The sequence below is a fragment of the Coffea eugenioides genome, chromosome 2, assembly GCF_003713205.1.
Source record: "Coffea eugenioides isolate CCC68of chromosome 2, Ceug_1.0, whole genome shotgun sequence".
NCBI classification, from domain to species: Eukaryota; Viridiplantae; Streptophyta; class Magnoliopsida; order Gentianales; family Rubiaceae; genus Coffea; species Coffea eugenioides.
This window is the reverse complement of record NC_040036.1, coordinates 57,453,447-57,514,917: the sequence shown is the minus strand read 5'-3', so window position 1 is coordinate 57,514,917 and position 61,471 is coordinate 57,453,447. Positions and strand designations below refer to the sequence as shown.

General features: G+C 38.0%; 3 protein-coding genes across 5 annotated transcripts; 2 read left to right on the top strand and 1 right to left on the bottom strand.

Moving 5' to 3' along the window:
* The first annotated feature begins 20,199 nt into the window (after positions 1-20,199).
* LOC113760896 (ras GTPase-activating protein-binding protein 1-like) lies at positions 20,200-29,242 on the top strand. Of its 3 annotated transcripts, none has more exons than XM_027303648.1 (9): positions 20,200-20,329; positions 22,824-23,012; positions 25,097-25,400; positions 25,511-25,740; positions 25,929-26,109; positions 26,269-26,384; positions 26,479-26,538; positions 28,546-28,609; positions 28,709-29,242. In XM_027303648.1, exons 2-9 carry the CDS (start codon positions 22,824-22,826, stop codon positions 28,954-28,956), a joined length of 1,392 nt encoding a protein of 463 aa, XP_027159449.1. In that variant the 5' UTR covers positions 20,200-20,329; the 3' UTR covers positions 28,957-29,242. The 3 variants fall into 3 exon arrangements, with proteins under 3 accessions (XP_027159449.1, XP_027159448.1, XP_027159447.1); XM_027303647.1 differs by having other exon boundaries at positions 26,476-26,538; XM_027303646.1 differs by having other exon boundaries at positions 26,473-26,538.
* A 247-nt stretch (positions 29,243-29,489) lies between these two features.
* LOC113760897 lies at positions 29,490-30,667 on the bottom strand. Its single transcript, XM_027303649.1, has 2 exons — positions 30,492-30,667; positions 29,490-29,961 (listed from the first exon to the last, which is right to left on the bottom strand). The coding sequence occupies exons 1-2, from the start codon at positions 30,594-30,596 to the stop codon at positions 29,536-29,538; spliced, it is 531 nt and encodes a 176-aa protein (XP_027159450.1). The 5' UTR covers positions 30,597-30,667; the 3' UTR covers positions 29,490-29,535.
* Positions 30,668-32,354: 1,687 nt separating this feature from the next.
* On the top strand, positions 32,355-34,498 carry LOC113761576 (mitochondrial import receptor subunit TOM5 homolog). The gene is made up of 2 exons (XM_027304636.1): positions 32,355-32,650; positions 34,256-34,498. The coding sequence occupies exons 1-2, from the start codon at positions 32,564-32,566 to the stop codon at positions 34,334-34,336; spliced, it is 168 nt and encodes a 55-aa protein (XP_027160437.1). The 5' UTR covers positions 32,355-32,563; the 3' UTR covers positions 34,337-34,498.
* Positions 34,499-61,471: the final 26,973 nt, after the last annotated feature.

The window sequence follows — 61,471 nt, the reverse complement described above, 5'->3', positions numbered from 1 at the left end:
TTGACCACGAGCACTACCTAATTCCAGCAGGACCCAGAGCAAGCATGAAAGATATAGATGCTCGAATGAGCCAAATGGCAACTACCATCAAGCGCTTGGAGTCCCACGTTTATGGAAAATTACCATCGCAACCTGAGGCAAATTTCAGAAATGTGAGTGCCATGATACTGAGGAGTGACAAGGAAGTGGAGGGACCTAAAGTGGAAAATACGAAGAGCAAAAGTGAGGAGGAGATAGAAAAGGAGATTGAAGAGGGATGATGCATTCGCGAAGACCCTAAGGTGACATTCACTCCTTCCCCCCTATTAAATCTAACTTACCTCCTTTTCCTTGCAGGTTGGAAAAGACAAAGAAGGTAGAGAAGGAAAAAGAGTTTTTGGATGTGTTCCGAAATGTGGAGATCAACATTCCCTTGTTGGATGCAATCAAGCAGATAGCGAAGTACGCCAAAGATTTGAAAGATCTGTGCACCCACAAAAGTAAGCTAAGGGGTGACGAACGAGTTGCGGTTGGAGAAAATGTGTCGGCAATACTCCAAAGAAAACTCCCTCCCAAGTGTGGGAACCCAGGTATGTTCACAATTCCATGTAAAATAAGAGGTACCCCAATTAGGATAGCGATGTTGGATTTGGGGGCGTCGATTAATGTAATGCCTAAAACTATTTATGCGTCTCTTAATCTTGACCCATTAAAAGGCACAGGCATTATAATCTAAATTGCAGACCGCACCAATACTTATCCAGAAGGGTTAGTTGAAAATGTCTTGGTACAGGTCAATGAATTAGTCTTCCCAGCAGATTTTTATGTCCTAAATATGGGGGATGAAAGGTCATTAAATCCGTCACCTATTCTGTTAGGTAGACCATTTTTAAGCACTGTTAGGACAAAAATAGATGTAAATGAGGGTACTTTGTCAATGGAGTTTGATGGAGAAATTGTAAATTTCAATATTTTTGATGCGATGAAATACCCAGAAGAATCTAATTCTGTTTTTGTTTTGAGTGTTATTGAGCCCCTTGTACAGAAAACATTTGAACTGGATGGGGAGGACGCACGGAAGTGGCTTTGGTGAAGCACCTTGAGTTGGGAGCAATTCTCAGTGTTGAAATAAGTGATGAGTTGCATCGTGCTGTTGAAGCATTACACTCACTTCCACCAATTTCCTCAAGGTATGAGATCCCTTCTGTATTTGTACCTGAAACTCAAACGAAATTATTGCCTTCTGTTATGCAGGCACTCGAGCTGGAGTTTAAGCCTGTGATGGCCCCACCTCCCCCTAGGGCGTACCCCAGGGTTCGGCGGGTCGCCTGCCCAGCTCTCGCCGGGACTCAGTCGTTCACTACAGTTCTCAATTAAAATCGGAATAAATCACAAGAATAAATAGGGCAACGATCCAAAACTTAAAGCGGAACTTATATACATTGTCATCTCCAAAAGGAAGTATAAAGATCGAATATACAAAGGTTCTCCATCCTTCATACGTCCAGCCCGTGCCAAGCACTAGGCGAGAACCACTACAAAAGAAACAAAAGAACTAGACTGGCTAGTCTATGCTCTCATCCTGCTCGCCGTCCCCTGTTAAGGAAAATAAAACTAAAGGGGTGAGCTAAAAACTCAGTGAGGTTCCGAACACATAGTCAGATAGTCAATTCAATACGTTAAACATGGAGTATCAATAATTCAAGAAATTTTTACAATGGAAAGCGATAGTAACATATTCATTAAAAGGATACGGGCTCACATGGAGCTATTTGTTCGTTCGTTCGTTCCCCTGATATTTTCCCTTATTCCTCCAATTATTTGAAAATTTCCTTTTTGAGAAGTAAAACCCTCGTGCCTTCGTTCGTTCATTCATCCCCTTCCGGACGTTGATCGGACTCCACCCATCCGGACGTTGGCCGGACTCCACCCATCCGGACATGGCCGGACTACAAGGTAATACTCGAGTATACCAAATTCACCCAGGGTCACCATATCGCCCGACCGAGTCCGCTTCTGGCTCGAGTCGATCGGTAACGAAGGGCAGGGCCCAATTCAGCCAAACGGCTTACATTCATGCGCAACTAGCATTTAATCATTTAATCATTGAAAATTTCACATTTCATTTAGGTCGAGTGCGATAAAGTACACATTCGCCTAGAAAACTCGTTTTAACAATCATTGAAAGCACTTAACACATTATCAATCAATAATAACAAGCCAATAAGTCAAGGAAATATAACAAACAAGGAACACTCACCTATGTACACAAAACAACGGGTAAAATATCCTTCCGAATATTATCCTCAGTCACCGAGAAAACCTAAATTAAACGAGAAAGAATATTACAGCTCATCTAGCACAACAATTAGGTGCAATCAAAGAAACGCGACAATTATACTAGTATTTGGTCAAAATACCCAAGCAAACCCTAAACCACTTTTCTTTATTTGATAAGAGTAAGTAAATATTTGGAGTTTCCAAGTGAAGAAGGACCATGTTTTAAAATGGAAAAACGGTCATAGTATTTGCCAAACGAAAAGATACTAGTTCAAATAGAAACTTAGTCCTTGAGCGAAAATTTGGGCAGCACGCCCTTTGTGTTTACCTAATTTTCCAGCCATTTATGGCTTCATTATTTCCTCAATCAAACCCAAAGTTATCCATAACACAATTTCAGTTCAATAGCCATTCCATAGGCTCAAACAATACAAGAACAAAATTAAGCTAATATCAAGTGCGGAAATGAAGTTTACAAAAGACAGTTTTGACATCATTTTACGGTTTTGGCACCATTGGCACTACGATTATTGGATGGAGGTGTAATACACACCGTTTCGAAGATAACAGATAGAGCTACAATGTTGAAGAAGGCTACTCAGTCCATTTTCTAGTGCAACTAGGTCAAAAATGCAATATACCACACCAGAACCGCAAAAATAGATTCACAAACCATTGGCACTACGATTATTGGATGGAGGTGTAATACACACCGTTTCGAAGATAACAGATAGAGCTACAATGTTGAAGAAGGCTACTCAGTCCATTTTCTAGTGCAACTAGGTCAAAAATGCAATATACCACACCAGAACCGCAAAAATAGATTCACAAATCGCATTCTGGTGCAAACATCATAAATCAGGCTACCTAAGTCCAAATCCAGTAATTCCAAAGCCATCCGAAAGCTAAGAAACAGGGCTACAATTCATCAAAAGGCCTCAACAACTAATTCTGAAGCATTCCCAACCAAAATAACCCAGTACAGAAGCAATTCTCAAATTCGGGTAGAAACAGGGTAGCAAGGGTAATTCCATCTTTTTATAAGCTACGTTGCTCCAATTGACCTGAAAGTTTGCAGGAATCTCTAAAATATCATTCCCTACAACTTTCATGTTTTATGCCAAGCCTAATTCGGCCTCTAACATGGTGCAATAAAACTGGACAGAATAGAGCTGAAATTTTCCAGAAATCTGAAATTTTGGGATTCAATGCAACCTTTCTTGATTTCTTACAATCTTGGATACAACATATATTAATCATACATCAAGTTTGGCAGCAATTCATCAAACCCTAATTCATGTATCCACAAAGAAAACAACACCCAAGACATGATCACAACCATTATTCACCACAAATTTGAGATGCTAAGCTAATTTAAACAAGATTAAGAGTAAGAAATGGGGAAATCATCATCCTTACCTTGCTTAGTGTCTACCAAGAGCAACTCTTGCTTTCCCCTTCAAAATTTCACCAACACCTCACCAGATAAACACTCAAGGATGACTTTAATCGGTTTAGTTTTCTTTCTTCCTCACTTGGTGACCAAGAAGAAATGGTGAACTCTCTCTTGGGGTTTTTCTCTCTCTCTCTCTCTCAGCCAAGACCAGAAAAAATGAAGAAGAAAGATGGCTGAAATGAAGGACAAAAAGGCAAGAAAAAAATTAATCAAGGAGCCATGAGGTGGTGACACTTGGCACCACCAAAGCCATGCAAATTTTTCTCTCTCTCCCTTGCATTTTTGGCCACAAATTTCGGTCAAAGGCAGCTGGAAATGAGGGGATATTTTTCTCAAATATCAATGAGCTCATGTGGTAATGTGACGACCCCACTTCTCCCAAGGGCGAACCCAAGGGTATCGGCGGGCCGCCTGCCTAGCTCGCGCCAGGACTCAAACCTTAAAGCGATAAAACCAGAAAATCCAAAAGAGTACCTTACATACTATATACAAATCCCAAAAAGGTTATAATTACATTCTCCAAAAGTACCTACTCAAACTATTACACCCTTATAATTACAACCAAAACTAAAAGGTAGACCCTAAGGAGGGTCCTTATACAAACCACCACAATAAAAACAAACATCCTAATTGTCCAACTATGACAAACCAATACTAGTGTAAGTGCCCATAAGTCCCCGCGTCGGCCCCTGCTAAGGAAAACAAAAGGAACGGGGTAAGCTATATGCTTAGTAAGTAAACAGGGGCAAAAGCGTAAATGTCACGTAACCACAGTTACTCAATAAGAGTAAAGCAAAAGCAGAAAAGTAACATCACATAATAAGGATACAGGTGGCTCCAAAGCCAAGTCGTTGCCATGCGTGACCTCCTGTCGACACTCCGTCGACCATACATAAGGTCCGTAGAACTCCACTTGTACACCCACCGAACACCTTATCACCCTCACTGGCCAGTCACCTCACAAACTTGCCCAGGCGAACGAAATCACAAACTTGAGCTTGAGTCACAAGCTCGGGTCACAAAATTGGTTCACATACTCAGCGAACCGGGTTCACAAACTTGGTGACCTCAAACCAAGTTGGACTGACTTCGACCAAGCCCTAACCGGCTCGAATAGTCCATCTAGGTATTGAGTTCAACCTCAAACTCACAAAATTCAAAAAATTATTCAAAAGTCACCCTGAGCCACCAGCTCAAGGGTTTTAGTTCCAAAATTGCTTATATACATAAGCCATGTACAAATATGTGTGCAAATTAGGGTTTAGAGCGAGTGCGATAAAGTACACCCTCGTCTAAGTACCCTCTTCATACATATCGAAACACATAAGCAACTAACATACAAAAGCGGCCTGAATACTTACTCCAAATACAAAAGTAGTACAAAAGCGGAAATCACTTCGTTGGTTGGCTAGTAGTGGGCCCCACCGGCTCCGCCTAGTTCACCACCGTCTGAAATCGAAGATTGTGTCACAATATATCACAAACAGCTACTCACACACGTAAAACAAGCAAAACGGCAAAATTGGCACGCGCAAGTGCGAAAACGGCAAAAAGGGGCACACGCGCACGCGCGGAACGGCAAACGGGACGGCCAGATCGGCCATCTTAAACCGTTTTGGTCGAAAGTTAGGCTAGGAGTGTCGGATCAAGGTGAGCGAGATACCGTTTCGAAGCTAAGAGGAAGGCCTACAATTCTCATGAAGACATCTCAACCCAGATCTCAATAGGTATAGGTCAAAAAGGCACGAAATAGTGCCAGCTGTTTCATGGCAAGTTACCAAACATGCCCTGTTTGCAAGGCCGTAACTCACGGCTCAGAAATCGAAATCAAGAAATTCCAAAGGCGTTAGAAAGATGAGACATAAGGCTAAAACTTTGATGTTTTGGCCAAGACCTGAATCCACTCAGAACAGAACGAAAATCGAGTGTCAACGTACCCGTCAGAACTGTCCAAATACAAGGCAGTTCTGACGAGCGTTATTGTTTTGATCATAACAGGAGCTACGGAACTCGGTTTTCGACGTATTTTATACCGTTTCGAAGCTGAGACCAAGATATAAATTTCTTATGAAAGAGTCGACACCCAGATCGTATGGAATCAGAACGGAAAAATGCACGGCAGAAACTGAAATGCAAAACGTACACAAACGGACGTCTAAAACAGGTCTGAGGGTTTTGTCTATAACTCGGAATACATTAATCCGTTTGACCTGAAATTTTACAGGTAGATTCAGCACTTACAGGTAGAAGAAGGCCAAACCCAAGTTTTTCGAGTGTAACTAGGTCAAAACTGTAAGATACTAAACCAGAATCGTAAAACAGGTGAACAAACCGCAACCTGGTGCAAACAGCATAACTCAGCCTACTTAAGACCAAATTCAGAAATTTCAAAGGCATACGAAAGCTTAGAAACAGGGCTACATTTCATCAGAAGACTAGAACAACCAATTCTGAAGTAATCCTATCCAAAATCACCAATTACAAGTGCAGTTCTTACATTCGGACAAAACCAGAACAGCAAGGGTATTTTCGACTTTTCTCACTCTACGCTACTCCGATTGACCTGAAATTTTACAGGCACCTATAAAATGTCATTTCCTACAACTTTCATGTTTTAAGACAAGGCCAATTCGGCCTCTATCTAGGACCAAAATATTCGGACAGAATGAAGAACCAAGAAACCCCAATTTTCCAGATTTCATTCAAAACAGAAATCACTTGCAATCTTCCACTTTTTCCACCATCTAGCATCATTACATACCATTTCCAACCATCATATATAGCCACACAATCATGCTTATATTAAAACAGGAAAAATCCCAATAAATATAAAACTTCACTAAATCATCCACAAATCAAGATATAAACCATAATTTTTCATCTCTTAACACCACTAAGCATGAATTAAGCTTCATTAGGTGAAGGAGAGAGTTCATTCATTACTCACCTAGTAAAACAAGAGAGAGGGAGTTGCTTGTCACCTTAGCTTCCACAAACACTTCACCAATCAACTTACTAATACCAAATGAAGAGGTTTTATGGAAGGAATTCAAGATTAACCGGTTAGTTTATGAGATTGAGCAAGATTAGGACAAGGAATTGAGAGAGATTTTTCTTTCTTCCTTTGGAGAGAATTTCGGCCAAGAGAGAGAAAAGAATGAGAAAGATTAAGCTTCATTTGTCTTATAAGAAGGTTGGAAAAAATAAGAATTAATTCTAGCCACAAGTTTGGTTAACACTTGGTTGAATCACAACCACACAATTTTCTCTCCCTTGTTGCATTTTGAACCACTAATTTTCGGCCAATAAGAAGCTAAGAGGGGGGAAAATATTTTGCTCTATTAATGGTAAACTTGCATGGCAAGTAAGTGGTGGTCAATTGGTGCGTTCAATCGGTAATGCGCGGGACCCGCCGGTTCGCGCCGTTTTTTCTTAAAACACACGTACTAGGGTTTTTACTTCCTATTCACTAATCTTATCTTATTGCTCCTAATTACATATTATTTCTCACTTAAAAGTCACTTTTAATCACCAAATTTGATCCTTTTTCCGTACCAAAATTTCATCCGGCGAAAATCACAAAAACCCTAATTTTGCTCCAATGCTGAAACCGAAGAGTGAAACCCTACTTTCTAGGCTCACTTGCACTTATTATGGAATAATTGGATAGTAGGGCTTTAAATCTTAATCCCTACATAGGGTTTTCGAAATACTCCTAAAACCAAACGTTACCGCCCAGCTAATGAATATATCAACGTAGAACGGACTGGGGCCTCACAATCTATGAAGAACAGTAACCAGTGGCCTGTACCTTCTTCGTCCTCAGAAGAAACGAGGCTTTTCATTCCAGTCCCTTCTCTATTTGACGGTCCAGGGTCGGTCTGGGTTGGCTGCTGGGTTCCTTTCTTTTCACGCAATAAACTAGGGCAATTAGCAATCCGATGCTCGGTGCTCCCGCAACGCAGACACCTTCCATCCTTTTTCCAGCAATCCACCTCCATATGGTTGGATTTTCTACAGTAGCCACAAAATGAGAGAGCGATTGGGGTCTGATCCTCTTGTGAGACATCATGCAGTGGTCCTTCTCCACTTGGGTTTCCTCCCGGAGTATCCTCCTTAAGTGTCTCCAAAATTTTCACACCCCTTACTCCACGACCCTTCTTAGCGACTGGCCTACCTCGCTTACACTGTTCTGGCCTTTTACCTCTTTTCTTTGCATGGAAGATATTTACTTGTGGCCTTGCAATTCCTGTCCTTTGAGCTTCCTCTGGAAACCCCATAGCAGTAGTGTTTTGTGCCATTGTTAAGGCCTCCTCAGAAATCCCTTCGTATTTCCTTTTTAGCTCCAAGTTCTGGTGCAAGAGCTCAATCTTTTCTGAATACTCGTGCTTCCATCGCCCTTCCCAGTATGCGGCTAGTCTCCTTTGGACCTCTATTTCGTCTCGAAGAACTGCGATTTCCTTATACATCTCGACCCAATGTGCCATCTCACGGAGTTGCTGGACCTTCGATAGTAGCCTGCTGGCCAAAACAATGAGTCATAATAAATTCCTAAATACCAATGACACTCTCGGTCCCTGGTTTTGTTCAGTGGTTGTTTCCCCTTTTTCTTGACTCTTGGCCCCGCTTGGCTCCACGGCCACGACCATGTCCGCGACTACGTCTTCCCTCTATGTTTTTTTTTTCTTCCAAAGGGTACTTTAATAAATGAAATACGCAAATAAACTTATACGCACATAACACGCCATATTAAGGAGACAGATAATCAATTACACAAATACATATCAAATTGGACAGATAACCATGTACACACACACACATACTAACATCATGTAGTAACTATATACGGGCGAGTCAAAAGAAAAGGTGAAATCGTCCCAGTCTCAAATAAATAACCCCGTCCGATCTATCACGTTACTTTCTATCCAAACTAGACGTCCATTGACCTCTTGTGCTCATTCTAGTCAGACAAAGCCTGTTCATGTTTCCAAAATGAAATTTCAAGTACTTAACGCTGCCTCAACTTTAGAGTACTCGGGCACGAGAATCCGAAATAAGATAATTCACATCTTGAGCTGGCCAGTCCCAAGAGTAAACTATCTACAATCGAAATTCCTACCCGACGTACCTATTTATGATCCTCAAATACCACGGAAAAGATTAAAGGCCCATAACATTTGCAATTCACAGCTTATGCTCGAACGAGCACTTAGTCCTTCATATTTATTCACCACTTAGTCCAGGCTCACTCCGCGCAGAGACCACGCGAAGCAGCTATATATTTTATCCCTCAATTACTTAACTTTCATATCAAATCAAATCCCACAGTCCGGCATCCTAAACTTCAAGCCTAGGATACACTACAGAGATCTGAAGCCTAAGCTCTGATACCAACTGTGACGACCCCACTTCTCCCAAGGGCGAACCCAAGGGTATCGGCGGGCCGCCTGCCTAGCTCGCGCCAGGACTCAAACCTTAAAGCGATAAAAACCAGAAAATCCAAAAGAGTACCTTACATACTATATACAAATCCCAAAAAGGTTATAATTACATTCTCCAAAAGTACCTGCTCAAACTATTACACCCTTATAATTACAACCAAAACTAAAAGGTAGACCCTAAGGAGGGTCCTTATACAAACCACCACAATAAAAACAAACATCCTAATTGTCCAACTATGACAAACCAATACTAGTGTAAGTGCCCATAAGTCCCCGCGTCGGCCCCTGCTAAGGAAAACAAAAGGAACGGGGTAAGCTATATGCTTAGTAAGTAAACAGGGGCAAAAGCGTAAATGTCACGTAACCACAGTTACTCAATAAGAGTAAAGCAAAAGCAGAAAAGTAACATCACATAATAAGGATACAGGTGGCTCCAAAGCCAAGTCGTTGCCATGCGTGACCTCCTGTCGACACTCCGTCGACCATACATAAGGTCCGTAGAACTCCACTTGTACACCCACCGAACACCTTATCACCCTCACTGGCCAGTCACCTCACAAACTTGCCCAGGCGAACGAAATCACAAACTTGAGCTTGAGTCACAAGCTCGGGTCACAAAATTGGTTCACATACTCAGCGAACCGGGTTCACAAACTTGGTGACCTCAAACCAAGTTGGACTGACTTCGACCAAGCCCTAACCGGCTCGAATAGTCCATCTAGGTATTGAGTTCAACCTCAAACTCACAAAATTCACAAAATTATTCAAAAGTCACCCTGAGCCACCAGCTCAAGGGTTTTAGTTCCAAAATTGCTTATATACATAAGCCATGTACAAATATGTGTGCAAATTAGGGTTTAGAGCGAGTGCGATAAAGTACACCCTCGTCTAAGTACCCTCTTCATACATATCGAAACACATAAGCAACTAACATACAAAAGCGGCCTGAATACTTACTCCAAATACAAAAGTAGTACAAAAGCGGAAATCACTTCGTTGGTTGGCTAGTAGTGGGCCCCACCGGCTCCGCCTAGTTCACCACCGTCTGAAATCGAAGATTGTGTCACAATATATCACAAACAGCTACTCACACACGTAAAACAAGCAAAACGGCAAAATTGGCACGCGCAAGTGCGAAAACGGCAAAAAGGGGCACACGCGCGCGCGCGGAACGGCAAACGGGACGGCCAAATCGGCCATCTTAAACCGTTTTGGTCGAAAGTTAGGCTAGGAGTGTCGGATCAAGGTGAGCGAGATACCGTTTCGAAGCTAAGAGGAAGGGCTACAATTCTCATGAAGACATCTCAACCCAGATCTCAATAGGTATAGGTCAAAAAGGCACGAAATAGTGCCAGCTGTTTCATGGCAAGTTACCAAACATGCCCTGTTTGCAAGGCCGTAACTCACGGCTCAGAAATCGAAATCAAGAAATTCCAAAGGCGTTAGAAAGCTGAGACATAAGGCTAAAACTTTGATGTTTTGGCCAAGACCTGAATCCACTCAGAACAGAACGAAAATCGAGTGTCAACGTACCCGTCAGAACTGTCCAAATACAAGGCAGTTCTGACGAGCGTTATTGTTTTGATCATAACAGGAGCTACGGAACTCGGTTTTCGACGTATTTATACCGTTTCGAAGCTGAGACCAAGATCTAAATTTCTTATGAAGGAGTCGACACCCAGATCGTATGGAATCAGAACGGAAAAATGCACGGCAGAAACTGAAATGCAAAACGTACACAAACGGACGTCTAAAACAGGTCTGAGGGTTTTGTCTATAACTCGGAATACATTAATCCGTTTGACCTGCAATTTTACAGGTAGATTCAGCACTTAAAAGGCTACAACGTTGAAGAAGGCCACTTAACCCAGTTTCGAGTGTAACTAGGTCAAAACTGTAAGATACTAAACCAGAATCGTAAAACAGGTGAACAAACCGCAACCTGGTGCAAACAGCATAACTCAGCCTACTTAAGTCCAAATTCAGAAATTTCAAAGGCATACGAAAGCTTAGAAACAGGGCTACATTTCATCAGAAGACTAGAACAACCAATTCTGAAGTAATCCTATCCAAAATCACCAATTACAAGTGCAGTTCTTACATTCGGACAAAACCAGAACAGCAAGGGTATTTTCGACTTTTCTCACTCTACGCTACTCCGATTGACCTGAAATTTTACAGGCACCTATAAAATGTCATTTCCTACAACTTTCATGTTTTAAGCCAAGGCCAATTCGGCCTCTATCTAGGACCAAAATATTCGGACAGAATGAAGAACCAAGAAACCCCAATTTTCCAGATTTCATTCAAAACAGAAATCACTTGCAATCTTCCACTTTTTCCACCATCTAGCATCATTACATACCATTTCCAACCATCATATATAGCCACACAATCATGCTTATATTAAAACAGGAAAAATCCCAATAAATATAAAACTTCACTAAATCATCCACAAATCAAGATATAAACCATAATTTTTCATCTCTTAACACCACTAAGCATGAATTAAGCTTCATTAGGTGAAGGAGAGAGTTCATTCATTACTCACCTAGTAAAACAAGAGAGAGGGAGTTGCTTGTCACCTTAGCTTCCACAAACACTTCACCAATCAACTTACTAATACCAAATGAAGAGGTTTTATGGAAGGAATTCAAGATTAACCGGTTAGTTTATGAGATTGAGCAAGATTAGGACAAGGAATTGAGAGAGATTTTTCTTTCTTCCTTTGGAGAGAATTTCGGCCAAGAGAGAGAAAAGAATGAGGAAGATTAAGCTTCATTTGTCTTATAAGAAGGTTGGAAAAAATAAGAATTAATTCTAGCCACAAGTTTGGTTAACACTTGGTTGAATCACAACCACACAATTTTCTCTCTCTTGTTGCATTTTGAACCACTAATTTTCGGCCAATAAGAAGCTAAGAGGGGGGAAGATATTTTGCTCTATTAGTGGTAAACTTGCATGGCAAGTAAGTGGTGGTCAATTGGTGCGTTCAATCGGTAATGCGCGGGACCCGCCGGTTCGCGCCGTTTTTTCTTAAAACACACGTACTAGGGTTTTTACTTCCTATTCACTAATCTTATCTTATTGCTCCTAATTACATATTATTTCTCACTTAAAAGTCACTTTTAATCACCAAATTTGATCCTTTTTCCGTACCAAAATTTCATCCGGCGAAAATCACAAAAACCCTAATTTTGCTCCAATGCTGAAACCGAAGAGTGAAACCCTACTTTCTAGGCTCACTTGCACTTATTATGGAATAATTGGATAGTAGGGCTTTAAATCTTAATCCCTACATAGGGTTTTCGAAATACTCCTAAAACCAAACGTTACCGCCCAGCTAATGAATATATCAACGTAGAACGGACTGGGGCCTCACAATCTCCCCCACTTAGAACAATTTCGTCCTCGAAATTTTTCTATGAACGGAACCTATCGAATCTAAAGTAACCAGTGGCCTGTACCTTCTTCGTCCTCAGAAGAAACGAGGCTTTTCATTCCAGTCCCTTCTCTATTTGACGGTCCAGGGTCGGTCTGGGTTGGCTGCTGGGTTCCTTTCTTTTCACGCAATAAACTAGGGCAATTAGCAATCCGATGCTCGGTGCTCCCGCAACGCAGACACCTTCCATCCTTTTTCCAGCAATCCACCTCCATATGGTTGGATTTTCTACAGTAGCCACAAAATGAGAGAGCGATTGGGGTCTGATCCTCTTGTGAGACATCATGCAGTGGTCCTTCTCCACTTGGGTTTCCTCCCGGAGTATCCTCCTTAAGTGTCTCCAAAATTTTCACACCCCTTACTCCACGACCCTTCTTAGCGACTGGCCTACCTCGCTTACACTGTTCTGGCCTTTTACCTCTTTTCTTTGCATGGAAGATATTTACTTGTGGCCTTGCAATTCCTGTCCTTTGAGCTTCCTCTGGAAACCCCATAGCAGTAGTGTTTTGTGCCATTGTTAAGGCCTCCTCAGAAATCCCTTCGTATTTCCTTTTTAGCTCCAAGTTCTGGTGCAAGAGCTCAATCTTTTCTGAATACTCGTGCTTCCATCGCCCTTCCCAGTATGCGGCTAGTCTCCTTTGGACCTCTATTTCGTCTCGAAGAACTGCGATTTCCTTATACATCTCGACCCAATGTGCCATCTCACGGAGTTGCTGGACCTTCGATAGTAGCCTGCTGGCCAAAACAATGGGTCATAATAAATTCCTAAATACCAATGACACTCTCGGTCCCTGGTTTTGTTCAGTGGTTGTTTCCCCTTTTTCTTGACTCTTGGCCCCGCTTGGCTCCACGGCCACGACCATGTCCGCGACTACGTCTTCCCTCTATGTTTTTTTTTCTTCCAAAGGGTACTTTAATAAATGAAATACGCAAATAAACTTATACGCACATAACACGCCATATTAAGGAGACAGATAATCAATTACACAAATACATATCAAATTGGACAGATAACCATGTACACACACACACATACTAACATCATGTAGTAACTATATACGGGCGAGTCAAAAGAAAAGGTGAAATCGTCCCAGTCTCAAATAAATAACCCCGTCCGATCTATCACGTTACTTTCTATCCAAACTAGACGTCCATTGACCTCTTGTGCTCATTCTAGTCAGACAAAGCCTGTTCATGTTTCCAAAATGAAATTTCAAGTACTTAACGCTGCCTCAACTTTAGAGTACTCGGGCACGAGAATCCGAAATAAGATAATTCACATCTCGAGCTGGCCAGTCCCAAGAGTAAACTATCTACAATCGAAATTCCTACCCGACGTACCTATTTATGATCCTCAAATACCACGGAAAAGATTAAAGGCCCATAACATTTGCAATTCACAGCTTATGCTCGAACGAGCACTTAGTCCTTCATATTTATTCACCACTTAGTCCAGGCTCACTCCGCGCAGAGACCACGCGAAGCAGCTATATATTTTATCCCTCAATTACTTAACTTTCATATCAAATCAAATCCCACAGTCCGGCATCCTAAACTTCAAGCCTAGGATACACTACAGAGATCTGAAGCCTAAGCTCTGATACCAACTGTGACGACCCCACTTCTCCCAAGGGCGAACCCAAGGGTATCGGCGGGCCGCCTGCCTAGCTCGCGCCAGGACTCAAACCTTAAAGCGATAAAAACCAGAAAATCCAAAAGAGTACCTTACATACTATATACAAATCCCAAAAAGGTTATAATTACATTCTCCAAAAGTACCTGCTCAAACTATTACACCCTTATAATTACAACCAAAACTAAAAGGTAGACCCTAAGGAGGGTCCTTATACAAACCACCACAATAAAAACAAACATCCTAATTGTCCAACTATGACAAACCAATACTAGTGTAAGTGCCCATAAGTCCCCGCGTCGGCCCCTGCTAAGGAAAACAAAAGGAACGGGGTAAGCTATATGCTTAGTAAGTAAACAGGGGCAAAAGCGTAAATGTCACGTAACCACAGTTACTCAATAAGAGTAAAGCAAAAGCAGAAAAGTAACATCACATAATAAGGATACAGGTGGCTCCAAAGCCAAGTCGTTGCCATGCGTGACCTCCTGTCGACACTCCGTCGACCATACATAAGGTCCGTAGAACTCCACTTGTACACCCACCGAACACCTTATCACCCTCACTGGCCAGTCACCTCACAAACTTGCCCAGGCGAACGAAATCACAAACTTGAGCTTGAGTCACAAGCTCGGGTCACAAAATTGGTTCACATACGCAGTGAACCGGGTTCACAAACTTGGTGACCTCAAACCAAGTTGGACTGACTTCGACCAAGCCCTAACCGGCTCGAATAGTCCATCTAGGTATTGAGTTCAACCTCAAACTCACAAAATTCACAAAATTATTCAAAAGTCACCCTGAGCCACCAGCTCAAGGGTTTTAGTTCCAAAATTGCTTATATACATAAGCCATGTACAAATATGTGTGCAAATTAGGGTTTAGAGCGAGTGCGATAAAGTACACCCTCGTCTAAGTACCCTCTTCATACATATCGAAACACATAAGCAACTAACATACAAAAGCGGCCTGAATACTTACTCCAAATACAAAAGTAGTGCAAAAGCGGAAATCACTTCGTTGGTTGGCTAGTAGTGGGCCCCACCGGCTCCGCCTAGTTCACCACCGTCTGAAATCGAAGATTGTGTCACAATATATCACAAACAGCTACTCACACACGTAAAACAAGCAAAACGGCAAAATTGGCACGCGCAAGTGCGAAAACGGCAAAAAGGGGCACACGCGCGCGCGCGGAACGGCAAACGGGACGGCCAAATCGGCCATCTTAAACCGTTTTGGTCGAAAGTTAGGCTAGGAGTGTCGGATCAAGGTGAGCGAGATACCGTTTCGAAGCTAAGAGGAAGGGATACAATTCTCATGAAGACATCTCAACCCAGATCTCAATAGGTATAGGTCAAAAAGGCACGAAATAGTGCCAGCTGTTTCATGGCAAGTTACCAAACATGCCCTGTTTGCAAGGCCGTAACTCACGGCTCAGAAATCAAAATCAAGAAATTCCAAAGGCGTTCGAAAGCTGAGACATAAGGCTAAAACTTTGATGTTTTGGCCAAGACCTGAATCCACTCAGAACAGAACGAAAATCGAGTGTCAACGTACCCGTCAGAACTATCCAAATACAAGGCAGTTCTGACGAGCGTTATTGTTTTGATCATAACAGGAGCTATGGAACTCGGTTTTTGACGTACTTTATACCGTTTCGAAGCTGAGACCAAGATCTAAATTTATTATGAAGGAGTCGACACCCAGATCGTATGGAATTAGAACGGAAAAATGCACGGCAGAAACTGAAATGCAAAACGTACACAAACGGACGTCTAAAACAGGTCTGAGGGTTTTGTCTATAACTCGGAATAAATTAATCCGTTTGACCTGCAATTTTACAGGTAGATTCAGCACTTAAAAGGCTACAACGTTGAAGAAGGCCACTTAACCCAGTTTCGAGTGTAACTAGGTCAAAACTGTAAGATACTAAACCAGAATCGTAAAACAGGTGAACAAACCGCAACCTGGTGCAAACAGCATAACTCAGCCTACTTAAGTCCAAATTCAGAAATTTCAAAGGCATACGAAAGCTTAGAAACAGGTCTACATTTCATCAGAAGACTAGAACAACCAATTCTGAAGTAATCCTATCCCAAAATCACCAATTACAAGTGCAGTTCTTACATTCGGACAAAACCAGAACAGCAAGGGTATTTTCGACTTTTCTCACTCTACGCTACTCCGATTGACCTGAAATTTTACAGGCACCTATAAAATGTCATTTCCTACAACTTCCATGTTTTAAGCCAAGGCCAATTCGGCCTCTATCTAGGACCAAAATATTCGGACAGAATGAAGAACCAAGAAACCCCAATTTTCCAGATTTCATTCAAAACAGAAATCACTTGCAATCTTCCACTTTTTCCACCATCTAGCATCATTACATACCATTTCCAACCATCATATATAGCCACACAATCATGCTTATATTAAAACAGGAAAAATCCCAATAAATATAAAACTTCACTAAATCATCCACAAATCAAGATATAAACCATAATTTTTCATCTCTTAACACCACTAAGCATGAATTAAGCTTCATTAGGTGAAGGAGAGAGTTCATTCATTACTCACCTAGTAAAACAAGAGAGAGGGAGTTGCTTGTCACCTTAGCTTCCACAAACACTTCACCAATCAACTTACTAATACCAAATGATGAGGTTTTATGGAAGGAATTCAAGATTAACCGGTTAGTTTATGAGATTGAGCAAGATTAGGACAAGGAATTGAGAGAGATTTTTCTTTCTTCCTTTGGAGAGAATTTCGGCCAAGAGAGAGAAAAGAATGAGGAAGATTAAGCTTCATTTGTCTTATAAGAAGGTTGGAAAAAATAAGAATTAATTCTAGCCACAAGTTTGGTTAACACTTGGTTGAATCACAACCACACAATTTTCTCTCTCTTGTTGCATTTTGAACCACTAATTTTCGGCCAATAAGAAGCTAAGAGGGGGGGAAGATATTTTGCTCTATTAGTGGTAAACTTGCATGGCAAGTAAGTGGTGGTCAATTGGTGCGTTCAATCGGTAATGCGCGGGACCCGCCGGTTCGCGCCGTTTTTTTCTTAAAACACACGTACTAGGGTTTTTACTTCCTATTCACTAATCTTATCTTATTGCTCCTAATTACATATTATTTCTCACTTAAAAGTCACTTTTAATCACCAAATTTGATCCTTTTTCCGTACCAAAATTTCATCCGGCGAAAATCACAAAAACCCTAATTTTGCTCCAATGCTGAAACCGAAGAGTGAAACCCTACTTTCTAGGCTCACTTGCACTTATTATGGAATAATTGGATAGTAGGGCTTTAAATCTTAATCCCTACATAGGGTTTTCGAAATACTCTTAAAACCAAACGTTACCGCCCAGCTAATGAATATATCAACGTAGAACGGACTGGGGCCTCACATTAAGTTTATATTAAACCCTGAAAGTTGATTGACTTTAGGATATATATACACTTGCAATAGTAATGAATTAGACCGAGGTAAATGCAGTGGAAGAAGCATTAGGCACTTTGCATATCAAGTAAAATCAAACATATTTTTATGCGTGTTTGTCATAATTCTTCACCCTTATCTAACAAAAGGAGGCGCAAAGATTCATCTGGTGATCTAAATTGTTTGATGTGCTATGACTCCTCATCGAAACCTTCTTCAATTTCTAGCCATTTGAGTAATAAAATTTATCAATAAGAAAAAACATTGATATTTGCACCCCAAAATACTCATAGATTAGTAACCAAGTCTAGAATTAGTAATCAAAAAGAGGCAAAGAACACTAACTAACCTAGTCCTTTTAATACTTTACCAATAATAAAGACTTTGTAGGATACTCTTTAGAAGATGTCCAATTATTGGTGTGATAATTGTGATTAAAAATTATTGTGTCAAAAATGAATGCTATAATCTCAACTTGCATTTCACTCATTACAGTAATAAAAATTAGCAATTTGTCCCTTTTACATTATGTGAGATTCGTCGACAGTAATAGAATCCACTTTAAAATGTTTTTCTACCCTCTATTTAATGAATGGAAAGATACCCTCATTGGAGGAAAATAAATGTCCTTTACTCATTATGCCACTTTTGGAGTGAAGTGTTCATGTGCCAAGCATGTGATAGGGAAGATAATGGAGAAATAATATGTTAGGGGAAAAAGTCAAAATTTTGGGTGAAAATGCATATATCTTTTTAGTTACGACAAAAAACCTTTTTAAATCTATATTGTATAAGTTCTAGCAAATTAAGAAATGTGAAAGAATTTTTTTGAATTACTTTTGAATTTTCTCTCACAAAATTTTGATCAAAAGTACCTTCACAATATTGAGAAGTTGATTATATGATTTTTCATAAAATTAGTCTATTAAGAAATTTAGAAGAAAAATAGGAAAAGTATAGGGTAAATTATCTTTTAGCCCCTGTGGTTTGGTGCTATACCACATAACCTTCCTATGGTTTAAAAATCTATATATAACACCTTTATAATTTGGATTAAAGTGTCACCGTTAATTTTTCCGCTAAAACTAATAGTTACTAGTAAAAAGTCAAAGTCAAACTAATAAATTGACAAATTTACTCTTTTATTACTTCTTTTTTCCCTTCATACATAAAAAAAGAAGAAATTGAAATAAAAAATAGAAAAAAAAGGACTTGAAAATACCATTAAAGACTTGGTTTAAAAACCTATAGTGATATTTGTAGTCAGAAAAGATTTGATGTCTTTTGTTCCATATTTATTTTATATTTTCCTTCCATGTTTTTTGTTTATTATTTATTTATTATTTATTTCTCTTTCATCCCTTTAGTATTTGGAGAAAATTAAGATTTTGTAGGCCAAAGTATAAGTTTCCAAAATATCTCTTTTCTTCCCCCCAGAAAAGAGAGAGAGAGAGAGAGAGAGAGAGAAAAGTAAAAAAGAAAATCAAGTAATAAAAGGGTGAATTTGTCAATTTATTAGTTTGACTTTGTTTTTTTACTAACTATTGATCGCTAGTTTTAATGGAAAAACTAATGGTGATAATTTAATGCAAACCATGAGGGAGTTAAATATATTGGTTTTTAAATTATAGGATGGTTATGTGGTAAAACACCAAACTATAAAGGGGTAAAAGGTAATTTACCAAAACTATACAAAAATTTACTGATTAATTTAGATAAATTTAGAGAATGAAACTGCTAGTTACATAAAGAAAAAGCAAAAGATGGCACATCTCAGAGTCAAGGAGCAAAATTTAAATTGATTATTATAAATAGACAATTATCCAAGTTAATTTTGGCATAAAAGTCACTAGTGGTACATATGGTAAATTGCCTATTAATCTCACTCGAAGGGGGAAAGGTACAACTCCAATCAAAATTGAAGGAGGTATACTACATTTATATTAGTTAACGCGAGTGTTAAATTTATATGATTAGATTTTCTTTGAAACCAAAACGCAAAATTACATTTTCAAATTTGGGGAAGAGATATTTTTTCATGAATAATTCATTTAAATATATTTACGTAACATTTTAATAACTAGTTGGTCGGTACAGTTGTTAATATTGTATTTTCATATCTCACCCTTGAGCAATTATATTGTCCTACATTTATTGTAAATAGTTTAATGATTATAAAAAATATGAAAATCTCACAAATAAATTATTATTCCCATATTTTTTTCTTTAAATTAGTAAACGTATTCCTACTAAATTATTTCTACATAAAAAAAAAGAAGTCTTTAAACAAATTATGTCAAAAAAATAAATTATTAATAAAAGTTCAAATGTCACTAGAAGTGTCCTTAAAATGATTAGATCCTTTCAAACTTGGGACTTAAGAAAAACAAATAAATTTAATATAATACTTAACTAACAATTAAGAGACCAAAAAGGCAAAAGAGAACATTTACGAAATTGTAGTGAAAGCGTGACATATCTGCCTTTTTTTTTTATTATTAGTACAAATGAATCCTTAAATCTCTGCTCTTTTCGCCTTTTGTTCTGTTCTGTTCTGTTCTATTTGCTGCGTTCACTTTTGTTCTTCCTGTTTTCTTCTTCTTCGTCACTTTCACAGATCTCGCGCCCTCCAATCTCCATTTCAATCAATCATCTACGGGTATCACTCCCTCAATTTCTATTTTAAATTTATGGAATTTACTTTAATCAATAAGATAAAGTTCACTTTTTCTTTTTAGTGCGCCTATGAGTAGCCGAGTAGGATTGATCGCTTTGTCAATTTTCAGCTGATTAATTAATGGCTTTGTTCTTCATTTTGGAATAATTTAGTTCTGGGCTTCTTTTATTGTGTCAGAATTTTTTCTTGGGCGTCATTTGAATGTTGAAATATTGTGGGGGGTTTGGGATCAGAAAGTTGATTGCTTTGATCGGATCAGCAGGTTATTTGATTCTTTTTTTATGTGATTAATTAATGATGAATACTGTTTTAGGATTGTGAAATTATACGCTTTAACTGCTTAATTGACTTGTGGAGTGCACGTGTTTGCTTTATTTCTCCATTGATGACTGGAAATTTTCCTGTTCTGCAATATATGTGAATGGGATTTTATGGGGTTTTCCTTTGATTTTCGATTTTTGGTTGTTTTTTAGAGATTAATTCCCCGGTCATTTCCTGTCCCTTTAGCCCCTTGGTCTAAGTCCAATACTTGTTTAGCTTTCTAATGTTTTCTGGGGCATTTTGGATATTGTGATTTTTATTTAACCAGGATAATTATTGGCAATTTTTTCCCTTTTTTCCCTGATGTTCTTTATATGGAATGGAAAAATTCGGCCGTGGTGAAGTGTCACAAGCAAAAAGGGTACTTTTTGAATTTTGTGGAGCTGGAACTGTTTGTGCTTTTTTTTTTTTTTGCACCTCTTAATCTAGTTTGAACTTGGGTATTAGTTTGAATTCTTAAATTTATCCAATCTTTCGTTTGTTGCATTGTGAATTAGATTCAAAAATTTTTTGTTTTGGTTCCGCATTAGAGCTCAGCTTGCTGTGTTGCAATTGGGGTAAATGGTAGCCTGTTTCTGCATAATTAGAAAGTGTATTTCTATCATCCTTCTCTTTCTTCCTCCTCCTCCTCCTCCTCGTCTTCTTCTTCTTGTTCCTTAATATTATTTCCTGTTCAAACAGTAGAAATGCTCATAGGTGACCTGGAGTGGAGTCTTCTGGTGAGTTTTCTTTGGGGGAATATTTCTTGGGGGGGGGGGGGGGGAGAGGGGGAGGAGGATGATCTGAGATATTTGGATGCTGTTTTGTTGGAACCATGCACTTGACATGTCAAACTTGGATAAGTTACAAAAGTTTTAAAGGAATGTGGAATGAACAAAGTACTAGAATGGGTAAAGATACAGTTTCTAGTATTTGAAAGCCTATAATTTGTTTAACTAAATACATTGAAAATGATGGATTCCTTGTGTGCTGGATGCTATCCTTTTCCAAAATCTTCAATTTCCTTACCATGGTTGTAGCCTCAATGAACTGCTAATTTCGATTGTCAAGGGTTCAGGCAGATGTCAGAAATTGTTAGAACAGCCCATTCTGTTTCACCATAAGATTTTATTCCATACAATGGTCTGGATAGTTTATGCAGAAAGCCATTTTTATTACATTTACTGGCTAGCATATTTTTCGTAAAAGAACTGTTAGCATATGTGCAGTACTGTCATGAAAACCATATTATGTGCTGGTTTCTCACAGTATATACAGTTTAGTGAAATTTGAAAACCAGCCCTAAATTGATCAAATTTACCTGCTACCGGGTTAAAGTAGATTTTATATATATATTTTTTTCTTCTGAAATAAATTCTGATTTTATTGTCTTTTTTCTGTTCTGTAGTTGGTGTCGAAGGTTTGGAACTTGATATTAGGATATCTTCAAATGAATTTTCTTTATACATTTAATATTTTGACCTGAGGTTCCGTTTGATAAAACTGAATCTGAATTCTGAAATTTGAATACTGAAACAATTAATTTGCTGAATTTTAAGTACTGAAAAGAAATATATGAATGTCTGAATTTTAGTGTTAAACTTATTTATACTATTTGATAAATAATTATAACTGAATGCTTAATAAGTTTAATTTGACAATTTTGCCCTTATATCTTTTCATTCAAAAAAGAAATAGAACCTATGATTTAATTAGTTTAAAATTGTTAGGTATGAAAATGATAATATTTATTTTTAAATCAAATTAATATAAAAAATGAAATATATTATATGAGGAGTATGGAAAAGATGTGAAAGTCATTAAAAAGGGATAAAAGAGAAACAGAAAACCGTTATATAGAGAATATCAGATTATTTAATTAGATAAGAATTTTGAACATAATTAACAAACAAGGGTAGATTTGGTAGATAAGATAAGATAGTTGAAGTAATTCTCTTGATTCTTATTAGAATTAAGCATTCAGTTAGGATTCTTGTACTGAAAAAAATACACACAAGTTCAGCACTGCTTAACAAGTTCAGCAGATGGATTTTTATTTATCAAACACTCAAAACATCTGAATGTCTGAAAAGGTTTAGTTTCAACACTTTTTTATGTTATCAAACAAACCCTGAGTCTGAATACTTTTGTTGGACTTTTGTTGATTTGGGGGCAGATGGCAATGCAGTCAGCTAGTGCTGCTGCTCCTCTCCCTACTGCTCAGGTAGTAGGTAATGCTTTTGTGGATCAGTATTACCATATCCTTCACCGATCTCCAGAGCTTGTCTACAAATTCTATCAAGATTCAAGTGTACTGAGTCGCCCAGATTCGAATGGCATGATGACTTCTGTGTCCACCATGCAAGTATGTCTTTCACTTTTTTATTTTCTGTACCTCTTGATTTTCTGTTTGGAAGCTTCCTTTCTGTTGGACATTATATAGGGCATTAGAGATTCTTAAGTGAAAATTTCAGTTCTTGGATTGCGTTAAATTACTATGCCACTGAATTTATGGTGTGCAATTGCCAGGTGCTTGCCTGGTCACTGTTAAATTATTGAACATAGGTATAACATCTAGGCACTGTTAAATGAATTCTGCAGATCTTGGATTATGTGGCATGGAAGTACCCAATTTTCGCTATATACAGTTTGATATTGGTTTCGATTTGCTTGATAGTGGTTTAAGCTTAAAGGAAGCGCCAAATAGCAAGATCCTCTTGCTTACTGATTAAAGTCCTTATCTTCACATGCGCGCGCGCGCACATATTTATATGCATGTATATATATGTATATGTATGTATATGTATGTTTCTATATGTATGTATGTATGCGTATTTTGCTTTTTGGTTTGTTTCCTACATTTGGTGGATACAAAACGGGTTGCTTTTACTCACTGGTCTTTATTACATATTCACGTACCAAAGTTCATGCTGTAATTCTTATGCTTAACTATAAGCCAGCAGTTCTAAGAGATGCATGAAATGATATTCTCAAAGTTGGAAACTAGTCATGACCTGCTTTTCATTCATTTGCACATGTTTCCTACTGGGTAAACTGTCCCTGGACAATGCCCAAGTTATAACAAATTCGAGTACTTTTCTTCTTCGTAATTATTGAAAGTCAAACAAACAAGTTCTCATATTTATATGTTTTGATTTTGCTTCTAGTGCCTTTTATACTTTGGAAAGGAGAATTGGCACTACCTAAATAGATTATTGCAACTTGTATGACTAGTTATGCATAACGATCTAGTATATGAGAATCCAAATTTTAGGATTGCGATTGAAGCACTATACCTTTGAGCCATTTTTGGTCATCTTCTCTTGAAAAGCCTTTGCTCGACAGTGCTTTACTCTGTTGAAGTGCTTTTTATCACTATCAATTTAAGTTCCTTGACATACCTCTTTGAATAGCTTGTTGCATGAATCTGTATTGTCTTAGAGGATATTTTTGTCTGAACCTCTTGCGGATTCATCTGTTCATTTTTATCTCTCTGTCTTTCTCAGCTGATTATACTGCAACTCCTTACTAGCTCTGAGACTAAAATGAGGCAGTTGATTATTTAGAAGTGAAATCTGAATCCAACAATGAGTTTGGGAACAAAAAGGGGGAACCTAGGAACAGAGATATGGTGCACTAAAGCACATGCCTAGTAGCTAAAGAATCACTACTTCGGATGGCTGGTTTGAAATGACATCTGAAAATTGAATCCTATTTTCTTTTGGGCTGTGTGCGTGTCTTCTCTAGGGGAAAATCTGTGGACAAGGAAAAGGGGAGTTGGAAAGGAAAATGTATAGTTTTGGTGATCCCTTTCAACAAATGCAAGGAAGTGTTGCAGCTTTGGACATGCTAATCTTGGTTGATGTCCTTTATTGCCTGCTTCATTATTTACCCTTGCATACAATGACCCGTCTTTTTGGAAGTTAATTGAATTGGCAATTGAACCGATAGCGAGAATTTGGTCTTTATATGTATCAAACATTTAATGAATTTGATGGACTCTAGGAGATTCGACTTGAGAAGACATAAAGCATAGCTTGGGTTATACAATTGGAATTTCATGAATGATTGCATTTTTTGTCAAATGTTTTGGTTGTTGAATCTATGTTTTGAATTGTAAGGGAAAGTTAATTGAAGCATTAGAAGTTCTGTGAGTTGGATCTACTTATTTGGGCTTCTTATACTCTCTAAGGGCATAGTTTTAGTTGTTGTTGAGCACATTTTTAAATGTATTGTTTATTCGACTTTCATAAAACCTCTAAGTCAGTGGTTCATCTTTGTGATGAACAGGCCAATCTTCATTTCAGGAGTGAAATGAAAATATCTAGTTCGATGAGCATTTCTTGCTATATTTTCTTTAACACTGATGAAGTTGAACAGAAATGTGCAGTAGTTTTAGTGTCTCTTATGATCATTTTCTCAAACTTGAAAGTTGCCAATTTGGATTAGGCCATTAACGACAAGATTCAGTCATTTGATTACAAGAACTACAGCGCTGAGATTAAAACTGCAGATGCCCAGGACTCTTACCAGGGAGGTGTAATAGTTTTGGTGACAGGATGCTTAACTGGAACTGACAATGTGAGAAGGAAATTCACGCAGACGTTCTTTTTAGCCCCACAAGAGAAAGGCTATTTTGTCTTGAATGATGTTTTCAGATACATTGAGGAGTTTGAAGCATCCGAGGTTAATTCTGCACTGCCAAATGGTGCGGCTGAACTTCCTTCAACAGTAACCTTGGCTTCAGATCCAGGTTTACTATTGCTTTCATCTAATTCAAGATATGAGTATGAAGTTGAAGCAATTTACTACATATTTGAAGAATTAGATTGCTGACTTCATTGCCACTGGTCTTGTTTCCAGAGCCTTGTCCTGCTTCTGATCATTCTGCTTTCGATTCTACCACTGCTTTAGAAGCTGAGGACACCCAAAATGGAGCAGAAGTCTATGACCCTTCTGACAGTGAAACTGGTTCTGTTGTTGAAGAGGTGGTTAATGAACCTCAATCTAAGTCTACTCCAATTGAGACAGTTATGGTCATTGGTTCAGATCTTTCTGCCACCCCAGAGGAGAAGAAATCTTATGCCTCAATTGTGCGTTTGCTTTAAGTATACTCATCCTTGTTCAAATAATCTTTCATCACTACATGTTTCTCACTTTTTTTTTTGTTTTTTTTTTTGCCACCTTGTGGGGCCGGGGGTGGGTTTGTGTGTAGGGATTCCATGGGGGAAAGTATTTTAACATGCTGTGGTACTCATTCTTTAAGACATGTTGCTCTTAGGTCAAAGTTCCCAAGGCAACCCCACGTTCTACTCCAGTATATGTTCCTACAAGTAGTGCACGATCAGTACCTGCAAATGTGAATCAACAGGCGCGTTCTCCAGAACAAACTTCCCCTGAGCCACATGCCTCAGCTCCTGCTGTTGAAAGTGGTCCTGAAAGTAGCAATGTTCACGAAGAAGGTACCTATTCAGTGTGTAAGAGATCATAATGAAGGTTTCGTTAATTCTGATCACGCTGAGAGGACTTGTCAGCACAAATTCTTTATGTGGTAACTTGCAATAATGATGCGGTTGTAACTTCCAGTTGGATTGTGTGGTTTGTGTACCTTGGAATTGTAGGTTATTCCATATATGTGCGGAACTTGGCTTTAAATGCAACTCCTCAGCACCTTGAGGAGGAATTCAAAAAATTTGGGGCAATCAAGTGTGATGGGATTCAAGTCAGAAGTAATAAGGTGTGGTTATGAACTTTTTTGGGGCATTTTACTTGATGCCATTACTTTCTTTTGCTTTTGTGAACTTTGTTTTATTTTTTATTTCAAGCAGCAGGGATCTTGTTTTGGGTTCGTGGAATTTGAATCTTTGGAGTCCATGCAAAATGCAATCAAAGTAAGATTTCTTTGGTGTAATTTCTTCATTACAAGTAACTCAATTTTTCCATTCAGTACTGCATACCAGCAACTTGTCCTGATTGACTTTCATCCTTTTGAGCTTATGATTTTTTCATTGTCAAATGTTTGTGGGCAGTGTTGGTGTCTGCTTCTAGTCAATTTCTTAATACTTTATGTGGGTATTCTCATTGGACAAATAAAACTCCTACACCATTTTATATTCGTTAATCTTCTTGATAAATCGTCATAAATGCTTAATGATTTAGCCAATGTATTATTCGTTTGCAGTATCAGTGTATATACACGGACACATATATATATACATATATACATGTACATATATATACATATATACATATACACATTTACATATATACATATATGTATGTATGTACTTGCGTGTGTAATATATGTATACATTGGTTCAGCTTACCTTGTACCTTTAATTTTCAGGATTAGACGCATCCATTTTCATAATATGTGGGAACAATTTCCTTACTAAAATGAAGCAATGATGTTTTATGCTTTTTGCAATTGCACCCTCAACTGTATTTTGGCTTTCAAACCCAACACTACATTACTGTTCCAAATGGGCTCAGTCTGCGCTGTATGAAAATTGAAAAATGATATAAGCAATCAACAATGAGCGCAAGGACATTACTCAATACGGATAAGAGTAAGTTGGGGCTCAAGTGAGTATTTGGAGAACTTTTGTCAACATCTGCTGGTTTATGTTTAGTTCTGTTAAACTGAAAACTCAACACAGTAATAGACATATTGCAGTTTTAGGTGCCAATTGAAAAAATGCAATAGAGTTTGAGGGTATAATATAATAAACTCCTTTAATTTAATAATTTGTTACTGAAGACAACCTACATCAATTGTTGTACTTCTACTGACTATGAATTGTAATGCTTGATGGGTGCAATATTATAAAAAATGACCATACTTTGCAGGTTGATAGATAGGTTGGAAATGCTGAGTCTGTAGCTTTTGTTGCTTGTATGTGGCTTGACCAATTTCCTCTATTCTCTTCATTATGATGATGTGTTTGTTTATCTTGCTTATTGTTAACTATGATGAGCAGCATTATAATTTGTGGTGCATGTCCATTTTCCCCTGCATTCCAACCCATTTTTCACTTTTCTGCTTTATGCTCTATGTGATCGTTAATCTTCATATCCACGGTTGCCATGCGGATCACACTGTGATCACAAAATTACTGTCTGAGGACCATTACAAGCAAATCTTAGGTAGTAGAGTAATGAGGGGCATACTGCAGGGCTGATTGTGGGTATTCTGCTTCTAAAATTCATCCAACATAATATGCTAGTGGCAATAGCATAGAAATTAAAATGATTACATGTCCCTTTACAGTGGCCTTCCTTGCTATGCTGAGGTAAAGAGTGTAGTTGGCTTTTTTGCTTTAAAGTCACATTAATGTCTTTTGGAAATTTTCAGTGTTTAACTCTGTGTTGCTATTTTATTTGTTTCCTGCAACTTGTCTCGTATGTGGACCTACAAACCTCTTCGACTATATTCACCTGAAATTAGGGAAAGAGAATTAATAGACAAGGCGAAATAGGTATTAAGGACTAGTACCTGCCCTGTTTTATTTTTTATTTTTTTAATTACATTTGGGGCATGCATGAGTTTACTGATTGTTAATGCTGTGCCCTGACTTTGTCTTGTGCTCAAATGTATCTGATCGTTTTTTTACTTTAATAGGAATTTGGTTTTATAATTATCTTTACTTTTACACTTTCTTTTAGCTCGACTGCTGCTTGTATACTGTGTTATTCACACAATTAATGTTAACTTAGCTTCCCAAAAATTGACCAAGAAAAGATATATAATGGAAAAGAAAGAAGATATTCTAGAATTGTTCGGTTTATCACTACTTTGGCATTATCCACTGTTTTCTTAGTTTCTTTGTTGTAAAAATTATGTTTTATGCACAACTATTTAACTTGCACATGTTTTCAACCAAAAATCAACTTTATAGGCATCACCAGTAAGCATTGGAGGCCGTCAAGCCGTGGTTGAAGAAAAGAGAACCAACACGCGAGGTAAGTGGAAATTGTTTTATCCATACAGAGTCTGATTTTCAGTCAGGAGGACTAAGTACAGTCCCTTAAGTATGAGACATGTTGCTATTTACTTGGCAGTTGTAAGCAGTGGACGGGCGAGGTATCCTTCCACTAGGGGTGGGTTTCGAAGTGATAGCTTCAGGGGTCGTGGTAGCTTTGGTGGTGGCCGGGGTTATGGCAGGAGTGAGTTCAGAAATCAGGGTGAGTTTTCCAGCAGACCTAAAGCCTCTGGTGCGCGCAATGTAGAGACTTACCAACGGGTAGAACAAAGTGGAAGTGGGAGATTTAATCGTCAAGGTGCTAACAAGGGTGCTATTTCTGCATAGGAGTTGGAGAAACAACTCTTTTTTCTTTTTTTAACTGTGAAGAGGCATTCCCCCCCCCCCCCCCTTCTCTTTCTTCTAGGTAGCTTAAATGCGATCTCTTGTAACTTTCTGATCACTGCCAATTTATCCTCTAAACGTTTCCCCATGAGGAACTGTGTCGAAGGGTAAACTTTTGCTTATTACGGTTTTGGGCTAGATAGGAGTTTTTGTGCTTTCATTATATGAAAGGTGTTTTTCAGCATTGTATTCATTGAGAAATGATCTGTAATTTTGTTTTTGTTTTCCGAATAAGTAGTTTAGTTAGGCGCTAATGCTGATTCTTTGGTTTAATTGAAAGCAAGAATGAACTTTGTGAATTTGAATGATGATAGTTTAACATCTTTACTATATTATCATGGAAAATAATTCTGTCAAAGATCTGTTTAATGAGTCTGACGAAAACGCTTTGGTCTGTACAACTTGAATGCACAACGCTGGTAACACTATAGATTCTTTGTGGCTTTGATCCTGCCAAGTTTTCCCAGTTCCAAGGGAAGAAAAGGAAAAATATAAATACCATATTTGGCAAAATTCTGCAACTCAATTTGATTTCTGCAAATTAGATACAAGATTTGACGCTGCAAAAGCAGCTGATCCGCCAATGACAGAAAGCAAAGCTACTACAATCTGCAACGCTATCTCCCAAGGATAATCCTCAGGAACCAAGTAGACACAGGAAGGACCCAAAACCAGCAGCAAGAAGCTGATGGTGAAAAGGACAGATGGAGTTCCAGGATCAGTCGCTGCTGAAAGCACTCCAAGTTCTTCTGCTTTTGAAAGAAGTCCTAGTCTCTCTATTGTTGACAGGGACAGACCAAATTTTTCTGCTGCCGACAGTAGGCCTGCTTTCTCTGCTTTGGTTAGCAAGCGCAGCTGCTCCACCCTTGTTAATAGTTTTACAGATGGTGCAGTTCCTGATACGGTGGTTCGAGGTCCTGGCTTCCCAAGAGGGAAGAATGTTGTAGCCTGCATTTGTTATAGGAATGATTTCTTTAGAAACCTGAACAAGTGTGCATCCACATAACTCGTACAATAGGAGATTGTTACCGACATGGTAACAGATGCTACTACAAACATTCAAGTGGTGATTAATGAGTATGATGCGTCAAACATCATGGCAATGCAGAGACTCCAAATCCATTGCATTACATGAATTTAGCAATGATGATGATGATGTACTTGGCTGCTGCACTGGATAGCAAAATCACAAACTATAAAGCGAGGTATTCTCTACATTTTCAGAAAACCTAACACCTTGCAGATTGAAGCTTTGTAACTTGATGCTATATCTTTTTGGAGCATTTTCTGTCATTAAGATCCAATAATTATTAAAGAAAATTGTCATTTTCTAGGAATAAAGATTCATCACCCGCCTTCTGATGTACTTTCACAAAGCAATTCAGAGAAGCAACTAAAACTAACTTTGAAGCAGAAATAACTGTAGCAAAGACAGATAAATTCCTCAAGATGATACTACTGGAGAAATGTGGAATAACCTTTTTAGAACTAACAGTCCTGGTAGCTGCTGGTACTGGCTTTGGGCTAGCCATTGATTGAACTAGAAGAGGTGAATATGAGGCGGTCATGGCCTCTATCATCATCCCTTTGCCTGTGAATCTCAGAGCTAAGTTCCAAGGAGATGTTGGAATTAGAGCAGTGGACAAGGGTGATCACAATTCGATTCTTGTTGGTGGCTTATCCACGTGTAACTAAGTGGTTGGCTTATCAAATGCCTTATAGGTCCGTACCTTACAATAATGAGTTTGCTACTTTGTGACTAAGGTAGGACCAAATGGAAAAAGGATAATTTAGCTCCAATAATCAAAATACCAAAAAGCAATTTCATATTATTCCCGAAGTTTTTAAAGTGCATCAAAATAGCCAATAGGTGCATATTAAGCCATTTCTTTGCATTCTGCTCAAGTGAAATTAGCCACGGTTTTCTGTACAAATTAACCATGCATATTGGAACTAACAAAAGCTTGAAAATAAATTAATTAGAAAAAATTAGAGTCAGTGTATCATGTTCCCTTTAAAAGAAAAAAGCACCTAGATAAGCACTAAATTGCATATGAGACAAAAAAGGAAAAAAAATCTCAAAATAGTTGAAACAGTTAGCATATGTAGAAAATTTTGAAAAAGATAGGAGGACAAGTACACAACACATTAATTCTTATTGTTTTTTAAGCCTTCTTTTTAAATGGTTTTAACACGAACATTTAAAAAAGAAAATTAAAATAATGAAGTTAACATATTTCCCTTTTATGTTATGAAAATTAGAGGTGGCAAAATGGGTGGGATGGGCGGGATTTGCATGAGTTTGAGATGGAACTGAGTCATATGGGTTTGAGATGGAACCGAGTCATATGGGTTTGGGCCCAACCTTACCCATATGTGTTTTGGGACTAACTTGGGCGGGATCACTTTAGGATGGGTTTAGATTGATCCCGCCCAATATCCAAATCTATTTTTTACATGTTTTTTTTTTCCTTTAATTCATTTTTTTTAATATAATTTTAATATTTTTGATTTATTAAATTTCTTTTAGTTTTATTAAATAAACATGCAAGTGCTTTATACTCAGGATTCCCACCAAAAATTGGATTAACAAATAAAGGAAAAGATAGATATACAGCTATATTCCAACATATATCAAGATGGCCAAGGTACTTAGGGTGTTGAATATTTATCCTCATCATTGTCCAAGGATGACAGGTCTAAACTGATTGAAATGTTGAAAATTCTTGTGGATAATGATTAGGAAGACTACTAGATTATATTCGCTGGTATGACAATAAAAATTGTTAAAGATAATTTTTGAATCTAAGACTCCGTTTGGATTGGCTATTTTTTCAAAAAAATAAGTTTTTCAAATACAATGTTACAGTAATATATAATAACTCAAAAAACATCCCATCCATATTAGTATATCAAATATTTCAAAAAAATTTTATAGTAAAAATTTTTTATATATACTGCTACAATAAAATATTTCAAAAACACCCTAAAAAAATAGCTAATCCAAACGGAGCCCTTGCTATTTGAGCCCAATGGGTACCCAAGTATTTCCCAAAATTTTCCACCAATTAATGGGTATAATTGGGATTTGTCCCATTTTAAACCCAATATTAAATTCCAGTACCCATCCCGCCCAAAGTCCCCATGGGCATGGGTAGCCCATTCGGACTTGGGACAAATTGCCACCTCTAATGAAAATACAAAAAGTAATTCTCTTGAAAATGATTAAACAAATATATTTTAAGAATTTTATAAATATTTTTTTCAATTAGCTGCACACCAATACTAGAAACTCAAGCGGGTAATCCACTGATAGCATAATCCGGCTCAGAACCGCGGGTTACGGATTTCACCGGCCCGGTTGCGATCCTAGGCCTGTGCCAACTAAATTTCGTTTATTTACAAAAACGCACTCGGTCCCGGACGACTACTAGTTGACGATTTGTTATTGGATTAGTTATCCGACCTATCCGGTATTCACCTTGATAAACTCTGCCCCTGCCAGAAAACCTAACCCCAGTTTTCTCTGTAGCTTTTTCTCTCAAGATTTATGGCGGACTCTATAGTATCAGTGGAGAAGATCAAAGAATTCTGGCACTCTCAGTTTCACGATGAAGAAAATTGGGCTCTCAACATGGTAATTTAACTAAATTTAGATTTCCTGCAATTTATTTTCTGGACAGTAGGTTGTGCACCACAGGTGTTTGAATATATGCCTGCTTGTATTAGTAAAAGGTCTCTGATGCAAGTTTCCTCCCTTTTGTATTTGCAAGATTGAATTTAGTTGACCCAGTTGGTGTTGTCTGCAATTATTATTATTATTATTTTTTGTAGAATATTCTGCTAAAACAGTTTCTGTCCATAACTGCTCAAGTTTATGGCTTTTCTGGACGGGAACTCTAATACGAGATAGAAAACAATTTTTGAACAGCTATTAAATCGTCTGAAAACTTGGGAGTTCTATAAGGTGGACGAAGGCTTACTTTTTTTTTTCTTCCTTCTTTCCTATTGGATTTTTATATCGAAATAAACAAATCAAATCATAATGGTTATTTTAAAGTCCACGCGGATCAGGATAATACATTTTTCTACCAGAGTTTACTGGCTTCTCTGGGTTGCCTTTTCCACCAATTTTCCCTTTTGTAGTTAGTGTCCTGGATTTTTGGATGGCTAAATTTTAGTTGTATTTAGGAACTTATTCCTGCATTAAAGAAATGGGATTGGTTAATACCTACTTGAGCTTATATTATGCCTCTGGAACTTATGAACATTCACACTTTCCTTCTTTATGTTCTTGCAGTTCTTTTGCCCACGAAATATGATTGAGTTATTTATGTGTATGTCTCAAAAACTATCTAAAGTAAACTTGGAAGAATATGTTTTTATAGCTATCTGTAATTGTACTTTGCATTGTGTAAGTTATCCAAATTTCAGTTCTCTTAATTCGTCAGACATTTGTTGATTGAAAGGTGCATTTTGGAAAAGTCATACTGAATAGAATGTAATGGATTGTCTGATTTTGCTAATCATTTTTAGGCATTTAGTCATACTTTGTTATCTTTAATTCTAGCTTTCTTCATGATTTTTTTTTTGTAATAGATGCCAATTAAGTAGATGAAACAGGTAATTAGTTTCATCCAAGATAGCTATGACCTCACTCTCTTCTGGTTGTGCAGAAAGTTTTTACAAAGAATGTGAGACCTGATGCAAGATCTGTATAGAATTTATGATTGCCCTCCGGAGTCATTTGTTGTATGGATAGATGTCTTTTTATCCTCATTTCTGTTTTGCTTTCTATTCATATATACCCCGATTGACACGAGACATGAATTTTTCATCCAGTTTATTTTGTTTATCTTCAAGAGTGTAGTTAATGAATGCCTGTTTTTTGGATAGTGGTTGACAAGTTGGATATAGAACAATGGGTTTTGAGGGAAGCATGCAGACTACTTTTCCAATTTCACTTTCAAAATTGAAGGTTCCTGACTGTAGGGCTTGTGTACAAACAAAAATCATTGCTTTAAACATACAAGGCATGAGAGCTGACATTACTCTACCCTTTACCTTGTCCAGGCCTGAGTGCTTAATTTTTTTTGTTACTATGTCTATTAATTTAGCTCAGAAACTGCTACAGTTTTACTACTTCCTGTGAATTAAAAGTTTTACTGCCTAAGTAGGAATAGAGTGGAATTCTGCTTCCATTTTTATTCACCTTTTCTCTTGGTTTTGTTTGTTTCCACAGAAACTGCTTCGGGCCGCAGGGCTGTTTGTTGGCTCTATTGTGTTTATGCGGTCATTTGGTGATATCATGGCACTTCCCTAGAATTTCAGAATTTGCCGTTTGTTGTTCTCTTTTCTTCCTATGTTGATTGAGTTGGATAGCCGTTGTACCTGATAGCGGTGGTTGTTGTTGCTTTAATGGATCTTTAGCAATTATGATAAGATTCTTTTCCTCTTTCTATTTTCATTACTGTTATTGTGATTTACTTGTATACATCCTCGAAATGAGTGTTTGGATTGAAATTATTTGGAAAAAAATAATTTGCTTCTCAAATTTCAATCACCTTTTTATCTTTTCAATCATATTTTTATCTCATATACATCATATCACAAAAAATGGTATAGTAATTATCTCAAATAAATCATTCAAATAAACTCCTTCTGCTTCCACCAATTAGTTTTTCTGATCGGTGATTGATAGCCATTCGTGCACCCATGTTATGAAGTTAAGATGTGAACCCTGAATTATGTGATTTAGTTCGAAGATGACGACTTTGTTAAATGAAAGAATAAGAATTGCGATACTAAAAAATGTCATGCATTTTCCATATCTTTCTGGTCATAGTTATCAACTTGTTATGACAAAAATATTCGAGTTCTCGATGCAGTTCAGTCAAATCAAGATTCTTAGCTGACGAGTACTCAAATTCCCAATCTCCGAATTGCTGCCTAAATCACAATCAATTTGCTAGCCCCTGTTTTGTTGGAATTCGTTTTGGTTTTTTCGAAAGAGAGAGGGAAACTTTGGAACAAGGGATTTGGAAGAATTGAAACTTGCGAGTAAGGTCTAAATTTTGTAACATTTGAAAATGAAGTATAGGTACTGTTCATAAATGATAAAAAAATGTATTTTACGGGCAAAATTATAGAAAGATCGTTGGTGTACTTACTAGCGGTCGTATGTGCATGTACGTTGTACCTATACATTTGAGTGTGTATATATATATATATATATATATATATATATATATATATGTTACATATCTAGATTAAATGAGTACATTCATATGTATATATGTGGTAGGAGAACACCGTGCAATGTGCGGTGGAAATTTTCATGAAAATTTTCAAGTGTGCCCAATTATTTAGATTTTTCCATTTATGCATGGTACATAATTGAATTTCAAGTTTGCCCAATTATTTAGGTTTTTCCTGTTACATAATTGTTGCAAATTTCTATAAAGCTGAATCATAAATATTGTACTCATCCATTCAAAATTAGATAAAGTTGTATTATATTTATCCATTTAAAAGTTTCTAAAGCAATTAGGAAAAGTAATTTCGAATAATACTATAGCTGTGAAGTGCATCTATGTTAGCAGAAAATAAGTTCGAAGAAAATGGGACTCTAATCTAGAAAAAAAAAAGTCAAGTATAATTGTAAGTAAGAGGACCTGCTGGATTTCTTTCTCCACCAAGTTTTACCAATAGAAAGTAGCATCATTGCAATATTCTTAATGTTCCAAAAGGTATAAATTATAAAAATACAAAAAAAGTTATGAAACGCCTTTTTTGTCTCAACTACTAACACCCATAAAGGCTCCTTTTTTGATGTAAATAGCAAGAGTCAGCAGTTTCCATATTTTCGTCTCCAGCATGTAAAGGAGTAGTACTCCTCTTCCCATTGGGTTTTTCTAATTAAATAAAAATAAACTTTTAGTTAAAAAAAAATTACAAAGAAAAAAAAAGAGTAGATTCAACGCTATGGGGAGCAGAGAGGTGCATATGCTTCCTGTCTGTGATAAAATGAACCAGGGGCAGATTTAAGGTGGGGGCACGGGCCCCCACTGCCCCTCTTAAATTTCTAGAATACTTTTACAATTTTAATATAATTTTAAGTGTGCCCCAAGAGTTTTCTTAAACAGGGTATGAAAGAATTACGTGATTTTTTAAGTTAGTTAATAAACTATAATTCTAAAAGATACGTGGGGCACAAATTCCATTTGAAATAAACTAAAAAAAACCTTTTCATTTCAACTAGCAAGTACCAATCATATCATTCATTTTCTTTGAGCCCCACTCCCCAATTTCCCTTCCTTCCTTTGGGCCCCCATTTTTCCCCCACAACCGAGTCACTACCTTCCACAACCAAGCAGCTAGCTACTCTTTCTTTTGATTAATTCATCCAATCATATCATTCACTTCCTTTGTCCCCACTTCCCAATTTCCCTTCCCTCCACTGGTCCCACATTTTTCCTCCACAACCAAGAGCCATTCTTACTTCCATAACAAAATTAATTATCAAAATATAAAAACTTGCAGTGAGCAATTGTAAATAGTTAGTTTGTTTTTGAAATAAAATTATTATTACATTAATAATTTTGAATTTGTTTTTTTATGTTTTTCATGGAATATATGCATCATTTGTACTTGTTGGTGATTTTTTTTTTTTTTTTTGCTTGAAAAACTAGAAAAAGAGTAAGTAAAAAATTTTAGTGTTGCTTTCTCCACTAAGAATTTTTTCTGGCTCCGCCCCTGAAATGAACAAGTCATTATCTCAAGTTTAGAACCTTATTGACATAGCAAATGAGATCTGATAAAGCAAATCAAATAAATATACAATGGAAATATTTTGGGTGCATGATAACATCAAAGAAAGGTATTAACACCTTTCAAAATGGCATTTGAGGCCAAAATGTTCATCCACCGACCCAACAAAATTTATCACTTTAATCTTGTTTTCCTACAACAATTGAAACCTATTCAAAACTGTTTTTGAATCTTGGAATTAAAGTCAAAGACAAAAGAAGTTCAGTTTCTTTGGAATTCATAAAAGGTAGACACATCAAGAAAAGAATATAGGAACTTATAGAATAGAAGACTTGCAATATTATTTTTTGAACTAATTTTGTCTATTTAAATAGCATAAAGTAAGAACTCAGCAAGGAGGCTTCATACTCTTGTTTCATCAAATGGAATAAAACATCTCTACACTTAAAGTCACCAAGCAGATGTACAACTATTTATTTGGTTGAGTTAGACTGTGATGGCCCGAAAGAATGAGTGTGAGAACCCAAAAATTTTTATATATTTTCTAGACATTATTTTGTTTCCTTGTTTATAATTTTGTACCTTTCTTCAAGATATTAATTTTCTATACATTTCTATACATTTTTATAAAGGAATATAATTTCAAATCATTTCCTTGATACAAGTTAGTCCACGTTAAGTTTGAAGTGTATTATGGACGTGGGACCCGCTAGTGCGGTAAATGCAATATATTTTTGACAACTTGTTGGAGGTTTGTATTAAGTGATATTATTTTTCAAGGTGCTAAGAGATTGGTATTAGAGAGACAAAAAGATAAGCTTTAAGCTAAAAGGTGACAAGTGTCACCATTCAATTCACCCTTGGACTTTTGACCAAGATATTTTTACCATCTTAAAGCTAATTTTGGCCATTTTATTTCATCATTTGAAGCTCTCTTGGCCGAACTCCTTAGGGAGAGAAAAGAAAGAAACCTCCAACTTCTTTCTTCAATTTCTTGCCTTAATCTCACAAACCAACCGCTAAAACTTTGATTTGCTCCATAAAAACCTTTCTCTTGGTAGGATTAAGGTGAGTGGTGAAGTGGTTTGAGAAACAAAGGTGCTAAGTTGCTTGTTGTCTTGAGGTTACGAGGTGAGTTGTTAAGAATCTTTCCCTTTAGCTTTGCTAATGTTCAATTGGTGGCTTTAGTGGTTTAATATGATGACATATGGTGTGATTATGGTTTGTTTATGGTTGGAAGTGAAGGTTTGATGAATTTTGATTTATTCTTGTTATTTTTCTGTTTTGTATGAGGATCATGGTTTGATCATGGTATGATGGCTGGTAATGGTGTAAAATGAAGCTTGTATATGTTAGTTGAAGTTGGTTGCGGAAAATTTCTGGTTTGATACGAAATTCCAGGTTTAGGGTTTGCTTTTGCCCTGTTCTGACCGGATTTATTTGGGCATGTTAGAGGCCGAATCAGGCTTAGGGTAAAACATAAAGTTGTAGAAAATGGTGTTAACTAGCTGCCTACAAAATTTCAGCCCGATCGGAGCACTGTATCATGTGAAATGACCGAAATACCCTTGACTGCTCATGAACCCTGTTTCGCAGCCAGATTTCTGTTTTCGTGGAGTTTTCTGTTTTTGACCATGAAAATGCATGATTTCGCTTTGGAGGTCTTCATAAGAATTGTAGGTTTATGTCTTGGCTTCGAAACGCTATAAGATTCGTTTCAATCCGATAAGGGTAGCTTCAGTTATGGATATTGTGCCGAAAGGTGTTAAACGGAACTTTTATACGTTAATTGCGATCGTTGCGGAAAATTTACGCTTGAGGGAATGAATTCCGGTTTCTAGGGTTTAATTGGGGGTTTTTCTAATGGCGGCTCTTAAGCTTCTAATTAGCTTTGATTGAGGGATATTGTGGCCTAATTGGATGTATTTTATTGCTTATTAACCGTATGTGTGATTGGTGATATATTGTAGGTTGGAAATGAAGCATTTATGGGGAAATGCTGTCCGAACTTTGAGAATGTATGATTGCTTTGAGTTTGTGATTTAGGGCTTGGACTCGGGCAAGGTAATGATATATGATGGATGGTTTCTGAGTCGTGGAGGTGAGTGACCCTCAACTATTTCCCAAGTACTTTTGAAATGTTTCTTGCATTATTTACTCGACTGCATATCATGCGTGCTTGCATGTGAGTTCATGACATGATTTGGCTTTAATGAGTTCTTGGGGAGTCTTGTACTGAACACCAACGTCTCTACCCTGTTTATTGTTCATGACATGATCTGGAGCACCAACTGATACGAATCTCGTTGGTGAGGAGATTCGCGACCCAAGATCGCTTGTTGGATTTGACGTCGGATGCAAAAAACGGTGGCAGCGGAAACCCTACGACCCCTCTAATCCCCGTGACTACGAACTTGTTGATACTATCTCAACCCGTAATCAAACGAATTAGTGAACCTCAGGCAAGTGTAGAAGGCGCCACAATTCAAGTGCGATTCTTGAATTGATAAGCCGAACAAGAACACTAGAGTATAACTCTAAGTTGTTCAAGGTTTGCTCGAAAGCTATGGAGAAAACTCTCTCAATATTTTTATCATAAAAGTGTGTCCCTTTGTGGGAGTATTGGGGTGCCTTATATAGGCTACAAGTAAAACCCTAATCTAGTAAGGAAAAGGAACTAACTAATGACTCTCCAATCACAATCACAATTAAGGCTAACTAATGGTCAGCTTATAAAGCTGGCCCAACATAACCCAATAAAAGCTAATTCACCAACTTAAGTAATAGTGAGTCTAGACTCTATAAATCGAATCCAACTCAACATGAGGTCTTGGACCGAACTTATTCCTACCAAATAAAATAGAAATCTGAAAAATAAACTACTAAACTATTACTAAAAGATTCATTCTCTTGCAGCCCGAAACATGGCCCATAAGCGGCCCATATTTCATATCATTCCCCTCCTCTTGAAAAAGATTTGTCCTCAAATCGTGGTTGGAAATGAATGGTACTAACAAGAGTTGGTAGGATGAAACCTCAAATCTCCACATATTGGCTCTCTTAGAATGAATGATACTTGCATACGTCATGATTATTATAATTTGGTGCACATGTCTCTTGGTCAGCTTGAAAATGCTCACAATCAGCCATGGAAAACTCAAGGCTTTACTCCAACGACTCCTCGAAGATAACGCATATAGCTTCGGTTCCATGATGCAAGGTAAAATGTATGGTACATTGGCAGCAAGCTCACATCTTCTTGGATCCTCCATAATGCAACTGAGAAACTGAACAACACTTTGAACATGATCGACTTCATTAGATGGATCATCACTTGGGACACTTGTTGCAAAATGGTAAGGAGGCAAAGGACAAAATTCAAGTGCAAGGACTCCCTTTGAAACTTCATTACTCCTCCCAACAAACAAAGCAGGCTCATGGGTGAAGTTGTATATCAATGGATAGTAAAGGGATACAACACTTAAGATGCAAACTCCATGAAAATTCTGATATTCGCCAATGGATATAGGGATAGAACATGCCATGATCAACTCAATCTCTCCTTGCTTAACCTGGATAAAAGAAGAAAAGCTAAACATAACAAAGGTAAGTTCGTTAGAAAAATAAGCCCTTGCATTGTTTCCCAAAGTCAGCGCACTTTTTCCCTTGTCTTCCTTCTCAACTAGCTCAAGACAACTAACTTGTGTAGATGGGACTTCAAGGTTTTCAATCTCAAGTTCATTGCCAGCATTCGTAGATATTTCTTCAATCAATGGCGGATTAGAAGGAACATCTTTACCACCATTGGTTGACACATGAGTAAGTTGCTCAAAATATGAATTCAGCACTTGGCGAATTTCTCCCATCATAGAGTCAAATAATTCTTTATTCCGGCTTCGGAAATCAGCCTTTGATTCACGAGGCTTTGATTCAATTCGAGAATTCATGACTCGATTGTCACAACACTCCTTAGATGATGCTCGTTTGCTTGATGAAGACCTTGGCTTAGATGCTCGACGCAAACTCCTTTGCTCCTCCTCATACTCATTACAAGTACGCTTATATCTTTCATATACGCACAAGGCACGAAAATGATCCATTTCCTCCTGAAGTGGATGAAACTCATGTTGTGAATGCTCGGAGATGGAACGTGTGGAACTAGAGTACTTGGTAGTAGTTCGCTTGGAACCCCTCCTCTTAAGAGGCTCGTTCTCTAAGAATTCTTGATGATATGAATGAGATGCAACTCCACGAGGCATGGTTAAGTGACCTGCAAAATTGGTTAGCAGAGAAGAGAAATTTCTCACAACACACAAGCTCACGTGTATGCACTCGTCACTCAGTGTTTGCACTCTAATTTGTCCCTCAAGTAGTCCTCACCAAAGATTTTCTCACAGCCCCTTGCAAACCTTGAAGAAAGTAGAATTCTCCAAGTGCTCAAGTGTAGCTCAAAAACAAGTTCACGCTAGAATTTGAGGTTCGTAAGAGTAGAGATTTTCTTGGAAAACAAAATTAAGACACTAAGAATGGATTGGTAGAATATATTCAAGAATAAAAACTGGAAAAAGAATGGGCACAAAAGCTACAAAAAATTAAGAAGGACACTCAAAAGCTCTAGCCGACGAGGAGGATGGTCCTTTTGATTCGCTTGATTTTCTTGGGATATTTACCCCTGTCCTAACCGACTCAAAGCTGAAACTAGAACCTACTTGGACACTTGAAAACACAATAAAGCTGACTGGGACAAATTGAGTGCTAGTGTCGGTTTCTGGTCAGCACAAGGAATGGTATGGTATCGGTTTTGGAATTGGCAGCTTTGGTTTGTGTGTTTGGGGAGTTTCCTAGAGCTGACTTGGTCGGTTGAGGAAGCCTGTTTGAGTTGTGTTTGTGGTAGGGGCGGTGGATCTAGTTGTTAGATTTTAGGAATCACGAAGTTCCCAATTTAGTGTCCAACAAGGAATTGGAAGGTACTCAGATTTGGGAGTTAGTGGAGATCCGAATCTCACTTGGGAAAAAGTATGCCTTGGACTGCTATGTATCCCAGATTTCTTGCCTTTCTTCCTCCTCTTTATTTATTTATTTTTGTTTAAACTGTTTTGAAGCAAGCTGGTAAGACGTTCAATCCTTCAAGAATTCAAAAATTCGAGATTTGTAGAGTAAGAATCCAAGATCCTTTTGAGATCAAAATCCAATTGGCCCAAGGTTCAAGAGATCCGACTTTCTTTGTGCAAGAACTTCAAATTCGGTTCTGTTTTTTTTTTTTTTTTTGGTACACAGTCCAAACACACAAGACCCCACATGAATTAAACTACAAACTGGACAAAAACTAGAGCCATCTAGTGACCGAAATTTCTGGACAGATTGGTGCACAACACAACGCTAAAAGGAAAATCCTAGTTGCGGCAAGAAGGGAAGAAGGCCCTAGTTGCGGCTGTAATTTTTTTTTTTTTCTCTTTTGGTGGCTGTTTTGCACACCCAAAATGACTCTGCAACACAACGAAAGGACTAGGATCTGGGCAAACAATAGCAAGAGACAGCAAAACAGATTGCATGCAATACCAAGACACAAAGAGTACGATGGGGAGCAAAAGAAACCTAGCGGCTGGTTCTATAGATTTTTGTTTCTTTCTCTTGTTTTCTTTTTCTTCTTTTTTTTTTCTTCTTTTTTTTTTCTTCTTTTTTTTTCTGCGGCTCTCTGAGTGTTTTCACGAACTCAGGTTCCTGTCCCAACAATTGATCCTTCGGATCAAAGCACAAGGTTGCCAAGAAAATAGAAGTGCTCCTCCCAATTTTCAAGAAACCTGTGATTGTGCGAGTAAGGGCTTTCCAAAACAGTTGCGGTTGATCCAAGAGCTTCAAGACTTCTGATCAGGACACTCAAGATCTACTCAAGTTCGGTGTTGGTTTCCAGGATTTGCAAGAATCGACACAAGGGTTCAAGGCTCATAAGCAACACAGGTTTGGTAATGCAAGAACGAAAATTCCAGCAAACGCGACTCAAGGACAACGGTATGCGACACTCTTTTTTTTTTTTTGACCCTTTTGCTGGGTTGTTTGCACAACCCAAACGACACAAAATAGACTCCAACCTGGCCGGAATCAGTAGCAATTTGCAACAAAGAGCTTCTGGCAGATTGCACACAACACCACAAGACACGATATGAAGGAACCAAAGAAAGCCTTAGCGGCTGTATTTTTTTTTTTCTTTTTTTTTTTTGTTTCAGGTTTGGCACTTAATCACGAAGGCAACAGACAACAAAAGCTGAACAATAGACATGCACTAACAATAAGGAGACAATTCGGTCAGATTGGTCAGTGCAAGGAAAACAATATCAAGTGCGGCAAGACAGAAATTCTTATGACTCGATGTGTTGTTGTAAGACTTGGACACAACTCTCAACACCGTGGGACATCCTTAGTTACTGGACCCAAGCGGTTGAAGTAATGTCAGCAAGACACGAGTGGATTCAACACACAAAAGTCAATAGGGATTGGAACTAACAGAACACGGACAGATTGCACAATTCCAAGGTCGCAGCTTCGCGACTTGGAAGAAGTCACCGACCAGAAAGCTCTCCTCTCCTTTTTTTTTTTTGTGTAACAACGATGAGATACTCGCACAGACTAAATCAAACACGACACAATTAATTTCCAAAATTCCAGGAGTTCAAACAACACCAAGACAGGACCAACAATGGCGACCAGACTTGAAAACGAGGGAAACTCGCGGCCAGGAACTCGCGGCCAGAATGCAACGTGCACAAAATTTTTTTTTTGAGCTACCGAGATAGATACGAATTAAGGCACGAAAAGAGGGATAACGATGTTACCAACAAGCTAGCTCTGATGCCAGCTGATACGAATCTCGTTGGTGAGGAGATTCGCGACCCAAGATCGCTTGTTGGATTTGACGTCGGATGCAAGAAACGGTGGCAGCGGAAACCCTACGACCCCTCTAATCCCCGTGACTACGAACTTGTTGATACTATCTCAACCCGTAATCAAACGAATTAGTGAACCTCAGGCAAGTGTAGAAGGCGCCACAATTCAAGTGCGATTCTTGAATTGATAAGCCGAACAAGAACACTAGAGTATAACTCTAAGTTGTTCAAGGTTTGCTCGAAAGCTATGGAGAAAACTCTCTCAATATTTTTATCATAAAAGTGTCTCCCTTTGTGGGAGTAATGGGGTGCCTTATATAGGCTACAAGTAAAACCCTAATCTAGTAAGGAAAAGGAACTAACTAATGACTCTCCAATCACAATCACAATTAAGGCTAACTAATGGTCAGCTTATAAAGCTGGCCCAACATAACCCAATAAAAGCTAATTCACCAACTTAAGTAATAGTGAGTCTAGACTCTATAAATCGGATCCAACTCAACATGAGGTCTTGGACCGAACTTATTCCTACCAAATAAAATAGAAATCTGAAAAATAAACTACTAAACTATTACTAAAAGATTCATTCTCTTGCAGCCCGAAACATGGCCCATAAGCGGCCCATATTTCATATCACCAACGTTGCTCCCCCTTATTGTTTAACGTTAAGTGATCTCTTTGAGCGTTGGGTGTTTAAGTGCAATGATTTCACTGGCTCACCAGAGCAATAAACGTGTATTTGATTACTGATTCATGACATCATTGAAATGAACTATTGAGAAACTGATTTGACGACTGCTTTTATTGGTTACTCACTGAGTTTCTAGCTCACCCCAAAAATATTTTATTCCCCTCCACAGGGCTCGTGGCGAAGGAAGGCTTGTAGTACTTATTCACATGGCTGGATGGCATATATCTTGTACAGTTTGGATTTGGAATCATTTTATGTATAGTTTGGGGAATTGTTTCCGCTTCGCTTATGACATGTAATTATTGGAGAATTTGATGTAATATTTGCGATTTATATTGTAATTTAATTGAGAACTGTAGTGACTGACTGAGTTCCGGCGAGAGCTGGGCAGGCGGTCCGCCGAACCCTTTGGTTTGCCTTAGGGTGAGGTGGGGCTGTCACATAGACAGTATAAAATTTGTGCATCTCTTGCTTAAAGCTTTGAAATTGCACACTTGTCAAATGGATTTAAACCAAATCCGGCATTCCGACTTGTGCTCCCAAAAAAGGGCAAGATATTAATCAGCCAATATTTTGCACCCTTTTGTCATTACTTGTGGATAGTATATAAGTTCTTACTTGAATTTGAGAAAAGAAGAGAGACAAGTAATTTTTTTGTATAATACATACTATATAAAAAAATCAATAAAAAAGAAAATGCCAACTTTTCTAGTGCTACAATTTAAATATGTTTCACCTTTCTAAAAAGGACATTTTTCAAACCATTTAAGCCATTTTATTAATCAAACCACTTCCTAAGTTGTCAAGTCCTTGTGCTCCAGTGAAACAGAAAAGGTGGCACACCACTTAAGGTCTCTAATTTATATTAAATCTACCATATGAATTTTTTTATCCTGATTTTTGTGCTTATTTCAACAGCCAAATTTATAAAGTCAATGATTAAGAAACTTATTTACATGGCATGCCAAACATCTTATTAAAGCAAGCAGCACATTGTAGGCATAAATCGGACTTATTGATACAAAACTAAGAAAACAAGAAGCCAAAAATTTAATTTCACTTACTTGAGCTGTAAAATGCTATCCAAATGTGTGAAATAGCTGGCTACCTATCTCTCATAGTAGACCTCATATGCATTAACCATTGCACCTTTGCAACTTTATCTTGGGCACAATTTTCTTACTTCTATTTTGAAAAGCAAAAAAAAAAATTATATATTTAGAACCAAGTTTTTACCATAGCCACGATGCACAAATATTCAAAGATTCAAAAGTCAAAACCATTAGCTTTCTAGATGACACTCTCTGTGTCTTGCTTGGGAAACTCATATACATTCAATCAAACAAATTACATTACAGCAAGGAATACAATTACTACATGCGTATCTTAAGTCGTAACCATTTTTTTCTTTGTTAGGAAGAAATTACCTTAGCTTTATGTGGTTTAGTAGCCATTTACCATGAGGAAAGAATAATCAAAAAGGTTAAAACAAAAAGGGATGTCCCATGATAGCTTAGACAAATAAAAGCTAGAACATGAACAAAAACCAAGAGAATGATTTGAGAAATTATCAAACAACAGAATCATGATAGGAACAGAAGAGGAAGTTCATCAACAAGAGCTGAGAAAGAGTATTCATTACCAAGATTGTGAGGACCCAAATTTTAATTTTTCTTACTTTTATTTCATTTTACTGGCTTATTTAATTATTTGTTCACCCGTTTACTCCAAATAATTTATTTCCTCCATTTTAAATCCATTTGCATGGAACAATGTCTCATTTCTATTTTTAAAACATTTCGTTAGCGAATTTAATTTTTTCTGCGGTTCATTTAGCGAGAAGTAGTAAATGCATGTTTTTCGAGGCAAATTCGATCCGAGAGTATATTAATCTTGGAGAATTAAGAATGATCACTAGTAGACTAAGGAAAGTTAATTGAGGGATTAGGTGTGAGTGAGTAAAGTTAAGCTTAATTAGGAGCACTAATTGCTCACTAATCGGTTGTTGACTTTTGGGGTATCAAGATACCTTTATGTCATTCATCTTGTCACACCATCAAATCACCCAACTACCACTCAAAACCTCTCTTCCTTGTGACGACCCCACCTCCCCCTAGGGCATACCCTAGGGTTTAGCGAGTCGCCTGCCCAGCTCTCGTCAGGACTCACTCACTCGAAACTCGAGAAAATAACGTACATCCATAGAAAATAAGTACCACAACAAGTTCAAACTTAATATATACATTGATGCTCAACCCAGATACAAGGCTCTACACGCCAAAATACTTTAAAGTGTTTACAATTCAAGTACAAACAACTCTAGTCGGGTGCTAGCGTGAGTACAACTTCAAAATTCAAAACAACTAGACTATGCTAATCTTTACAAATCTCGCGCCTCGCTCGTACCCCCTGTAAGGAAAACAAAACTAACGGAGTGAGCTAAAGCTCAGTGATGTTCCAAATAGCGAATTGACCATTAATTCACAGTAAATGTATCATAATAGTGAAATAGCAAGTATAACAAGTCAAGAAAATGAGCCATATACTTTGGATAGCCAACATTTCACATTCCGTATTCCACATAAAAGGATACGGTTGCCTTTGTAGCTTGATCAAGTAGTAGTTGACACTCCGTCAACTTTTAAGTAAGGTAACTAGTCCAGTAGTACACTACTTAACTCCAATCTCCGTCCACCGACCAAACCCCTTACCGGGCCCGAACTCCACAATAAACACTGGTGGTAGTACTCGAGCATACCAATTAGTCGAGGAGATAACACTCCACTCGACATCACTAACTACCCAGGGTTCATTATCTAATCGACCAGGCCCTTGCCGGCTCGACTCGACTAACTAGCCACAGGGTTTTTGGAATTCCAAACAAGATATAATTCATATGCATGTATATCAATTCAACTGAAATCAATGACCAAAAACAAATCACATTAGGGCAAGTGCGATAAAGTACACACTTGCCCTATCAATCCACTCATATATCATGTAATCACATTGATCAAGTATTAAACACAAGTGTCAAGTGCAATCAGGTATTTGGAAGCACTCACCAAAAGATGTAGTGCCTTTACGGGTCACGTTTGGGTATTACTCCGTGTTTGGAGTCCAAATCTGCGAGAAAACATTGTTTAAGAGCTGTGAAAATTAACTAAGGTTCAAAACTTAAACGTTTCTTTTAACGAGAATCAAGTAATTGAAACTTATTTAGAAAATATTCGTAGAACTCTTGCTCGCTCTTCAAACTGTGAAACTTTAAAACAATTATACTTTGAAATACCATTTGAGTCAAAGAAGAAATGGAGAAAAAGTAGTTCTATTAGTCGTAAATTTCATTTTTCCAAGGGTACAAGTTTGGCCGAATTCCAACCTATTTAAGACAATTTGGACAAAAGATTAAGATATTTCTTTAGTTTTCTTGGTCTGTGCCATTGTTCTATAATAATTTGGACTAAACATTTTAATCTTTTGTCCAAATCAAAACATCATATGACACAGACCGGCCATTTTTGCAATGATTTCATGTAAACGTCTATTTGTTCCTAATACAACCAACACAAATGGAACAAAATGTTATTCGGTGATTAGCAAATGAAAGATAATAAACAAATTATAGCTTAGCAGGAACTTGCAAGGATTTGCAGTAGAGTTCATTACTTAAATTTTGCAAAATGAGAATCAAGAACCACCAAAATAATTCTGCAAAGTGCAATGTTTTATCACCAAATTACATATACCTTAGACAACATCCAGTTGAAGTTCATAAAGAGTTGCTCTGTCAATTGGCAAATCATCAACATGCCTTGTATGCTTGTTCTTTCCCATGTTAAGACTCCTCTCACTTCACTGCCAGTTAGTCCCACTTTAACTTATTTTGTCTAACCTGTTGACATATTAATCAGTCATTATATAATCCTTTAATTGCTAAAAACCTATGCCATACACCAATATAAACCCAGAAGGAAAACCCGTCTGAATTAAGTTACATGATAAAAGGTAGGAAGCCTTCTATTATCAACTGTTCACTAATGAATTAAAGGAGTGAATTTCAAATTATTAGAGCTGACTTTCACATATCAGTTTCTACCGTCTATAATTGAGCATAGGCTTTTCTGATTCATGCCATTTGTTCAAAATTTGGTATTTCGATAAAATAGAAGGCTGAAGGAAAAGACTCATCAGAAGATTGCATCTATGTAATATCCAACCTCAATACTTTTTCTTGTGTCTAAACAAATAGAACAATCAAAATAGTACCGATAAAAACCCCAGCACCATCACTAAGATTACATATTCATACTCTTGTGGGAATATCTTAGCTCATCAAGAAACCTAATTCTCTAATATTCAAGCTTGTTTGTTTATATTAGCATATAGAGAGGGCTAAAAGGAAGAAGCTTTGCTAGGGTTCCTATCACTCATGGCTTCCTCCCGACCGCCTGACCCAGCCCCTGACGTTCCATGACTACCGTCGAAATCTTTTGCTGCTGTGGTATCTGGATCATTGCTGGAGGAAGGCACTCTTAGCCTTGGTGTTGTTTCGACATTTCGCGGAGAACCAGCATTGAGTATGTCCCGACAGGAGATGTTGCTTCTAGCGGAACCTTTTCGTAACTCACTGGTGGGTCGTTTTGCCTTCGGGTGTCCTCCAATGGAAGCAATTTGCAAATTTGTGATGTCCTTAGGCTTGAAATGTGATTGTCCAGTGGGTTTGTTGGATTCAAATCATGTTCTCTTACGTCCGGTTCTTGAAGAAGATTACAGATGAGAACATGAAGATTTGGATCCCCTTCAAGTTCAAGGAAATTTGTTTGACAGTTGATGGTGCAATCGGGCTCAAGAATCATTGAAGATCCAAACTTGTGTCATGCTTATTTCTTGTTATTTATTTAATTAAGTTTTCAACAATAATTGTTAGTTAATTAGAGTTAGTCTTGAGTTATTTTTGAGTCCTTAATAAGAGGAATAAAGGCTAAGGTCATGTTGGCCATAGTTAAGCCAATTTGAGTTAGTTAATTTCCTATTCTAGTCGAGTTAGAGTTTTAGGAAAGTAGTTAATTGCTTCCAACACCAATTAGGTTAAGTGTGACAGCCCCACCTTCCCCTAAGGTGAACCAAAGGGGTTAGCAGACTGCCTGCCCAACTCTCGCCAGGACTAACGGTGCAGTTTAGAGCGATCTATCGTGTTCCGGAAATTATTAACGCGCGTAAACAAGTTAAAATGGCAAAATAACCCAAAATAAAAAAAAATGAAATCTAGAGTCGGCCATGAATAGTAACCGACCCGTCAGAACCCAACCAAATAACAAGCAAACATTCACATCTTGAAATTTAGCATTTACAAGCCAAAGCGGCATACCAAAGTGATTCAAAAGTGGATACAAGTACGGTTTGCCAAATCAAAAGAGAAACGGTCCCAAAAGTACATTTAGGGTTTCAATAAATGAGCTATAAAAAAGATATATCCAACTAGCTCAATTCGGCAACCAATTATCAATTGCAGTCCAAAAGTATTTATTTTCCTGTAAGGAAAACAAAAGGAATAGGGTGAGCTAATTGCCCAGTGAGATAATACCACTCAATCAGCAAAGTTCACATAAGCATAAAGTTTTTCATTTCAATTCATCAAAAATAAGCAAAGACACACATTAATGGTGGAGATAAAAAGGATACGGGCGGCTCTCAAGAGCCCTTTTCCTCGTTTGCATTCTTGATCGAAGCTCATTGACCCTCCGTCAATGTTTAAGAGTAAACAACCGTAGACTCCACTTTACGTCTATTCCTTCCACCCAACATACCCCTACCGGGCCCGAAATCCAAACACTTGCACTGTGGTATTACTCGAGTATACCGGAATCAAGGGTCTCAATACCCAAAGATCCCAAAACAGACTACCGTGGTTCGTTATCTAATCGACCAGGCCCTTGCCGGCCCGACTCGAGTAACTGGCCACAGGTGTTGAGCTCAATGATAACAATCATGGTCGTTGGATACTCGTCCAAACGAGACCAAGTCATGTATTTTCATTTCATGTAACATTCCAATAACATGAGAAATAAGTGAGAGTGATAAAGTACACCCTCACTTCAATCAATATCAATGGTGCAATAACATTTAACTTATCAAGTTCAAGTATCAAAACCATATAGTAACACACAAGTGAGTAGTACACTCACCAAGCTTGCAAATGGTGTTTCATGCACTTCCGTCAAAAGAACGTCGTGAACCACCGTCACGCCCTAAAACATGCAAACAAGTACAATGAGACTCGATAACGAGTCATAAACCAATGCCAAATATTCCCAAAATAGGGTTCCATAAGCATATACAAGATTAGGGGAAAACCAGAAAATCCGGAAATGGAATTAGCTTTAGCCCTGAAAAAACAGTTTTTGACCTCATTTTGCGGTAATGGTGCCAAAGGCACTACAATTATCGGATGAAGGTCCAAGACACAGCATTTCTAAGCTAAGAGATAGGGCTAAAATATTGCAGAAGGTCACTCAACCCAGTTTCGAGTGTAACCAGGTCAAAAAAGCAATCTACTATACCAGAACCGCAAAAACAGATTCACAGAACGCATTCTAGTGCAAACATCATAAAACAGCCTATATAAGTCCAAATCCAGAAATTCCAAAGCCATATGAAAGCTAAGAAACAGGGATAAATTTCATCAGAAGGCCTCAACAACCAATTCGGAAGCATTCCTAACCAAAATAACCAATGACAGAAGCAATTCCCAAATTCGGGTAAAACCAGGATAGCAAGGGTAATTTCGACTTTTATCAAGCTACGCTACTCCGATTGACCTGAAATTTTGTAGGCACCTCTAAAATATAATTCCCTACAACTTTCATGTTTTAAGCCAAGGCATTTCGGCCTCTAACTATGAGCTACAAAACCAGGCAGAATGTAATTTCATAAACCCTAACTTTCCAAAATTTCTTCCAAAACAGAAATTGCTTGTAATTATCCACTTTTTCCACCTCCTAGGTCCCTTACACACCATTTTCGATCATCATACATAGCCACACAATCATATTCATATTAAAACAGAAAAATCCCCAATAATTACAAAACTTCATCAATTCAACCAAAAATCACAATATAATCCATAAAGTTGCATCTTATACCACCACTAAGCATAAATTAAGCATCATTAGAGGGAGGAGAGTGGTTCTTCATAACTCACCTTAGAAACAAGAGAGAGAGAGCAACAAGTCCTCTTAGCTTTCCAAACAACTCCACCAAACCCCACACAAACACTCACTTAAGGTTTTCTATGGAACAAAAGTAAGATTAAGTGGTTGTTTTGATGATTTGGAGCAAGATGGAATCAAGAACTTGGAGAGTTTCCTTCTTTCTTCTTGAGAAAGAGGGCCGGCCAAGATGAAGAGAAAAATGGTGAATTTTTGGTGATTTTTGTGATTTATTTGGTCAATTGGACAAAAGGTGAATAGTGGTCTTACTTAAGACCAAATCCCATGGTGACACTTGTCACCTTCATTAATGCTTGCCTAACTTTTGTCTCTCTTATACCAATCCACTTAGCATCCTCTACTTATCTCTTAACACCTGGTAAATTAAATCCAGTATCCAAAACTTAACCTAGTTGGCCGAATTTTTCCGAACTTTTCGCACTAGTGGGTCCCACGTCCGGTATACGCTCTTAATTTCTCAAAACCTATTCGATACTAGAAAAATCATCTAAAAACTATATTTACTCATAAAAATTATCTAGAAAATTTTTCGGATACAGAAAGTGCAGAAAACAAGCCATTGAATATAATAAAACCCTAAAATAGAAAAATTACGGGCTCTCACATTAAGTCGTATGGTTAGTTTCCTAATATTGCTTCGCTTTAAGGTATCATACATTTGGTAGGTTTTCAGGGTCTTGTAAAATCTATATAAGACTGTGACGGCCCCACCTTCCCCTAAGGCGAACCAAAGGGTTCGGCGGACCGCCTGCCCAACTCTCGCCAGGACTCACTCACTCATAGCTCAAGAAAAATAACGTACATCCATAGAAAATGAATAACACATCCACTTCAACTTAATATATACATTGATGCTCAAATCCAGATACAAAACTTCTACACACCAAAATACTTCAAAGTTTACAATTCGAGTACAATCAACCCTAGTCGGGTATTAGTGTGAGTACAAATTCAAAATTCAAAACAACTAGACTACGCTAGTCTGTACACGTCTCACGCCTCGCTCGTACCCCGTGTAAGGAAAACAAATGACATGGAATGAGCTAAAAGCCCAGTGAGATTCCAGATAGCAAGTTGACCATTATTTAAACGTGCAAGTATCATGTAGTAGAGTAATGAGCATGAAAAGTTCATAAAAGTGAGCAATAACACTTCAAGTAGTAAATGTCAAAATGAGCGAGTGCAAAGGTGTCTTTTAAAAACGAAACAGTAACACGATAAGTACTAATCATTCCAAAGTATAAGGATATGGATGGCTCTCAGGAGCCAAAGTCCCATTGCATCACCAGAGCTTGATCAAGTAATAGTTGACACTCCGTCAACTTTCAAGTAAGTAACCAATCCAGTAGAACACCACTTAAACTACTCTCCGTCCACCATCCAAACCCCTTACTGGGCCTAAAATCCTCAATAAACACTGGTGATAATACTCGAGTATACCGATTAGTCGAGAAGATATCACTCCACTAGACAAAACGAAAGACCCAGGGTTCGTTACCCAATCGACCAAGCCCTTGCCGGCTCGATTTGAGTAATTCGCCACAGGGTTTCTGGAATTCCAGGAAGTGCGCACCATATACATAAATATATCAAATCCATTGCAACAATAAACAAGTATAAGGAAAACAAATGACGTGGAATGATCTAAAAGCCCAGTGAGGTTCCAGATAGCAAGTTGACCATTATTTAAACGTGCAAGTATCATGTAGTAGAGTAATGAGCATGAAAAGTTCATAAAAGTGAGCAATAACACTTCAAGTAGTAAATGTCAAAATGAGCGAGTGCAAAGGTGTCTTTTAAAAATGAAACAATAACACGATAAGTACTAATCATTCCAAAGTATAAGGATATGGATGGTTCTCAGGAGCCAAAGTCCCATTGCATCACCAGAGCTTGATCAAGTAATAGTTGACACTCCGTCAACTTTCAAGTAAGTAACCAATCCAGTAGAGCACCACTTAAACTACTCTCCGTCCACCATCCAAACCCCCTACTGGGCCCAAAATCCTCAATAAACACTGGTGATAATACTCGAGTATACCGATTAGTAGAGAAGATATCACTCCAATCGACAAAACGAAAGACCCAGGGTTCGTTACCCAATCGACCAAGCCCTTGCCGGCTCGATTTGAGTAATTCGCTACAGGGTTTCTGGAATTCCAGGAAGTGCGCACCATATACATAAATATATCAAATCCATTGCAACAATAAACAGGTATATCTCATATTAGGGCAAGTGCGATAAAATACACTCTTGCCCGATCAAACAAATGACATATCATTAAATCACATTGGTCAAGTATTGAAGACAAGTGTCCAGTTCAATCAGGTATTTGGAAGCACTCACCAAAGGTCTAGTGCCTCTCAAAAGTCACGTCCAGGTCCAACTCCTTGGTTGGAGTCCAAATCTGCGATAAAATATCAGTTGCGAATGTAAAACTCTCTAGAGTTCGAAACATAGGAGTTTCGCTTCAATAAAATCAAGTAAATGCAATTCGCTTAAGTAGTATTAAGATACTTATCAAATTCCGAAAAGGTCATGCTCGCTCTTAAAACTTTGAAACAATTACACTTGAAATACCATTTGAGTCGAAGAAATGGAGAAAACGTATTTCTATTAGTCGTAACTTTCATTTTTCCAAGGGTACAAGTTTCGGCCGAATTCTAACTCATATACCTCGATAAGAGAAGATGTAAATATCCTAGATGGTTCAAGTGGTATTCGCTCTCAAGCCTTACTCGAGTCGCAAGTATATCTACCTAGCCCTCGAGCGTAAATTTGGGCAGCACACCCTTTGTATTTACTTATTTTCCAGCCATTTATGGCTTCATTCTTTTCCTCAATCAGTCCCAAAGTCATACACAAAATCATATCATTTCAATAGCCGTTCAATAGGCTCAAAGTCATACAAGTACAAAATCAAACTAGGAAAATGTCCGGAAATGAAGTTTAAGTCATAAAACAAAAGACAGATTTGCCGTCACTTAGCGTAACGGGCACAACCGAAGCTACGCTTATCAGATTTGGGTAAAATTTATAGCGTTTCGAAGCTAAGACAAAGGTCTACAACTTTTATGAAGACTACTCAGTCCAGTTTGTAGTGTATCTAAGTCAAAATTTCAAATTACAGAACCAGCATCTCACATTCGGGCTGGTTAACCGCACTATGCGTAACCGACAATAACTCAGGCTACCGAAGTCCGATTAAGGCGTTTTCAGGGCCGTTGGAAAACTAAGACATAGCACTACAACTTTTGTGTTTTGGTCGCTAATTCAGTATGGATCAGGGTGAACAAATGCGGTCAGATTGGTGAAATGGCAAGACTGGCCACAAAGCTCTACCTATGACAGTCAGGGGTATTTTTGTCTTTTCACATGGTACAGTACTCGGATTGAGCTGAAATTTTACAGACAGCTAAAAAATTATTCTCTACAACTTTCATGTTTTAGGATAAGCCTAATTCGGCCTCTAACATGGTGAACTAGAACCGGGCAGAACAGGGTATACCTTAACTTCAATTCTGGAAATTTGCTACAATCAAGGTATAAATCTCATTTTTAGCTTGAAACCATCACTACCACCTCTTATACCAACTTATATACATCATATACCACCCATACAACAAGTATGATAAGTGAATCATTCAAACCCTAACTCAAATTCATCACTACAATCATCCAAAATCACATGAATTAAGCATCACAAGCAAGATTACAAGTTACTCCTCAACTTAGACAAGACTAAGGGAAATAAATGTAATGGTCAGCCCATATACCTCTCAAAGATGCTTATAAGAGTTATCCACCACCTCCTCTTGTAAACCTCTTGCACCCCAAGCTTTCCAAGTGCTCAAAGAAGGATTTAATCGGTTTAGAATCTTGTTTTCTCACTCAAATGGATCAAGTTCAAGATGAAATAGAGTTCTTTCTCTTGCTCTCTCTCTCTCCCTCAAGATCACGGTTTTCAGCTGGAAAAATGGAGAAGATTGGAGGCTAAGAAAGGTTATTAGACTTGGTCTTGGTTTGGGTCAAAGGTGCTTGGATAGCCTCCACTTGTCACCACCAAATTCCATCTCAATTTTTTTTCTTTTCCTTGTGTTTTTTGGTCAATAATTTCGGCCAACCTAAGCTGAGGATGAGGGGGATATTTTGCAATAATATCAAGGATATTTTATGGTAGGGAAGTGGTAGTCAAGTGGGGTGTTCAATCGGTAGTGAGCGATACCCGTCGGTTCGAGCCGATTTTTCTTAAATCGCGTATACTAGGGTTTTAACTTATAATTCACTAACTTATTATTTTCACTTCTAATCACACACTTAATATCATCTAAAACTCACTCGTAATCACCCAATTTGATCCACCCTTCGTACCGGATACTCACACTACGAAAAGACGTAAAAACCCTAATTTGTGATAACTTGAAAACAAAAGGAAAAACCCTTGATTCTATGTTTGTTTGCATTTATTATGAGGTGAATGAGTAGTATAGCTATTATAAGATAATGGATTTCAAATAAAAGAGAATTTAAGAAAAATATGATAGATTTTACAATTCCATAGATTAAAATTAGGGTTTTGAGTAAAATACGAGAGATTTTAAAAAAATCTATTAGTCACAAGTAAAACTAGGGTTTTGAGTATACGTAGGGTTTCTAATCTTTAAAAGAAAACAATGTCTTAAAACAAAAATAAAATATAGAAACCGTAATATCCTAAAAGTCGGGGTATCACAAAGACTCTTTTCATTCATTAATGATAATAAGAAATTTTCCAGCAAACTCGAGTGAGTTTTCTCATAGCTTTCGAGCTTCCTTTGAGCAACTTAGAGGTTCTCTAAGTGTTCAAGCTTTGGCTTATCAATCAAGAACCGCACTTGATTGTGGCGCCTTCTATCAACACCTTTGGTTCGCTAATCCATTAGTTTCTGGGTTGAGATAATATCAAGATTGTTCGCAATCTCGGGGATTAAAGGGGTCGTAAGGTTCCACTGCCAATTCCAAACTTGAATTCCACCATCAAGATCTGGGCTTGTGATCACGAACTCCGTCATGTCAATGGGATTCGCATCAATTACACTCGATTGTTCCTGCGTCGAACGTGGTTTGTTCAGGGTTCAGTGATGGTTCTTTCTAAATGGTAACTGGACTTTAGGGCCAACCAGGAGTTATCTGTAGTTCTGGTGTGGGTTGCTTTCCCTGAGCTTCCCTTGCCCTTCTTAGCAAAGGACCAACTCGCTAAATTAGTTGCTACACTAGGGAGGTTATTGAAGATTGATGCTGCAACCGGTGACTTGTGCCGCTGATGCGAACTCCACCCAGCAAGAACCTGTCTTGAAGAACCAAGTTGATCAGGTAGCGGAAGGATCTATCTTGATTAGGTTATGGAACAATAACTACCTTGCTAGACCTAAAGAGAACCCGTCTCTAGAAACCGAGTGGATTGGTTATTGGCTTGAAAAAACAAGATGATGTGATCATCTTGCCTTGAGCACCACAAGTATCCAGGCTAAATACTTGATACAGTTCAAGAAGAAACTCAAGTTCCATCAAGGAACTCCATAAAAGGAGACAACTCTCTTTTTATTAATTCATCTTCAACATCATGTATTGAATAGTTAAATAAAGTTGGCTATTTATAGCCTTACAAGACTCAAAACCCTAATCTAAATTGGAAACAATACAAGTTTCCTTATTTGACTTGACTTCCAAACTTGACACAACTTCTTAAACAAATTTGGAAGCAATTAACTACTTTCTTAAAACTCTAATTCAACTAGAATAGGAAACTAACTAACTCAAATTGGCTTAACTATGGTCAACATGACCTTAGCCTTTATTCCCTAATTCAAACAACTTACTTAACTCTCAAATTAACTCTAATTAACAACTAACATTGCTAAAAATTCAATTAAATAAATGATAACAAGAAATAAGCATGACACGGGGTTGGATCTTCAATGATTCTCGAGCCCGATTGCACCATCAACCATCATTGGAAAGTGAAGACTTGTAAAATGAATTTTCTTGGACTTGAAAGGAATCCAAATCTTCATGTTCTCATCAGCCGCTCTTTAGTAGCGAGGGTTCTAATTGAGAAGAATGTGTCTGCTGCACCTCCCACATGTATTTGGATTGGAGACAACGAATTTGGTTTCTGGCAGTGGGCAGAGTACGAGAGTTGACCCCTATTATGCCAATATTGCAAAAGGATTGGACATATGGAGGTTGAATGCTTTAAGAAGGATCCGTTACTGAAGCTAGTAAAACCTGCGCATCAAGCCCGCGCGACCAAACCTCACAACACTTATGTTCTAAAAGTGAACTTGGACAAGGGGAAACAGGTGGTGGTGGATCAAACTGTAGAATCCTTGAATGACAAATTGTCAGGTTCGATTGCAAATAGGACTAGACTCACATCCTAGTTGTGACGCCCCCGCTTCTCCCAAGGGCGAACCCTAGGGTATCGGCGGGACGCCTGCTTAGCTCGCGCCAGGACTCGAAATTTTAAAACAATAAAACCTAGATAAACCAAAAGCGTACTATTCACAATAGCCAACTCCAAAAAAAATTCTATTTACATCCCCAAAAACAACTAGTCAATCGACTATATTACATTGTGATAACAACTAGCAGAAAGTAGACCCTAAGGATGATCCTTCTACAAACCACCAAAACAAAAACAACCATCTTAATTGTCCAACTATTACAAGCAAACCTAACTATACTAGTGAATGTGCCAAGTAGTTCCCCGTGTCGTCCCCTGCTAAGGAAAACAAAGGAAACGGGGTAAGCTATGTGCTTAGTAAGTAAACAGGGGTAAAATCGTAAATTGCACATGTAGATAAACAACTATTTCACAAAATGTCAAGTCAAGTGCAAAAGTAACAATACAAATAAAGGATACAGGTTGGCTCCAAAGCCAAGTCGTTTGCCATGCGTGACCTCCTGCCGACACTCCGTCGACCACAAATAAGGTCCGTAGAACTCCACTTATACCCCACCTAACACCTTATCACCCTCACTGGCCAGTCACCTCACAAACTTGCTCGAGCGAACAAAATCACAAACTTGAGCTTGAGTCACAAGCTCGGGTCACAAACTTGGTTCACATTCTCGGTGAACCGGATTCACAAACTTGGTGACCTCAGACTAAGTTGGACTGGCTTCGACCAAGCCCTGACCGGCTCGAATAGTCCATCTAGGTCGGAAGATCAACCCCAACTTACAAACGTCACCCCGAGCTACAAGCTCAAGGGGTTCAAACCCAAAACTCACAAACGTCACCCCGAGCTACAAGCTCAAGGGGTTCAAACCCAAAATAATTCATGTATACACATCTCATAAAGAAACATAGGTACAAACTAGGGTTTAGGTCGAGTGTGATAAAGTACACCCTCGCCTAAGTCCCTTTTTTATTCACATCAAAACACATAAGCAGTTTATACACATAAACGGCCTGAATACTTACTCCAAAAGTACGTATAGCAAAAATACAAGGATCACGTCACGTATACGGCTAGTAGGCCCCACCGGCACCGTCTAGCCCGTCACCGTCTGAAATAGAAGATTGCATCACAATATATCACAAACAACCACTAACATGCATAACTCAAGTAAAACGGCAAAATTGGCACATGCAAGTGCGGAAACGGCACACGGAAATGGAGACGGACACGGAAACGGAAACGGAAACGGCCAGATTTGCCATCCCAAACCGTTTTGATCAAAAGTTAGGCTAGGAATGTCGGATCAAGGTGGGTGAGACACCATTTTGAAGCTACGAGGAAGGGTTACAACTTTTATTTAGACATCTCAACCCAGATCTCAATAGGTATTGGTCAAAAATGCACAAAGTAGTTCCAGCCATTTCATTTCGGGTTACCAAACAGGCCCTGTTTGAAAGACCGTAACTCATGACTTAGAAATCAGAATCAAGAAATTCCAGAGGCGTGAGAAAGCTCATTCATAAGACTATAACTTTCATGTTTGGACCAAAGGTTGAATCAATACAGAGCATGGGGAAAAACGGGTCCAAACATCCCTGTCAGAACTGTCCAAATTCGAAGGCAGTTCTGACAACCGATCTTGTTTTGGTCATAACTCGAGCTATGGAACTCGGATTGGAATGTACTTTATACCATTTCGAAGATAAGACCAAGATATACATTTATTATGAAGGAATCAACACCCATTTTGCACATTATCAAAACGGACAGAGCATGGTCAGAAGCAAAATTCAAAAACGTAACACAATCTAGTGTACAAAATAGGTGCAAGTGTTTTGGCTATAACTCGGGCTACACTCATCCGTTTGACCTGAAAGTTTGTAGGCATATTCAAGACTTAAGAGGTTACAACTTTCATCAATACCACTCAGTCCATTTCTCACCCTAACTAGGCCAAATTTACCAAAACAACTCCAGATTTTCCAGTTCGAAATTCACTGCAGAAATCAACTAGCAGTCCTGATTTATTCACTCATATCTCAACATACACAACTCCTATTCAGGTAATTCCAAAGCCATACAAAAGCTAAGATACAAGGCTAAAATTCTTAAGAAGACATCAACAACCAAATCAGAAGCATTCCCAATCAAATTAACCAATTACCAAAGCTGATTACCAAGTTCGGACAGAAACAGGGCAGCAAGGGTATTTCGGTCTTTTAACAGGATACGTTGCTCCGATTGAGCTGAAATTTTGCAGGAAACTATAAAACATCATTATCTACAACTTTTTTGTTTTGTGCTAAGGCCAAATACGCCTCTAACTAGGTGTAACAGTACCGACAGAATTGGGGAAAAAAAATGAAACCCTAGGCTGAAATTCCATCAACCTTTACCAATCTAGGTTTTCATCCATAAAACTTCTAAGATTCAGGTCATCTATCCAATAAAATACAATATAAGAGGTAGAAGAAGAGTTTCTTAGTTTAATACCTTCAAACCTCAAGGAAATACACAAGAACAAGGCTGCCCATGCAAAAATCACTCCACCCAAAGCTTCCTTGTCACCTTATTGCAAGTTTAATCGGTTTAGTTTTTGTGGTTTCAACTCAAACAAGGTAAAATCTAATATGGAACTTGAAGCTCTCCCTCTCTTTTCTCCTCCTAAATTTCGTCCATCATGGAAGGCAAAGGAAGAAAATGGTGATTGACTTGAGTTGGATAAGTTTTAAGCTTAATCTTGGTCATGGTCTTGGTCAAGATTGGCTTGGTGCTTGACAAGTGGCACAAATCCAAGGGAAGTCTATCTAATTCTCTCTCTTAAGCACTCAAATATCTATTACTCCTCCAATCATCTCTTAACACCTTTTGTCACATAATTTCTTTTGCACAAAATTCCTTCTAGTCGTTAAAATTTTACCGCACTAACCGTACTAGCGGGTCCCACGCCCAATATGCACTACTAACGTCACATGAACTAATTTATACTAGAAAAATGTCTTAGAACTTAATTCCCTTATAAAAATAGCTAGAAAATTAATATAATAAAGGAAAGTATAGAAAATGTAGGCACAGAATAAAAATAAGGGCTAGAAAATAAGAAAATATCGGGTTCTCACCGTTTTCCTTAACTCGCACGTACTAGGGTTTTAACTTATAATTCACTAACTTATTATTATCACTTCTAATCATATAATATTTCCTCATCCAAAAGTCACTCTTAGCTACCAAATTTGATCCTCACTCGGTACCGAATAGTCATACTACGAAAAAATGTGAAAACCCTAATTCGCTCTTTCTTGAAAACGAAAAGTGAAACCCCACTTTTTAGGTTCATTTGCACTTATTGTGGGATGATTGGACAGTAGGGCCATATTAAATGAATAATTTCCAAATAAAAGGGCATTTTTAAGACAAATATAAGGATGTTGCAAGTC

What these genes read in the sequence shown, in the direction of transcription:
- LOC113760896 (XM_027303646.1), top strand. Translation starts at nt 22,824, where the DNA reads ATGGCAATGCAGTCAGCTAGTGCTGCTGCTCCTCTCCCTACTGCTCAG. An exon ending in AACCTTGGCTTCAGATCCAG is followed by an intron (nt 25,401 to 25,510) that starts GTTTACTATTGC and finishes TCTTGTTTCCAG; the next exon opens with AGCCTTGTCCTGCTTCTGAT. An exon ending in TTCAAGTCAGAAGTAATAAG is followed by an intron (nt 26,385 to 26,472) that starts GTGTGGTTATGA and finishes TTTTATTTCAAG; the next exon opens with CAGCAGGGATCTTGTTTTGG.
- LOC113760897 (XM_027303649.1), bottom strand. Translation starts at nt 30,596, where the DNA reads ATGATGATAGAGGCCATGACCGCCTCATATTCACCTCTTCTAGTTCAA. An exon ending in GGACTGTTAGTTCTAAAAAG is followed by an intron (nt 29,962 to 30,491) that starts GTTATTCCACAT and finishes TAACAAATGCAG; the next exon opens with GCTACAACATTCTTCCCTCT.
- LOC113761576 (XM_027304636.1), top strand. Translation starts at nt 32,564, where the DNA reads ATGGCGGACTCTATAGTATCAGTGGAGAAGATCAAAGAATTCTGGCAC. An exon ending in AAAATTGGGCTCTCAACATG is followed by an intron (nt 32,651 to 34,255) that starts GTAATTTAACTA and finishes TTGTTTCCACAG; the next exon opens with AAACTGCTTCGGGCCGCAGG.